At 43.6% G+C, this 71,208-nt stretch overlaps 4 protein-coding genes and 2 non-coding genes across 6 annotated transcripts; 1 reads left to right on the forward strand and 5 right to left on the reverse strand.

Annotated features, from left to right (window-relative positions):
• Positions 1 to 37,982: 37,982 nt before the first annotated feature.
• On the reverse strand, positions 37,983 to 38,202 carry LOC123406694. Its single transcript, XR_006612353.1, has one exon. It is a non-coding gene; the product is annotated as a small nucleolar RNA U3 (small nucleolar RNA).
• A 5,116-nt stretch (positions 38,203 to 43,318) lies between these two features.
• On the reverse strand, positions 43,319 to 43,538 carry LOC123406693. The gene has a single exon (XR_006612352.1). It is a non-coding gene; the product is annotated as a small nucleolar RNA U3 (small nucleolar RNA).
• Positions 43,539 to 46,139: 2,601 nt separating this feature from the next.
• On the reverse strand, positions 46,140 to 49,939 carry LOC123401186 (luminal-binding protein 3). Its single transcript, XM_045094917.1, has 8 exons — positions 49,776 to 49,939; positions 48,902 to 49,169; positions 48,595 to 48,809; positions 48,266 to 48,508; positions 47,433 to 47,912; positions 47,184 to 47,338; positions 47,002 to 47,084; positions 46,140 to 46,909 (listed from the first exon to the last, which is right to left on the reverse strand). The coding sequence occupies exons 1-8, from the start codon at positions 49,822 to 49,824 to the stop codon at positions 46,405 to 46,407; spliced, it is 1,998 nt and encodes a 665-aa protein (XP_044950852.1). The 5' UTR covers positions 49,825 to 49,939; the 3' UTR covers positions 46,140 to 46,404.
• An 11,524-nt stretch (positions 49,940 to 61,463) lies between these two features.
• Positions 61,464 to 62,230, forward strand: LOC123401191 (protein H2A.6-like). The gene is made up of 2 exons (XM_045094923.1): positions 61,464 to 61,655; positions 61,753 to 62,230. The coding sequence occupies exons 1-2, from the start codon at positions 61,479 to 61,481 to the stop codon at positions 62,020 to 62,022; spliced, it is 447 nt and encodes a 148-aa protein (XP_044950858.1). The 5' UTR covers positions 61,464 to 61,478; the 3' UTR covers positions 62,023 to 62,230.
• A 1,121-nt stretch (positions 62,231 to 63,351) lies between these two features.
• LOC123401189 (transcription factor IIIA-like) lies at positions 63,352 to 69,913 on the reverse strand. The gene is made up of 7 exons (XM_045094919.1): positions 69,825 to 69,913; positions 67,383 to 67,526; positions 66,724 to 66,864; positions 64,667 to 64,961; positions 64,292 to 64,527; positions 64,040 to 64,183; positions 63,352 to 63,909 (listed from the first exon to the last, which is right to left on the reverse strand). The coding sequence occupies exons 2-7, from the start codon at positions 67,524 to 67,526 to the stop codon at positions 63,718 to 63,720; spliced, it is 1,152 nt and encodes a 383-aa protein (XP_044950854.1). The 5' UTR covers positions 69,825 to 69,913; the 3' UTR covers positions 63,352 to 63,717.
• Positions 67,866 to 69,800, reverse strand: LOC123401188 (pentatricopeptide repeat-containing protein At2g22410, mitochondrial-like). The gene has a single exon (XM_045094918.1). The coding sequence runs from the start codon at positions 69,586 to 69,588 to the stop codon at positions 67,981 to 67,983; it is 1,608 nt and encodes a 535-aa protein (XP_044950853.1). The 5' UTR covers positions 69,589 to 69,800; the 3' UTR covers positions 67,866 to 67,980.
• Positions 69,914 to 71,208: the final 1,295 nt, after the last annotated feature.

The raw sequence follows: 71,208 nt of genomic DNA on the forward strand, positions 1-71,208 counted from the left end.
CTGACGAATGAATAATTTATGCAACCCGCCGTGACCAATGGTGTGCCGACTCATCCGGGCGTTGTACGCAGTGTTGTAAGTCGACGATCGTCATCGGTCGTTTACAGGTTCCCCGGAAGTTTTTGATGAAACGCTCTTTTAGCTCGGCCCAGGACTGGATGGAATTGGGAGGTAAGTTTTTCAACCAAGTGTGTGCCGACCCCTCGAGCATCATGGTGAAGTATCTGGCGCAAACCGCCTCATTTACGTCGAGCATGTCCATGGCAATCTCATAACCCTCGATCCATGATGTTGGTTCGAGATCTGGTGTATAATTAGGCACTTTCCTTGGTCCTTTAAAATCCTTGGGCATTCTTTCGTTCCGAAGGGCTAGGGACAAGCAAGGTACCCCAACTCGCCCTCCGCTCCCTACGAGGGGGGCCGGAGCGTCTTGAATGTTGGGGAGATCTCTGCCCGGCGGGTTCCGCTCGGGCGGGTTGTCCCGCGGGAAGTGTCGCGGGCCACTGTTTACGGCTGGCTGATCCTCCGGCCTACTCCTGGTATAGCTTGCCTGAGGGGTGGAGTGCAATCTCTCGAGGCTGTGTGAGAACTGGGCGTTTTGGACCACCGCTGTCTTCAACATCTCGATGGCATTCCTTGCTTCTATCTCAGCTGGGGTGTTGCCGTGAATCGGAAGAGACTCTAGGTGGCGAGTTGCAGCAAGCACATTATCCACCGGATTGGAGAAGTGGCCTTGAGGCGTCCGAAAACGAGGAATTTGGCCCTCGGTCGGATGATCCGGCGGGTTAGAGGGGCGGCCCTGTCCTCCCGTCGGGGCAGCTCCTATCCCGGGGGTTCGTGGAGTGTCGAACAGACGGGTTGGATTGAGGTCGTGAGGCAGGCGACCCTGGTGTCTTCTCTGATGGACGGCATCGGATGCGCGCTGCTGTCTTTCGAGTCGCCAATTGTCGGTGTTTAAACGCATCCTTTCGGCCGTAATTTGGGCTTGCCGAGTCTCGATTCTGGCGGACTCCACCTCAGCATCCCGGTGGGCCTTAGCCACCGCCTCTCTGAGCTTTGCTAACTCTGCGTTTATCTCCTCTTGGTTCTCCGGCGTGAGAAGAGTCGCCGTTAGTCTCGTGATCTCTGCTGCTAAATCAGCCAGGACTGCGGCTGGGCTTCTGGACGTCTCGCCAGTCCCAGCACCTCCAGTAGGGTTTTGTGTCGGTTGAGTCACTCCGGCCATGTAGATGGCGATCTGGCGGCGGGTTCAGTCAAGGACTTCCGGATCCATGGCCAGCGATAAGCCTCCGAGACCGTCCCCGTGGAGGGACCGGATGGAATCTGAGTCGCCCATGGATGATTCGTCGTCCAAGTTGATCGGGGTAATCTCCTGACTCGTCGGGTGCTCTGGCTCCTCCGATCCCTACGTGAACCCCACAAAGACCGGGCGAGTTAAGTTTCGTGTTATAACTCGGCGGACGTACCTGGCCGGCTCGACGATGTCGGTGGAGATGTCCGGCTCAGGGACGGGTGATCCGATCATGCCGATGAAAACGTTGATCCTGCCGAAGGGGACCCTGTAGCCAGATTCAATCGAATTCGCTTCAGGTCCCCATTGCTGGTTGTCGATGTAGATTATCCCGCGGCGGCTCTAAGACATGAGCGTTGTTGCGTAACTCCCAAACCCTGGTAGGGCTCCCTTCGAGAACTCAACTCCACCGTGTGTAGGCCCCACGGTGGGCGCCAACTATTGTGGTTTTGTCACGGCAGATGTCCTCGTGAAAGGACTTAGTACTGGAGCCATCGCACCTTGGTGGCGACTCAAAGGGGTTAAGCGGGAGAAACACGGCGATTTACCCAGGTTCGGCCCCTCGAGAGGACGTAATAGCCTACGTCCTGCTTTGTGTGTATTGATATGGATTCGATTACAAGGGAGGCGTAACTCGCCTAACCTAGCACTCGATGATTTCTAACCTGCCCTCTTCTCTTTAGGACTCGCCTTTATATATAGGTCGAGGCCTTAGGGTTTACAAGAGTCCCTTCCTTCCTACAACTCGTGACCATTGTGGTCTCTGAGTCGCCATCCTCCAAAGTCGGGAGATCCGCCAAGAGTCGTACTCGTCATATATCTTTGATTCGGCCCAAACAAAGCCCAACTCAATATTTTGGATGAATCGCTCACTGGATAACCCGGCCCGGTAGGGCGGGTCATCCATGAGTCACATCCCCAACAGGTAGGCTCTTCCAAAATAACCCACTGGCTCGATAGTTAAGTGGCGAGCGGTTTGGTGGAGCCTTTATGTTACATGTGGTGGGTGCCTTTGGTTGCCCGCCACAAGCGTAGATCGGCAAACGGCGTGAGAGACATCCAAATTGTCTTAAAAATTGCGGTGGGGGCACTCTTATTCGCTCGCCACAGCTATTCTTCCGCATCAATTTTTAGTTCCTCTTCCCGCGTGTTCACAGCTCACTCGGTCACTTTCTATCCAACCTCTCACTCGGTCAGTACCTCCCCCCGTCATTGTGCGCCTCGCCCGCCGCCACCACCATGTCTCTGACCCACATAGCCACTGGATCTGCACGCGGGCAACCACGCTGCCTCACGCCATCGTCGACCCCCTCCGCCGTTCCAAGTCCCCTCCGCCGCAGGTAGCCTTGGTCCTCTACCTCTCTTCTTCTTAGTTTCGATTTCTAGGGTTCATATGGTAGATAGTTTATAGGTAGGATGATAATGGCAGCAAAGGGTGGTCACTTTCTAGGGTTCATATGGTTAGATGGATGGATGGATGCATTTAGATGGATATTAGTACTTCATTGTGATAATATTGCTATGGGAAAAAAATTGCGGTAGCATAGGTCATTTTCTTAGTTCATTACTCAATATACGTAATGTTAAACGATGATGGTTCCGGATGTCTTTCAGTTCGTTGGGGCTACTTGTGTGACTTTCAGTGAGGGAGAAGACCGAATTCCGACTGTTGTCGTGGGGGTCTCTTATCCTTCGTTCCCATGTGCCAGACATTTTTGTAATGCACTTGGGAAGGAATGGATGAGCGACCATCACCGACAGTCGTATTAGTGTGAGGATGTCACTAGTGGAAAATGGGGCCTTTGGCCGGGACCCTTTAGTCCCGGTCTGCCTCTGGGCCGGGACTAAAGGCCCGGCCACATCACCCCAATTCTCAATGCCTCCCTCGAGGCTTTAGTCCCGGCCCGTAAGGAGCCTTTAGTCCCGGTTCGTGTCCCAAACCGGGACTAAAGGGCTACGCGGTGGGCAGCCCGCATGTGCACCACCTTTAGTCCCGGTTTGTGTCTCAAACCGGGACTAAAGTCCTCTGCCTATATATAGCACAACCCCCCTCTCCCCTCTTCCTTGCATTTTTCTTGGATGGAGGATTGTGGGTGTGTGCTAGCTCTCCACTTTTTTTTTATGCATTAGAGGTGTTTGTTGAAATGTGTGTTAGAGCGATGCCGCTTCAGTTCACCGAACACAACTATGATATGAGATGCCTAAGCCACGCTTAAACCTCTTCCTCTTTATTTCTACTTATTCTAAAAGGTTAGCAACTATATTTCCTCGTTTAGACCGTGCGGTACTAATTTCTAGGATCGTGATTGTATTTGATATACTGTCGTATAACGCAGATGAGCCATCCATGGATGTATGGTGATCGACGCACATCCACTTACAGAGAAGGCGTGCATTCTTTTCGAGATGCAGCCGATGCGAACAAGCATGGTGGTGGCTTTATGTTTTGTCCATGTGTTGAATGTCGGAATGAGAAGGATTACACTTCCTCAAGAGTCATTCAGAGCCACCTGCTTCGGTCCGGTTTTATGTCGGGCTATAATGTTTGGACCAAGCACGGAGAAAGAGGGGTTATGATGGAAGACGACGATGAAGAAGAAGAGAACGATGATGACAACTGCCGATCTATGTTCCCTGAGTATGCTGATACCGCAATGGAAGACAATGAAGAAGAAGATCAGGATGAAGAACGGGAACCAGATGAGCCCGCTGATGATCTTGGCCGGGTCATTTCTGATGCACGGCGAAGTTGCGACACAGAAAAGGAGAGGTTGCGGTTCGAGCAAATGTTACAGGACCACAACAAATTGTTGTACCCAACTTGTGAAGATGGCCAGAAGAAGCTGGGTAGCACACTGGAATTGCTGAAGTGGAAGGCAGAGACCGGTGTGACTGACTCTTCATTCAAAAAGTTGCTGGTACTGATGAAGAAGATGCTTCCAAGAAAGAACGAATTGCCCGCCAGCACGTACGAAGCAAAGAAGCTTGTCTGCCCTCTAGGATTAGACGTGCAGAAGATACATGCATGCCCTAATGACTGCATCCTCTACCGCGGTGAGAAGTACGAGAATATGGATAAATGCCCGGTACGCACTGCATTGCGGTATAAGATCAGAAAAGATGACCCTGGTGATATTGAGGGCGAGCCACCCAGGAAGAGGGTTCCTGCCAAGGTGATGTGGTATGCTCCTATAATACCACGGTTGAAACGTCTGTTCAGAAATAAAGATCATGCGAAGTTGTTGCGATGGCACATGGAAGATCGTATGAAAGACGATAAGTTGAGGCACACCGCTGATGGTCGGCAGTGGAGAAAAATCGAGAGAGAGAGTTCCCGAGATTTGCAGCTGACGCAAGGAACTTATGGTTAGGTCTGAGTACAGATGGCATGAATCCTTTTGGGGAGCAGAGTTGCAGTCACAACACCTGGCCCGTTACTCTATGTATCTACAACCTTCCTCCTTGGTTGTGCATGAAGCGGAAATTCATTATGATGTCAGTGCTTATCCAAGGTCCAAAGCAACCCGACAACGATATTGATGTGTACCTAAGGCCATTAGTTGATGAACTTTTACAGCTATGGGCCGAACCAGGTGTACGTGTGTGGGACGAGCACAAACAATAGGAATTTGACCTTCGAGCGTTGCTTTTCGTAACCATCAATGATTGGCCTGCTCTTAGTAACATTTCAGGACAGTCAAACAAGGGATACGATGCATGCACGCACTGTTTGGATCAGACAGAAAGTATATATCTAGACAAATGTAGGAAGAATGTGTACCCGTACAATCGTCGTTTTCTTCCGCCCAAGCATCCCTTAAAGAAAAAAGGTAAGCATTTCAATGGCAAGGCAGAACCCCGGGGGAAGCCTGTCATCCGTACTGGTGCTGAAGTATTTGAGATGGTCAAAGATTTAAAAGTAATCTTTGGAAAGGGTCCTGGCAGCCAACCTGTTCCTAACGGCCCTGATAAGCGCGTACCCATGTGGAAGAAGAAATCTATATTTTGGGAGCTACCCTACTGGGATGTCCATGAGGTCCGCTCGGCAATCGACGTGATGCACCTGACGAAGAATCTCTGCGTGAATATTCTAGGCTTCCTGGGCTTGTATGGGAAGTCAAAAGATACACCGGAAGCACGGGAGGACCAGGAACGTCAAAAAGGAAGAGATGCATGCATCCAGGGCAGTTTCAAGGGCGTGCCAGCTACGCTCTTACTAAGGAAGAGAAGGAAATCTTCTTTGAAGTCCTTTTTAGTATCAAATTCCCGACTGGCTTCTCGTCGAATATAAAGGGAATCGTAAATATGAAAGACAAAAAATTCCAAAACCTAAAATCTCATGACTGCCACGTGCTTATGACGCAATTGCTTCCGGTTGCATTGAGGGGAATTCTACCGGAAAATGTTCGCCTGGCAATTGTGAAGGTATGTCCATTCCTCAATGCAATTTCTCAGAAGGTAATCGATCGAGAAAGTCTATCAGGATTACAGATTGATGTGGTCCAATGTCTGGTTAGCTTTGAGTTGTTGTTCCCGCCATCCTTCTTCAATATAAGGACACACCTCCTAGTTCACCTAGTCGAAGAGATTAGAATTCTCGGTCCTGTGTTTCTACACAATATGTTCCCCTTCGAGAGGTTCATGGGAGTCTTAAAGAAATATGTTCGTAACCGTGCTAGGCCAGAAGGAAGCATCTCCAAGGGCTATGGAACAGAGGAGGTCATTGAGTTTTGTGTGGACTTTCTTCCTGACCTTAAGCCGATTGGTGTTCCTGAATCTCGGTATGAGGGTAGGCTGACAGAAAAAGGCACACTAGGAAGGAAAGCAAAAGTATGTATGGACGGGCATTCTTTCTCTCAAGCACACTACACAGTTCTACACAATTCCACCGTGGTGGCTCCGTATATCGTGAGACACAAGAATATTCTACGCTCCAAAAACCCGGGGAAGGCTGACTCTTGGATTAAAGGGGGACACGAGAAGACTTTTGGCAGTTGGTTGCAGACACATCGCATGAATGACGACACCGTTGGAGATCAGTTGTACTGTTTGGCCAGGCCACCATCTTCGACTATATGTACTTTCCAAGGGTATGAGATAAATGGGAATACATTTTACACGGTTGCCCAAGATAAAAAGAGCACCAACCAAAATAGTGGTGTCCGCTTTGATGCAACAGACGAGAATGGGCACTATTTGGAAACATATTACGGGTACATAGAGGAGATATGGGAACTTGACTATGGACCTACTTTTAAGATCCCTTTGTTTCGGTGCAAATGGGTGAAGCTGACAGGAGGCGGGGTAGTTGTAGACCAAAAGTACGACATGACAACAGTGGATCTCAACAATCTTGCGTACATGGACGAACCATTTGTCCTAGCCAATGATGTCGCTCAGGTTTTCTATGTGAAGGACATGTCTACAAAACGAGAAAAACAAATCAGCAAAAGAAGATATCGTTCGATGAGCCAAAACGCCACATAGTTCTTTCAGGGAAAAGAAACATCGTGGGAGTAGATGACAAGACAGACATGTCAGAAGATTATAATACGTTTCATGAAATTCCGCCCTTCAAAGTGAAAACTGACCCAAGCATCCTACTGAATGATGAAGATTCTCCATGGCTACGACCCAGAAGAAAACAGAAATAATAGATAGGAATATTGGTGCAATAATGTAATAATGTATTAAACCTTTTATGTAATGCATCTATGGAATGTACTAAATTTCAAACATTTTTCATTTTCATAGTTTTGTCAAATTCTCAAATACGCAAAAAGAATTTTAATAAACCTTTGTAAGAGATGAGTTCTCGTTCGAAACCCTAATACTTCGAGAGAAATTGTCCGTTTTGTACACGAAGTGCATCCAGTTTTTGTCGTAGCCCTCTCAACTTTTTAAAACATGCTATGTGGGTGAAATGATGATAGGATGCCAACTTTCAACATTTTCAGAGTTCATTTGTAGTGCTTTTCAATTTCAGGGTCAACTAGCTCAAAAAAAATAAGTAAATGCACGAAGAATACCAAATGAAGTCGGTGTTGGAAATATGCCCTAGAGGCAATAATAAATTAGTTATTATTATATTTTTTAGTTCATGATAATCGTTTATTATCCATGCTATAATTGTATTGATTGGAAACACAATACTTGTGGGGATACATAGACAAAACACTGTCCCTAGTAAGCCTCTAGTTGACTAGCTCGTTGATCAAAGATGGTTAAGGTTTCCTGGCCATAGGCAAGTGTTGTCACTTGATAACGGGATCACATCATTAGGAGAATCATGTGATGGACTAGACCCAAACTAATAGACGTAGCATGTTGATCGTGTCATTTTGTTGCTACTGTTTTCTGCGTGTCAAGTATTTATTCCTATGACCATGAGATCATATAACTCACTGACACCGGAGGAATGCTTTGTGTGTATCAAACGTCGCAACGTAACTGGGTGACTATAAAGATGCTCTACAGGTATCTCCGAAGGTGTTAGTTGAGTTAGTATGGATCAAGACTGGGATTTGTCACTCCGTGTGAACGGAGAGGTATCTCGGGGCCCACTCGGTAATACAACATCACACACAAGCCTTGCAAGCAATGTAACTTAGTGTAAGTTGCGGGATCTTGTATTACGGAACGAGTAAAGAGACTTGCCAGTAAACGAGATTGAAATAGGTATACGGATACTGACGATCGAATCTCGGGCAAGTAACATACCGAAGGACAAAGGGAATGACATACGGGATTATATGAATCCTTGGCACTGAGGTTCAAACGATAAGATCTTCGTAGAATATGTAGGATCCAATATGGGCATCCAGGTCCCGCTATTGGATATTGACCGAGGAGTCTCTCGGGTCATGTCTACATAGTTCTCGAACCCGCAGGGTCTGCACACTTAAGGTTCGACGTTGTTTTATGCGTATTTGAGTTATATGGTTGGTTACCGAATGTTGTTCGGAGTCCCGGATGAGATCACGGACATCACGAGGGTTTCCGGAATGGTCCGGAAACGAAGATTGATATATAGGATGACCTCATTTGGTTACCGGAAGGTTTTCGTGCATTACCGGAAAAGTTTCGGGCTCATCGGTAGTGTACCGGGAGTGCCGGGAGGGGTGCCGGGGACCATCGGGAGGGGTGTCACGCCCCAAGGGGTCTCATGGGCTATGGGAAGAGATAAACCAGCCCCTAGTGGGCTGGAATAAGTTCCCACTAAGGCCCATAAGGTTTGAGAAGGAAAAAACACAAGGTGGAAAGAGTTTCCAAGTGGGAAGGTGGAATCCTACTCCAAGTAGGATTGGAGTAGGACTCCTCCACCTCCAATTTCGGCCAAACCTTTAGGTTTTGAGGCTGCCTCCTCCCCTCCCTCCCACCTATATATACGGAGGTTTTAGGGCTGATTTGAGACGATTTTTCCACGGCAGCCCGACCACATACCTCCACGGTTTTTCCTCTAGATCGCGTTTCTGCAGAGCTCGGGCGGAGCCCTGCTGAGACAAGGTCATCACCAACCTCCGGAGCGCCGTCACGCTGCCGGAGAACTCTTCTACCTCTCCGTCTCTCTTGCTGGATCAAGAAGGCCGAGATCATCGTCGAGTTGTACATGTGCTGAACGCGGAGGTGCCGTTCGTTCGGTACTAGATCGTGGGACTGATCGCGGGATTGTTCGCGGGGCGGATCGAGGGACGTGAGGACGTTCCACTACATCAACCGCGTTCTCTAACGCTTCTGCTGTACGATCTACAAGGGTACGTAGATCACTCATCCCCTCTCGTAGATGGACATCACCATGATAGGTCTTCGTGCGCGTAGGAAAATTTTTGTTTCCCATGCGACGTTCCCCAACAGTGGCATCATGAGCTAGGTTCATGCGTAGATGTCTTCTCGAGTAGAGCACAAGAGTTTTTGTGGGCGGTGATGTGCGTTTTGCTGCCCTCCTTAGTCTTTTCTTGATTCCGCGGTATTGTTGGATTGAAGCGGCTTGGACCGACATTACGCGTACGCTTACGAGAGACTGGTTTCATCGTTACGAGTAACCCCCTTTGCTCAAAGATGACTGGCAAGTGACTGTTTCTCCAACTTTAGTTGAATCGGATTTGACCGAGGAGGTCCTTGGATGAGGTTAAATAGCAACTCATATATCTCCGTTGTGGTGTTTGCGTAAGTAAGATGCGATCCTACTAGATACCCTCGGTCACCACGTAAAACATGCAACAACAAAATTAGAGGACGTCTAACTTGTTTTTGCAGGGTATGATTGTGATGTGATATGGCCAACGATGTGATGTGATATATTGGATGTATGAGATGATCATGTTGTAATAGAAATATCGACTTGCACGTCGATGGTACGGCAACCGGCAGGAGCCATAGGGTTGTCTTTATACTAACGTTTGTGCTTGCAGATGCGTTTACTATTTTGCTAGGATGTAGCTTTAGTAGTAATAGCATAAGTAGCACGACAACCCCGATGGCAACACGTTGATGGATGATCATGGTGTGGCGCCGGTGACAAGAAGATCGTGCCGGTGCTTTGGTGATGGAGATCAAGAAGCACGTGATGATGGCCATATCATGTCACTTATGAATTGCATGTGATGTTAATCCTTTTATGCACCTTATTTTGCTTAGAACGACGGTAGCATTATGAGGTGATCTCTCACTAAAATTTCAAGACGAAGTTGTGTTCTCCCCGACTGTGCACCGTTGCGACAGTTCTTCGTTTCGAGACACCACGTGATGATCGGGTGTGATAGACTCAACGTTCACATACAACGGGTGCAAAACAGTTGCACACGCAGAACACTCGGGTTAAGCTTGACGAGCCTAGCATGTGCAGACATGGCCTCGGAACACATGAGACCGAAAGGTCGAGCATGAATCGTATAGTTGATATGATTAGCATAGGGATGCTTACCACTGAAACTATTCTCGACTCACGTGATGATCGGACTTGAGATAGTGGATTTGGATCATGTACCACTCAAATGACTAGAGAGATGTACTTTTTGAGTGGGAGTTCTTAAGTAATATGATTAATTGAACTAATTGTCATGAACATAGTCTAATGGTCTTTGCGAATTACGATGTAGCTTGCGCTATAGCTCTACTTTTTTTTATGTTCCTAGAGAAAATTTAGTTGAAAATTGATAGTAGCAAACTTTGCAGACTGAGTCTGTAAAACCGAGGATTGTCCTCGTTGCTGCGCAGAAGGCTTATGTCCTTAATGCACCACTCGGTGTGCTGCACCTCGAGCGTCGTCTGTGGATGCTGTGAACATCCGACATACACGTTTCTGATGACTACACGATAGTTCAGTGCAAAGTACTTAATGGCTTAGAAGCAAGGCACCGAAAACGTTTTAAACGTCACGGAACATAAGTGATGTTCTAAAGAGATGAAATTGTGATTTCATGCTTGTGCCCTTGTTAAGAGGTACGAGACCTCCAACAAAATTATTTGACCACAAAGTAAAGGAGAAAAGCTCAATCGTTGAGCGTGTGCTCAGATTGTCTGAGTACGACAATCACTTGAATCAAGTGGGAGCTAATCTTCCAGATGAGATAGTGATGGTTCTCCAAAAGTCACTGCCACCAAGCTTTGAGAGCTTCGTGATGAACTATAACATATCAAGGATAGATACAATGATCTTTGAGAGATTCGCGACGTTTGACACTGCGAAAGTAGAAATCAAGAAGGAGCATCAATAGTTGATGGTTTGAAAAACCACTAAGTTTCAAGAAAGGCGAGGGCTAGAAGGGATACTTCGTGAAACGGAAAAACAGTTGCTGCACTAATGAAGAGACCCAAGATTAAACCCAAACCCGAGACTAAGTGCTTCTGTAATAAGGGGAACAGTCACTGAGGGGGAGCAACTCTAGATACTTGGTAGATAAGAAGGCTGGCAAAAGTCGAGAGAAGTATATTTGATATACATAATGTTGATGTGTACTTTACTAGTACTCCTAGTAGCACGAGGGTATTGGATACTGGTTCGGTTGCTAAGTGATTAGTAACGCGAAATGAAAGCTACGGCATAAACGGAGACTAGCTAAAGGCGAGGTGACGATACGTGTTGGAAGTGTTTCCAAGGTTGATATGATCAAACGTCACACGCCCCCTTTACCATCGGGATTGGTGTTGAACCTAAATAATTGTTATTTGGTGCTTGCGTTAAGCATGAACATGATTGGATCGTGTTTATTGCAATACGATTATTCATTCAAAAGGAATAATGGTTACTCTATTTGCTTGAATAATCACCTTCAATGGTTTATTGAATCTCGATTGTAGTGTTACACATTGGTGCCAAAAGATACGAGTTAAATGATGATAGTACCACTTACTTGTGGCACTGCCGCTTGAGTCATGTTAGTATAAATTGCATGAAGAGGCTCCATGCTGATGGATCTTTACTCACCTGATTTCGAATCACTAGTGACATGCAAATCATACCACATGAGCAAGGCCTTGTTTTCATTGAGATGAAACAAGATAGTAACTTGTTGGAAGTGATACATTTTGATGTATGCAGTCCAGTGAGTGTTGAGGCACGTAGTGGATATCATTATGTTCTTACTTCACTGACGACTTGAGTAGATACAGGAGTATTTACTTAATGAATCACAAGTCTGAAATATTGAAAAGTTCAATTCTGTTTCAGAGTGAAGTTCGTCGTAACAAGAGGATGAACTGTCTACGATATGATCATAGAAATGAATATCTGAGTTACGAATTTTTGGTGCACAGTTAAGACAATGTGGAAATTGTTTCACAGTTCATGCCACCTGGAACATCATGGTGTGATGATGTGTCTGAACGTCATAGCCACGCACTATTTAGTATGGTGCATGCTGGGATGTCTCTTATCGAATTACCACTATCGTTTATGGGTTATGCATTAGAGACAACCACATTCACTTTAAATGGGGCACCGCGTATTCCCGTTGAGATGACACAGTATAGACTGAGGTTTAGAGAAATCTAAACTGTCGTTTCTTGAAAGTTTGGGGCTTCGAAACTTATGTGAAAAAGTTTCAGTCTGATAAGCTCGAACCCAAAGCGGATAAATGCATCTTCACAGGATATCCAAAACAGTTGGGTACATCTCCTATCTCAGATCCGAAAGCAAAGTGTTTGTTTCTAGAAACGGATCCTTTCTCGAGAAAAGGTTTCTCTCGAAAGAATTGAGTGGGAGGGTAGTAGAACTTGATGAGGTTATTGAACCATCACTTCAACCAGTGTGTAGCAGGGCGTAGGAAGTTGTTCCTATGGCGCCTACACCAATTGAAGTGGAAGCTGATGATGGTGATCATTAAGCTTCGAATCAAGTTACTACAAACCTCGTAGGTCGACAAGGTCGCGTACTGCTGCAGAGTAGTACGGTAACCCTGTCTTGGAGGTCATGTTGTTGAGCAACAGTGAACCTACGAGTTATGGAGAAAGCGATGGTGGGCCCAGATTCCGACAAATGGCTGGAAGCCATAAAATCCGAGAGAGGATCCATGTGTGAAAACAAAGTGTAGACTTTGGTAGAACTACTTGATGGTCATGGGACTATTGGGTAAAATGGATCTTTAAAAGAAGACAGACGATGATGGTGATAAGTCACTATTAAGAAAAGCTCGACTTGTCGCAAAGATGTTCTCGACAAGATCAAACAGTTGACTATGATGAGTCTTTCTCACTCGTAGCGATGCTAAAGGTCTGTTAGAATTATGTTAGTAGTTGCTGCATTATTTATGAAATATTGCACGTAGGATGTCAAAACATTGTTTCCTCGACGGTTTCCTTGAGCAAACATTGTATGTGATACAACCAGAAGGTTTTGTCGATCCTAAAGATACTAGCAAGTATGCAAGCTCCAGTGATCCTTCAATGGACTGGTGCAAGCATCTCGGAGTTGGAATAAGCACTTTGATGAGATGATCAAAGATTTTGGGTGTGTACAAGGTTTATGAGAAACTTGTATTTCCAAAGAAGTGAGTGGGAGCACTATAGAATTTCTGATAGGTATATGTGGTTGACATATTGTGGATCAGAAGTAATGTAGAATTTCTGTAAAGCATACAAGGTTGTTTGAAAGAAGTTTTCAAAGGAGTACCTGGATTATGCTACTTGAAGGTTGAGCATCAAAGATCTATGGAGATAGATCGAAAGCGCTTAATAGAAGTTTCAACAAGATGCATGCCTTGACAAGTTTTTGAAAGAGTTCAAAATAGACCAGCAAAGAAGGAGTTCTTGGTTGCGTTGTGAGGTGTGAATTTGAGTAAGACTCAAAACCCGACCACGGCAGAATAAAGAGAATAGACGATGGTCGTCTTCTATGCCTTAGCCGTAGAATCTAAAGTATGCCATGCTGTGTACCGCACCTGAAGTGTGCCTTGACTCAAAGTATGTTGAGAGGTACAGAGAGTGATCCATGATTGAATCACTAGCAGCGGTCGAAATTTATCCTTAGTAACTAATGGACTAAGGAATTTTTCTCGATTATGGAGGTGGTTAAAGAGTTTGTCGTAAAGGGTTACGTCAATGCAAGCTTTGACACTAATCCGGATAACTATGAGTAGTGAAACGGATTCGTATAGTAGAGTAGATATTTGGAGCTTTTCCGAATAGCACGTAGTAGCAGCATCTATAAGATGACATAAAGATTTGTAAAGAACGCACGAATCTGAAAGTTTCAGAACCGTTGACTAAAACCTCTCTCACGAGCAAGACGTGATCAGACCCCAGAACTATATGGGTGTTGGATTCGTTGGAATCACATGGTGATGTGAACTAGATTTTTGACTCTAGTGCAAGTGGGAGACTGTTGGAAATATGCCCTAGAGGCAATAATAAATTAGTTATTATTATATTTCTTAGTTCATGATAATCGTTTATTATCCATGCTATAATTGTATTGATTGGAAACACAATACTTGTGGGGATACATAGACAAAACACTGTCCCTAGTAAGCCTCTAGTTGACTAGCTCGTTGATCAAAGATGGTTAAGGTTTCCTGGCCATAGGCAAGTGTTGTCACTTGATAACGGGATCACATCATTAAGAGAATCATGTGATGGACTAGACCCAAACTAATAGACGTAGCATGTTGATCGTGTCATTTTGTTGCTACTGTTTTCTGCGTGTCAAGTATTTATTCCTATGACCATGAGATCATATAACTCACTGACACCGGAGGAATGCTTTGTGTGTATCAAACGTCGCAACGTAACTGGGTGACTATAAAGATGCTCTACAGGTATCTCCGAAGGTGTTAGTTGAGTTAGTATGGATCAAGACTGGGATTTGTCACTCCGTGTGAACGGAGAGGTATCTCGGGGCCCACTCGGTAATACAACATCACACACAAGCCTTGCAAGCAATGTAACTTAGTGTAAGTTGCGGGATCTTGTATTACGGAACGAGTAAAGAGACTTGCCAGTAAACGAGATTGAAATAGGTATACGGATACTGACGATCGAATCTCGGGCAAGTAACATACCGAAGGACAAAGGGAATGACATACGGGATTATATGAATCCTTGGCACTGAGGTTCAAACGATAAGATCTTCGTAGAATATGTAGGATCCAATATGGGCATCCAGGTCCCGCTATTGGATATTGACCGAGGAGTCTCTCGGGTCATGTCTACATAGTTCTCGAACCCGCAGGGTCTGCACACTTAAGGTTCGACGTTGTTTTATGCGTATTTGAGTTATATGGTTGGTTACCGAATGTTGTTCGGAGTCCCGGATGAGATCACGGACATCACGAGGGTTTCCGGAATGGTCCGGAAACGAAGATTGATATATAGGATGACCTCATTTGGTTACCGGAAGGTTTTCGTGCATTACCGGAAAAGTTTCGGGCTCATCGGTAGTGTACCGGGAGTGCCGGGAGGGGTGCCGGGGACCATCGGGAGGGGTGTCACGCCCCAAGGGGTCTCATGGGCTATGGGAAGAGATAAACCAGCCCCTAGTGGGCTGGAATAAGTTCCCACTAAGGCCCATAAGGTTTGAGAAGGAAAAAACACAAGGTGGAAAGAGTTTCCAAGTGGGAAGGTGGAATCCTACTCCAAGTAGGATTGGAGTAGGACTCCTCCACCTCCAATTTCGGCCAAACCTTTAGGTTTTGAGGCTGCCTCCTCCCCTCCCTCCCACCTATATATACGGAGGTTTTAGGGCTGATTTGAGACGATTTTTCCACGGCAGCCCGACCACATACCTCCACGGTTTTTCCTCTAGATCGCGTTTCTGCAGAGCTCGGGCGGAGCCCTGCTGAGACAAGGTCATCACCAACCTCCGGAGCGCCGTCACGCTGCCGGAGAACTCTTCTACCTCTCCGTCTCTCTTGCTGGATCAAGAAGGCCGAGATCATCGTCGAGTTGTACATGTGCTGAACGCGGAGGTGCCGTTCGTTCGGTACTAGATCGTGGGACTGATCGCGGGATTGTTCGCGGGGCGGATCGAGGGACGTGAGGACGTTCCACTACATCAACCGCGTTCTCTAACGCTTCTGCTGTACGATCTACAAGGGTACGTAGATCACTCATCCCCTCTCGTAGATGGACATCACCATGATAGGTCTTCGTGCGCGTAGGAAAATTTTTGTTTCCCATGCGACGTTCCCCAACAGTCGGAAATTGTTGAAATTTTGCGATGTGCCTTTGAATGGTGCATTTTGAACACACAAAAAGTATGGAGTTCAAATAAGTTCAAAAAAGGAAATCCCTTTGTAAGAGATGAGTTCTCGTTCGAAACCCTGATACTTCGAGAGAGATTGTCCGTTTTCTACACGAAGTGCATCCAGTTTTTGTCGTAGCCCTCTCAACTTTTTAACACATGCTATGTGGGTGAAATGATGATAGCATGCCAATTTTCAACATTTTCAGAGTTCATTTGTAGTGCTTTTCAATTTCAGGGTCAACTAGCTCAAAAAAATAAGTTAATAGTTTGGATAGTCAAAATAATTACTTTTGAAAATAGAAAATAGTTTTGCATTATTTATTCAATTTCAAACACTTTTCATTATCATAGTTTTGTCAAATTCTCAAATATGCAAAAAGAATTTTAATCAACATAGTTTTTAATTGAAAATAACAAAATAGTTAATAGTTTGGATAGTCAAAATAACTACTTTTGAAAATAGAAAATAGTTTTGAATTATTTATTCAATTTCAAACACTTTTCATTATCATAGTTTTTTCAAATTCTCAAATATGCAAAAAGAATTTTAATAAAACATAGTTTTCAATTGAAAATAGAAAAAAATTGAAACTATATGAGAATTTGTAAAGAAACTTAAACCTAAATTCAAATTTGCTCACTTTGAATTCAGGTTTAAGTTTCTCCACAATTTCAAATATAGTTTCAATTTTTTAAGTCAGTTTAGGCCCGTAAGCCTGCTTTAGAGAGGAGCTCGATGGAGTAGCTGCGACGGGGCTTATAAATAAGTGTTAGTCCCCCTCGCTAGGCGAGGTGGGACTAAACTTATCGTGCAGCCGAGGAGGGGCTTTAGTCCCGGGTGGAGCCACGCCCCGGGACTAAAGACCCCCTTAATTAGTCCCGGTTGGAGCTCCGCACCGGGACTAAAGGCCCCTGCTTCCCGCCTTCTGGTCTGCCGAAAAAGGGCCTTTAGTCCCGGTTCGTGGCTCCACCCGGGACTAAAGGGGGTCTTTAGTCCCGGATCGAGCCCCGAACCGGGACTAAAGATCCACCTATATAAGCGGGAGTTCGAAAATTTCCAACCCAAATCACATTTCCTTCTCTCCTTCTTCCTCGTTCTCCTGCCCGGCGCGGCACAACGACGAACTCGACGACACCGTCAGGCTGCCCGCCGTCCTGCTCGCCGCCGCCTGCCGTCCTCCTCGCCGCGCGCGCCCTCCTCCTCGCCGCGCGCCGTCGACACCTCCGGCCGGTAAGCCCCCCGCCCCCTCCTCCCCAACACTCGGCCAGTAGAAGAAAAGAAGAAAAAGGAGAAGAAAGGAAGAAAAAGGAGAAGAAAGGAAGAAAAAGGAGAAGAAAGGAAGAAAAAGGAGAAGAAGGGAAGAAAAATGAGAAGAAAAGAAGAAAAAGGAGAAGAAAATAAGAAAAAGGGAAGGAGAAGAAAAGAAGAAAAAGGACAAGAAAAGAAGAAAAAGGAGAAGAAAAGAAGAAAAAGGGAAGAAAGGAAGAAAGGAAGAAAAAGGGAAAAAAGAAGAAAACGATTTTTTTTGTCATTTAATTCCTATTGTTATTAGGTTTGTGCTAGATTATTAGGGTTAGTAATATTTAGAATTAGGAAAAAGGAAAATAAGAAGAGGAGGAGAAGAAAAGAAGAAAAAGGAGAATAAGAAGAGGAGGAGAGGAGAAGAAGAGGAGAAGTAGAAGAAGAGAAAAAATTAGAAGAGGAGGAGAGGAGAAGTAGAAGAAGAGAAGAGGAGAAGTAGTAGAAGAAGAGGAGAGCTAGAAGTAGAAGAAGTAGAAGAAGAGGAGAAATAGAAGAAGAGGAAATATTAGTTTAGGGTTACAAGAAGAAGAAATATATTTTTTGTCATTTAATTTTGCTATTGTATAGTGTATATGCTTAAGTGTTAATAGTGTTTCTTAGATTATTGCTTAATTTTTTGCTATTGTATATGTTTAAGTGTTAATAGTTTAATTTTGCTATTGTATATGATAGTATTCGAGGAGTATTAGTGATAATATTCGACGATGTACGGACAAAAGAGATGATGTATTTGCTTATAATTGAATGCATGCTAATTTGAATACTACTTTATTTTACGATTTGGTTTTGCTTATTGAATTCTCAAATTGGAAAAGTACTCCTACTTTGAATACTATGCAGAAATCTAGGAGTCTCGGGTGGAGCCACGACCCGGGACTAAAGTTGTTTTGGAACGGAGTTCCTGATAGAATAATTCTTTTTTGGTACGAAGGTTAAGAGAATTCGTTAGACATATTTTAGAGTTTAGGTTCTAGCCAAGACCCGGGACTAAAGGTCCTCCTATATAAAACGACACTTTGAAGTTTCCAACCCCTCTTATATAGTTTGTTAGTTTATTAGTTAATCAAATGTCCGTTTTTTGCAGAACTATGGATCCACATATCAGGAACCTCGAAGAGGAAGAACTTCTCGAAGATATAATCAAAGACGGCCCCGACGTTGAACCAGCTGAATCTCCGTCGTCATATCTAAACCCCTCCGGATATGGAATGGAGGTCGACTGACGCGAAGATGAAGCCGATGGGTCAGGAGATAGGTACAATGACGGAGAAGGTGATAGCTCCACTGATGGAGAAGCCGGTGGAGAAGCCGGTGAAAAAATAATAAAGTCCGGCGAGGTATACATATGAAGTTCGACAATCACTTGTAATATGTGAAAAATATTGGAGATAGCTCTATATTGTATACATATACATTCATTTGACGAATGTTTCTCCCTCTTAGGCCTCCACATCGAGCAAAGCTACGAAACGAGGCCCGACTAGAAAGTTGGATGCACGGACGCATTACACCTTTGAGGTGATATTGCCTACGGGCGAACCCAAGCTTCCTAAGAATGTTGCTGACACATTCAAGAAGCAATGCAGAGTTCTCGTTAGGGATCACGTCCCGATCAGCGTTCGGGAGTGGAACAAGCGCAAAGGGGCAGCCGATAGTGACTATGTCGCCGAAAGGTACAAAGATAATCTTTGGAATGATCTCATGTCACATTTCAACCTACCAGAATGTGAGAATGAAGACGCCGCAGACAAACTGAGGGCCAAAGTCAAGCAGTGGACTCTAAAGAAGATGGCCGAACTATTCCGTAGCTGGAAGAAGAAGCTATGGAAAAACTATCTGAAGACAAAGAAAGTGCCTCCGAGTCGTCGCAGGTCACCTACATCTCCATTACCTCCAAGCCCTCCACATGACGTCGGCCAGCACAACACGAGTCCATCTCGATCACCGCCGCCGGACTTGGGTTGTCCGTCTCCGCCGCCGCCCGCACAGGATACTAAGCGGAAGCGTGCCACCAAGAACGCTCCACCGACGATTTCTAAGCGACGGAGCCCCCCAAAGCGCAAATGGTCACCCCTCCCAAAGGTACCTCATGTTAATCTTCCTATCAGACCTTATGATCGTACCCCCGAGGAAAACGCCAGGATAGCAAAGGAACATCATGATGCGCAGATGAAAAAGAAGGAACCCGAGCCCCGCCCGGAATACACCGAGAAGCAAATAGCATTTGCAAAATACTTCACGACCCTTCCATCACAGTATGACTTACACCATAAGCCCGATGACTATACACGCACATTGCATAAGGAAGTGAAAAAGAGCAGATCACGTGCAAGTGCAAGTGGGAGAAAATCAAGTTCAACTACAAGCAAGAAAAAATCAGATGTTCCTCAGCTTGGACAACAGGCCAAACAGTCGATCCCACCCCTCAAGGTGTTAACCGAGAATGTTCCCCTCCGGTGCAGGGGCAAGATGTGACGGCCCGATGCCGATGTTCCAGAAGATTCCCCCTTCTTTCCATTTTCGTCGTGTGTCTATTTTTTTTCTTTTGTCGCATCATGCGCATCATCAGCATTGCATCGGCATCCCGTTGCCGCCCGTTTTCAAAACTTGCATCCCTTATTAGTTGCCGGTTCTCATCATTGTCCGTTCTGAGCCCGACCGCACTCGCACGCGCCCGCGGCACCGTCGAAACCCTGTTTTAAAAGTGAGCGTAAAATTTCTCTGATCGGGTTGAGATTTAACGTGCGGTCGTGAATAGTTATAGCTAGGCCGCCTGTCGAATTTCGTCGCGATCGGAGTCCGCCTGGTACCCGAACGGTCGACCGTAGCGGCACCGTATTCGGTCTACCGTCGGACGTGTGTCGGTGTTTTAAAATTCATGCCGCGCCGCCCATTCTCCCTCTCGTCTCCGGATATCTCCTCTACACGGCCGCGTACCCATACCCGCGTTCGGAATCGTCCGAATCCGACCGCACGGTTGGATCCGGAACGAAATTCTGGCTAACCTAGCCGTCTCATTTGTTATAAATAGGCCTCCCCACTAATTTAGACAACAAACCCTAGTTGCCTCGATTTCCGTGCCCCCAACCAGCCAGCCACCCACCTCCAGCCTCCTCTCTCCTCCCGAGGGCCCGCCCAGGCCCATCTGGAGCCCGCGAGGCCCATCTCTCATTTTGCTATGTTGCCCTTTTGATTAATTCGTAGGATTTATTCCGTGCGTCGTTTGACGGAGTTGTCAACTAGGGAGTTGATCTTGGATGTCTTGTTTAGCCCCTGGTATTTTTGGTTGCAATAGAAATGCATGTTTAGGTGTGTTTTGATTGCCCTCAAGTTGCTAGAAATAGTGCTGTTTTAGAGGAGCTGAAATATTTCTAAGTCTGGAATCTGTTATATTTTGTTGCTGTCTTGTCTTACTTGCATCTTGTGATCTGTAGCTCTTTTGAGATTGGTCCAATGGAGTTAGTTGTATCCCTTGTGTTTCTCTAGCATGTTGTGAAGTTTCATGTCATTTTGAGTCCTGTAGCTATAGGTTTTGCTGCTGTCAATATTGCTTCAGATCGAAAACTGCACTTGCAAGAGGTGTAATTTTCACCAAGTCTGAAATAGTGTGTGAGATGTCATTTTGTGTCTTCTTTTCCTAGTGCTCCTTGCTGCCATGCTAGTTGATGTTAGTTGTTCGTAGTAGTGCGTCTTGCCCTCTTCCGTGCCATGCCTTGCTTGAGTTTATCGGAGTTGTGTAGCCCGAAGTTGTGGGGCGTAGAACATGCTATGTGGCTGATTTTGGCAGCTTGTAGTGATTTCTGGTTCTGCTCGTAGTTGTTGATCCGTAGCTCCGATTTGATCGTGTCCTACATGAAACTTGCTTAGAATATGTGTAGTTTCATTTTCTCTTGCTGGTTGTTTGTTTTGAAGTGATCGTAGCCGCCGTTGCACACATATTGCATTCATGCCATCATATCTTGCGATGCTTGTAACTTTTGATCCGTAGCTCCGTTGGAGATGTTTTCTATGTGTAGATTGCTTGTCTTGACGCGTAGAATCACGTGAACCTATTTGTTTTGCTGTTTAATAACTAATTAAAGGTGTTAATTCAGATCTGGACGGAATTGTAAATTAATGTGTGAGGTCGTTTCGGAGGTGCTATATGTCATTTCCGACCTCACTTAAAATGCCTAGATAGGTAGTTTAATTTCCGCTTCACCTCTTGCATGTTTGACAACATTAATATTGCCGTGTAGATAACCGGGAGTGAACTAAATAATTAACGTGGAGTTTCGTCAATATGCAACTCGTGCATATTGAACTTCACTTAATGTGTAGGTGTGATTGTGTGATTTGTCATGCCGTGACTTGCATGTATTCAGTAGCTCATGCATCATATGTGTTGTGCATCATGTGGTGAATATCGTGTGTTGATGCTTGTTCCGGCTTTCCCCGTCTCGATAGAGTTCCGCAAGCGTGTCGGATGCGAGGACCCATTCGACTACATCGGTTCGACTGCTTCACGGAGTCATTCTTCTTCCAAGCGGGATCTCAGGCAAGATGATCATTTCCCCAGATACCATTACTATCATTGCCATGCTAGCTATTTCGATGCTATCGATTATGTCTCGTTGCCTACCACATGTTAATTATCAGCCTCTCAACAATGCCATGATTACCCTCAACCTGTTCAACCTAGCAAACCACTGATTGGCTATGTTACTGCTTGCTTAACCCTGTTGATAGCGTTTCTAGTTGCAGGTGCAGTTGCTTCCATGTGAAACATGGGTTCCTTGTTATATCACCATATTAAATGCTATTTATTTTAATGCACCTATATACTTGGTAAAAGGTGGAAGGCTCGGCCTTTCTAGCCTAGTGTTTTGTTCCACCTTTACCCCCTTTAGTTACCGGCTACCGGTGTTATGTTCCATAATTGAGCGCTCCTAACACGATCGGGGTTGTTATGGGGACCCCCTTGATAATTCGTTTTAGATTAAAGCTGGTCTGGCAAGGCCCAACTTTGGTACTACATTTGCCTAATAACCTAATAATAATGCATAGGGACCCGCCGGCACCCGCGGACTATTTTAATCAACCCCCGGGCCAGTGCTCCTCATGAGTGTTGGTCCAAAACAGAGCACTGTGCGGGGCCACCGCGAGGAAACTCGAGGTTTGGCACTTGTACGCGTCGCTTACCCGTCGTGTCCTCAGAACGAGGTACGCGACTCCTATCGGGATCGTCGACACGTCGGGCGGCCTTGCTGGATTAGTTTTACCTTTGACGAGATATCTTGTGCATCGGGATTCCGGTGATGCTTTGGGTAATCTCAGAGTTTAGGTTTTCCACTAGGGAATCCGACGAGATCGCGAGCTTCGAAATTGAGGATTTCTATGCGGCTTGTGGTAATTTGTGATGGACTAGTTGGAGCACCCTGCAGGGTTAAATCTTTCGGAAAGCCGTGCCCGCGGTTATGTGGCAACGTGGAAACTTTGTTTAACACAGGTTCTAGATAACTTGAAGTTAAATTAATTAAAATATGCCAACTGTGTGCATAACCGTGACTGTCTCTTTCGTGAGTTCTTTCTTCGATCGAGGACACGGTGGGGTTATGTCTGACGTAGGTAGGTGTTGAGGATCATTCATTTGATCATCTGTAGTTCACGTCTGCTATGCGTAGTTCTTCCCCCTCTTATTTCTGGTACTCGTAAGTTAGCCACCAAATATATGCTTAGCCGCTGCTGCAACCTCACCACTTAAGCATATCTCACCCATTAAGCTTTGTTAGTCTTGATACCTTCGGAAATGAGATTGCTGAGTCCCCTGTGGCTCACAGATTACTACAACACCAGTTGCAGGTACAGATAAAGGTTACTTGACGCGAGCGCATTGATTGTTCATTTGGAGTTGCTTCTTCTTCTTCTTCTTCATCGATCTAGGATGGGTTCCAGGCCGGCAGCCTGGGATAGCAAGGATGGACGTCGTTCTTCTTTTGTCGTTTGTTTTCGCCCGTAGTCGGACCCTGCTCTTACTCTTGATGATTATGTAATGTACTGAAGTGACTCTGATGTAGCTTGTGGCGAGTGTAAGCCAACTCTATATATATCTCTTCTTTTCAGTACATGTACTTGTAATGATATCCATTCTTGCGACACGATGAGATGCGCTTCTATCCCTAACGAGGCCTTCGTGCCAAATTAAGGATAGGGTCGCATCTTGAGCGTGACAAGTTGGTATCAGAGCAGTACCGACCTAGGAGCCCCCTTGATTGATCGAACTTGGCCGAGTCGAGTCTAGTGAAAAACTACTTTGAGTCTAGTTATATATCTGAGAGTAGGATTCTTTTTTCTCCTCTTCTATGCTCTGGTGAGGAATCTTGACGTAATAATTTACTCTACTCCTCTTCCCACTCAAAAAAAATTTAGGATCACGCGGATATTTTTGGAATCTATATGATGCCGATGTGACGGAGTTCTGTCTTGGTGCCTCCTGTCTGACTTGATTTTCTTCCAGGGAGTTGAGCTCCACGGGATTCTTGAGCACATCGTTATCATTCAGATTTCTTAGTATCTCAGAACGAAGGATGTTCGTAATTGCTTCAATACTAGTAGTGGCGAGATAACCCCGATGCCCCCAGTACTCGTGCAGATTGTTCGGGAGTACTGCCATACTTTGTATCGTTGTGATCACGTGGGTCTGTTGTAGATGAAGGTCCGAGATTCTGGTTGTGTGTTGAAGGATGTGATACAAGTGACGGGTTAGTATAGGAGTTGTGTGTTATTACTCCTTGTATCCGTGTACCAGATTGCATGACCAGATATTTCGGGAATTCATAGGTGGGAATTCAAGTAGTTGCTTATAGGACAATCTTCCAACAAATGCATGATGTTAGGTTGGGGTTCGACATCTAGTGGATTCATTTGTTCACGGTCGACTTACAGCGGTACACGTTGTGTCTTAAAGAGTCCTTGTAGCTTGCTACGACTCGGGGACGCTTCGTATGTCGGGTGCACTGCCTTGCACTTGATGGCTACTGTAAAATCGAGCCTGTGCGATCCTGTCCACGAAAATATCGGACGAAATCTTTCTCATGAGTTTGTTCTGGCTAATTGCAAGCCGCACCCTTTGTTTTGTTGTATATGGTAATTCAAGTTGCTTCGATGTCAAGTGGTGATTTCAGATCTCTCCGAAGAGGTGTTCTCATATTTTTATGTGAGAATGTAAATTCTTTTGTTCGTTCATTTGTCATGTCATTTCCTTTTTAACCGGAGTCATCGTATCAATTCCATTCAACCGGTGTGTTTCTATCCAAGTGGATTCAATCCTCTCCAATTTGTCAAGAGTATTCTTTTATTCCATCCGGAGTTCATCTCATCTGTCTCAAGTTGTCTTTGTTTTTCCCCACCCTCCCACCCTTTTTCTCAGTGATTCAATTTTCTTCCAAGAGTTTTCTTTCATGTGCTTCCATTATCTGTTCTTTTCTCTCTTACCCGGTGATTCATTGTGAATATTCTCAGGAGATTGTGTCATATTTGTTCATTCTTGTCTTCCTTACCGGTGAATTTAATTCAGCTATCCGTGTTCATCATATCCTTTTCATCCTTGTAATTCTTTCCAATATTGGAAATTCTTATGAGCCTATCTTGTTGCTAATTCCTCTCTCTTTCTATCCGGAATGTTAAGATATTTCAGAAGTTTTTGTTTCCAATCTTTTCAACTATTTCGAGGTGCTCAACCTCATCATGTTTTCGTTTCTACCGGTGCAATATCTCTCTTTCTAGCAATCTTTCAACGATGGTTTCTTTGAGTGGGCCCATAACCCACAGGTTCTTTCTCAGGATCTTTCCTGGCTCTTTAATCGTTTCCCAGAGTTCATTAATCTTTTCAACTATGACGTAAGTATGATTTCCATCAGTCATATTACTTCTTCAAGATCTATTTGAATTAATTCTCTTATTTGGCTCAACCTTGCATTCTTCTTTATTCCGGAGTGTCTCAGTAATTCTTGGTGCTGTTTCTCGTCATCATTCTCAGCTTGCAATTTCGAAGGGGTGTTTCTCTCAAATCTTGGTGCCATCATCTTAATTGTTCCAATCATGAGCAATCATTTCTTGCTATCCGGTGCATTACTGAGTTGTTTTTATTCTCGATCCTCTGAAGGCCATCATTTTGGAAGATTCTTCGTCCTCAGCTTTCAGCTTTCATCCTCAAATCTTCCTAATTGTTGCCTCTTCGTTCGTCTCTCGATTATCCGGTGCCTTGTTCAAGTTTTCTCCCAAGTGGCTTATGATCTCTTCATTCTCTTGTATCTCCATTAATTCGTGGTGTTCCCATGTAATTGCGAATTCTTACCGTTGCTTCCTTCAATTTTGCTTCAAGTGGTGTTTTTCCTCTCTGTCTCTCCAAGACTCATTTCTAGAAGAATAAGTCATATGCTAAATCCGTTGCTAGTCATCAATTAAACTTGATGAAGGATTAGCATAACATAATTCTTATTCTTGTTCTTCCTTCTTCAAATGATTTAAATTTTTCTTCCGGAGTGGCTCATGATACCAATTCTTTTCTCTAGCGCTTATCTTTCTTTTCCGGAGTTTCAAGTTCTTTTAAGTATCTCTTTGTGAGGCTTCTTCTAAGACCTGGCAAGGTCATAATATTATTATTTTCTACCTTGTTATCTTTGCATCATTCATTCGTACACGGAGGTCCATCATGGTGGTTCATCAAGGTTTCAATCCATTCTCAAGTGTTCTTCAAGATTCTTGTTGGAGAACCTCAAGTATCCTTTCTCTTGCATTTCTATGTGCAATTGTTCTTCCTTTATCCGTTGAGGTGGTATTATAGCATTCTTGTTAGTGTAGGAGCCTCGAAGAGATTTCCTTTCAAGAATGAGATAATTAAACCCAACAATTCTTTGATCATGAGATATTTCAAACTCATGATTTCTTCATTGAGTTATCTTGGTTTGGATTTCACCTAAAGCTTTTCCTATGGATTGTTGCTATCATGGTGCTTGTCATTAATCCAAGTTCTCAATGTATCCTCTTGGTGTAAGAATTATTCATATCTTGTTTCTCCCAATCTTTCCTTGTTTCTTTTAGTGGTTGGTTGTCACCTTATAAATGTGAGATGATTTCCTTAAGCCCACTACTATCTTGTTCTTTCGTTGTTGTTTTTCCAACAACCCCGTTCAATTCTTCTCGCAAGGGTGCTTGCCAAGTTCATTGGAGTTAGTAGTGTCATTCTTTCTTCATTATCTTCTTCCGTATGAGCTAGTTCATATTCTCTTCTTCCGGAGGCCTTGTGATGTTGCTCTTTTGGGTCTATCATGTTGTTCTATCAATATTATGGTGTTCCCTTGCTCTATTTAGTTGTTTGTTATGTATATTGTCTATTTCTTCTACCTTTTCGAATGTTTTGTCCCATTTTCCTACCGAAGTGCTGCCGAAATTTTCCGTGAATTCTTGCTTCTTTCTCATATCATTCCTCATCCCTTTTCTACCTTCAAGGATCATTGGTTTCACTCGTTTGTCAAGAAGCAACTAAGGTTTTACCTCTTGTTCTTTCTCATCCTCTCCCCCTTTCATTCTTGGATCTCGGGGCGAGATCCTCTTGTAGTGTAGGAGAGTTGTGACAGCCCGATGCCGACGTTCCAGAAGATTCCCCCTCCTTTCCGTTTTCGTCGTGTGTCTATTTTTTCTTTTGTCGCATCATCATCGCATCATGCGCATCATCAGCATTGCATCGGCATCCCGTTGCCGCCCGTTTTCGAAACTTGCATCCGTTATTAGTTGCCGGTTCTCGTCATTGTCCGTTCTGAGCCGACCGCACTCGCACGCGCCCGCGGCACTGTCGAAACCCTGTTTTAAAAGTGAGCGTAAAATTTCTCTGATCGGGTTGAGATTTGACGTGCGGTCGTAGATAGTTATAGCTAGGCCGCCTGTCGAATTTCGTCGCGATCGGAGTCCGCCTGGTACCCGAACGGTCGACCGTAGCGGCACCGTATTCGGTCTACCGTCGGACGTCTGTCGGTGTTTTAAAATTCGTGTCGCGCCGCCTATTCTCCCTCTCGTCTCCGGATATCTCCTCTACACGGCCGCGTACCCATACCCGCGTTCGGAATCGTCCGAGTCCGACCGCACGGTTGGATCCGGAACGAAATTCTGGCTAACCTAGCCATCTCATTTGTTATAAATAGGCCTCCCCACTAATTTAGACAACAAACCCTAGCTGCCTCGATTTCCGTGTCCCCCAACCAGCCACCCACCTCCAGCCTCCTCTCTCCTCCCGCGGGCCTGCCCAGGCCCATCTGGAGCCCGCCAGGCCCATCTGCGCGCCGCCGTCGTCCTGGCACGAGCCAACCTAATCTCCCTGCCCCGTCGCGCCGCCCTTGCTGCGTGAGCCGTGCCTCCAGCCGCCGCCTGCCCGTGGCCGCCCCAGCCGCCGCCAGAACCTCCGGCTACCTCCGGTCGCCGTCCTCCGACGCTGGCCCCAGCCTACCCCACCGCGTGGCTTGCTGCCTTTCCCCTACCAGCCTGCTCCCGCCTCCCCGCGCGTCCTTCGCCCGCGAGCTCGCCGCCGGCCGCCGAGTTCCCCGCCGCTCCCCGTCGGCCGGATCCGGACCAATCCGGTCCGGGAGAGCCCCTTCCCACCGGAGCCTCGCCCCGCCTCGCGTGCTGGCCGCCATGCGCTGCCGCCGGCGCTCGCTCGTCCCGCTGAGATCGAGCATGAGGCGAAGCAGCTCGCCAGGCTCGCATGGGCGAGCGTCCCCCCCCCCCCCCCGAGTCGGCCCACCACCGCCAGGCCGGCCTCCTCCCGCGCAGGCCCACCACCTCCTTCTCCGGGTTGGCCCAGACCGCCCTAGGCCGCGAGGTGAGACTTTATCCCCCGAGCCCGACGCATTTTAGCTATGTTGCGCCCTTTGCACTGCTGGAGATTCGGAACATTAATTGTTTTTCGCGTTCTGTTTTTAATCAGTTAACCGTGGATTTTCACAAAAATGCATATTTTTAGAACGCTCGTAGATTCTTAACCGTAAGTCGGATCGAGGCAAGTTGTATATGTATTTCGTGTAGTTTTACGCGTAGATTACATTTGTGCAACTTGCATATTTGTTTGACGCCGTTTAGCGTGTCGTATGCCTAGGTTTACGTGCTGTTTTAATAGGATACGTCCCGTATTTATTTTTCGCGCAAGTCCGGTTAGTTCGAATGTCGTAGAATAAATGCCCATGATTTAGGAACCTATTTTTCCATGTATTTTAGAGCGGTCACTCGTATTTTTGCGTGTAGGGTTTTGCCGCTAGATTATTTTCCGTGTCTAGGATTACTTTCCCGTATTTATGTGTGGCTTTATTTTGTGTTGCAACCCCACATATTTTATATGTTTCCGGGGTAGAAAAATCTCATGGATTTTTCTGTGCAATTAGTTTTAGCATTAGAGCAAGTTAGATTGCGCGATATTTTGCTATGTTGCCCTTTTGATTAATTCGTAGGATTTATTCCGTGCGTCGTTTGACGGAGTTGTCAACTAGGGAGTTGATCTTGGATGTCTTGTTTAGCCCCTGGTATTTTTGGTTGCAATAGAAATGCATGTTTAGGTGTGTTTTGATTGCCCTCAAGTTGCTAGAAATAGTGCTGTTTTAGAGGAGCTGAAATATTTCTAAGTCTGGAATCTGTTATATTTTGTTGCTGTCTTGTCTTGCTTGCATCTTGTGATCTGTAGCTCTTTTGAGATTGGTCCAATGGAGTTAGTTGTATCCCTTGTGTTTCTCTAGCATGTTGTGAAGTTTCATGTCATTTTGAGTCCTGTAGCTATAGGTTTTGCTGCTGTCAATATTGCTTCAGATCGAAAACTGCACTTGCAAGAGGTGTAATTTTCACCAAGTCTGAAATAGTGTGTGAGATGCCATTTTGTGTCTTCTTTTCCTAGTGCTCCTTGCTGCCATGCTAGTTGTTGTTAGTTGTTCGTAGTAGTGCGTCTTTCCCTCTTCCGTGCCATGCCTTGCTTGAGTTTATCGGAGTTGTGTAGCCCGAAGTTGTGGGGCGTAGAACATGCTATGTGGTTGATTTTAATAACTAATTAAAGGTGTTAATTCAGATCTGGACAGAATTATAAATTAACGTGTGAGGTCGTTTCGGAGGTGCTATATGTCATTTCCGACCTCACTTAAAATGCCTAGATAGGTAGTTTAATTTCCGCTTGACCTCTTGCATGTTTGACAACATTAATATTGCCGTGTAGATAACCGGGAGTGAACTAAATAATTAACGTGGAGTTTCGTCAATATGCAACTCGTGCATATTGAACTTCACTTAATGTGTAGGTGTGATTGTGTGATTTGTCATGCCGTGACTTGCATGTATTCAGTAGCTCATGCATCATATGTGTTGTGCATCGTGTGGTGAATATCGTGTGTTGATGCTTGTTCCGGCTTTCCCCGTCTCGATAGAGTTCCGCAAGCGTGTCGGATGTGAGGACCCGTTCGACTACATCGGTTCGACTGCTTCACGGAGTCATTCTTCTTCCAAGCGGGATCTCAGGCAAGATGATCATTTCCCCAGATACCATTACTATCATTGCCATGCTAGCTATTTCGATGCTATCGATTATGTCTCGTTGCCTACCACATGTTAATTATCAGCCTCTCAACAATGCCATGATTACCCTCAACCTGTTCAACCTAGCAAACCATTGATTGGCTATGTTACTGCTTGCTTAACCCTGTTGATAGCGTTGCTAGTTGCAGGTGCAGTTGCTTCCATGTGAAACATGGGTTCCTTGTTATATCACCATATTAAATGCTATTTATTTTAATGCACCTATATACTTGGTAAAAGGTGGAAGGCTCGGCCTTTCTAGCCTAGTGTTTTGTTCCACCTTTACCCCCTTTAGTTACCGGCTACCGGTGTTATGTTCCATAATTGAGCGCTCCTAACACGATCGGGGTTGTTATGGGGACCCCCTTGATAATTCGTTTTAGATTAAAGCTGGTCTGGCAAGGCCCAACTTTGGTACTACATTTGCCTAATAACCTAATAATAATGCATAGGGACCCGCCGGCACCCGCGGACTATTTTAATCAACCCCCGGGCCAGTGCTCCTCATGAGTGTTGGTCCAAAACAGAGCACTGTGCGGGGCCACCGCGAGGAAACTCGAGGTTTGGCACTTGTACGCGTCGCTTACCCGTCGTGTCCTCAGAACGAGGTACGCGACTCCTATCGGGATCGTCGACACGTCGGGCGGCCTTGCTGGATTAGTTTTACCTTTGACGAGATATCTTGTGCATCGGGATTCCGGTGATGCTTTGGGTAATCTCAGAGTTTAGGTTTTCCACTAGGGAATCCGACGAGATCGCGAGCTTCGAAATTGAGGATTTCTATGCGGCTTGTGGTAATTTGTGATGGACTAGTTGGAGCACCCTGCAGGGTTAAATCTTTCGGAAAGCCGTGCCCGCGGTTATGTGGCAACGTGGAAACTTTGTTTAACACAGGTTCTAGATAACTTGAAGTTAAATTAATTAAAATATGCCAACTGTGTGCATAACCGTGACTGTCTCTTTCGTGAGTTCTTTCTTCGATCGAGGACACGGTGGGGTTATGTCTGACGTAGGTAGGTGTTGAGGATCATTCATTTGATCATCTGTAGTTCACGTCTGCTATGCGTAGTTCTTCCCCCTCTTATTTCTGGTACTCGTAAGTTAGCCACCAAATATATGCTTAGCCGCTGCTGCAACCTCACCACTTAAGCATATCTCACCCATTAAGCTTTGTTAGTCTTGATACCTTCGGAAATGAGATTGCTGAGTCCCCTGTGGCTCACAGATTACTACAACACCAGTTGCAGGTACAGATAAAGGTTACTTGACGCGAGCGCATTGATTGTTCATTTGGAGTTGCTTCTTCTTCTTCTTCTTCATCGATCTAGGATGGGTTCCAGGCCGGCAGCCTGGGATAGCAAGGATGGACGTCGTTCTTCTTTTGTCGTTTGTTTTCGCCCGTAGTCGGACCCTGCTCTTACTCTTGATGATTATGTAATGTACTGAAGTGACTCTGATGTAGCTTGTGGCGAGTGTAAGCCAACTCTATATATATCTCTTCTTTTCAGTACATGTACTTGTAACGATATCCATTCTTGCGACACGACGAGATGCGCTTCTATCCCTAACGAGGCCTTCGTGCCAAATTGAGGATAGGGTTGCATCTTGGGCGTGACACAAGATTTGGAATTAGCAAAGAAGTGGGCGGCTGAATGGGGTGTCTCGGTTGAAGATGTTCTGGCTTCCCAAGACGACAGGTTACCCAAGGCTGTGGTAGCCCCTAAGCCACAATTTGTCATGGGAGAGCCTTTGGTCAGCAAAGATGATCTCCCAACAAATATGTGTTACTTGCATACATGGTACTTAAGTGAATCAAAGAATGGGAGAACGATGATCGTGGTGAGTGTCCCACGGGAGTACTACGGCCGCCCCGAAGAAATCCATATCGACTTTGATGAACTCTTCCAGATGTACAATGGCGACGCCCTCGACAAATCGCTTATGAGTTGCTATTGTTTGTAAGTTTTTCAATTCGTTGTCTGCATATAACTTGTTTAGTTATTTCAATTCATTGTCTATATATAACTTGTACTCTATTATGCAGTATGAAGATTCTGGATTGTAAAAGTAAGAACATCATAAATATTGGGTTTATTGACCCAGATAAAATACATATAGCGACGCTAACTGATAAACCCAAGGAGACGGAGGAAAACCTTCTAAGGTTTCTAACAGATCAAAATTTCTGTGATCACATACTGTTTCCATACAACTTCAGGTGAGGGTCTTTACTCTGTTGTGTCCATTCACTTATAAGTGTAATTGATAAGTTACTGACACACATATATATATATACATGTGCAGCTTCCATTGGATTCTGTTGGACATTCAAATTGATAAGGGAAGAGTTGATGCCTTCGACCCATTATCGAGACCCTTGGAACAGTTCCAAAGCCTGCAGGAAATGCTCCAAGGGTAATTTCAATCATTCTTGCGCTCTATCGGTCTTTTTCGATGATTTTATGATATATCAATTAATGAAAAACTTAGCAAATCATTATCCTTGCCGGGCAGGGTTTGGAAGCGGTTCAAGTGCGTGACTCCCGGTATCGAGCCTGAGAAGCTGACCTTTAGAGCGGCTCAGGTAAGTAGTAGTATGATATACTTCTATTTTAAATACATTTATGATGCTAGATTATTATTTTGATTATATATATTCTATTCTCGTAAAGTGCGACCAGCAGCCACGGGGAACGCATCTATGCGGATACTATGTTTGCGAGACCATTCGCGCGTTTACCTCTGAGCACAAGGATCACAGATTCGACGTAAGCAATGAACATTCACACCTCTATTTTTACCCGTCATTCTTTGTTATCATGATTGATATTCATATTCATCTCCTCTTCTTATATAGTACACGGCCATGAGGACGAAGGTCCTACCATAGCAACGCGCGATTGCTGTTGCAGAGGAGCTTGCGACCTTTCTGAGGACGGAAGCTATAGATGACAAAGGACGATTTAGTGTAGCTAGGGGCCATTACCGATGTTCATCCATGTAATCGAATAGACGGGCTCTAGTCCCGATAATTCAGATCTCCATATAATTGTATATATATGCTCGCTTGTAAGATAAGTTAATCTTATATATATATGCATAATTATTTCTATTTAAATTATATGAAAACTAATTCCCGAACACCAAACGAGACATCACGTTAATCTCACGAACACCTAAACCCTAAAACCCAAAAATAATTTCATTCAAAGAAAAACCCAAAAATAAACAAAATCTGAAACTCTTTAGTCCCGGTCCGTGTAACGAACCGGGACTAAAGGGCCTGCCCCTGAGGGCGCTACGAGGCGCCCACGTGGAGCACCTTTAGTCCCGGCTTGGAACAGGGCCGGGACTAAAGGTTAGGCCTTTAGTCCCGCCCCTTTAGTCCCGGCTGGTGAACCGGGACTAAAGCCCCTTACGGGCCGGGGCTAAAGGCCCCGTCCCCACTAGTGTGTGTCCACTGTATATATGGTCAAATACTAGTGAGGAAGAATGCAAACTGTTGTTGTGGGGGTCGTTCATCCTCCTTTTCCTCGTGATAGACCTATTGACGGAGCGGGAGGAGAAGGAGACAAGCAACCATCACCAATGGTCGTAATATCAATGTAAGGGAGTGTCCATAGTGTACCCCTCCCTCTCCCTCTCTCTCCCTCTCCCTCTCCCTCTCCCTCTCCCTCTCCCTCTCCCTCTCCCTCTCTCTCTCTCTCTCTCTCTCTCTCTCTCTCTCTCTCTCTCTCTCTCTCTCTCTCTCTCTCTCGCTCTCTCTCTCTCGCTCTTCATTAGCAAGTTCCCGTAAGCTTTCTCACAAGATCGGGATGAACTTGATGTAATATGGATCTATTTGTTAACACATGATGAATTGTCACTGTGATCAGATTGTTCACTCACATCAATTGAATCTTTTTGCGGTTTTATTTCTTGTATAATTAAATAGCTTTGCATGCTTTCCGGTCTATATGCCTTCTTTAACCAAGTTTGATGGGTTTTTCTTCCGAGGGAGTGGTGCTTTGTAGTGCGTTTAGTCTTGCGGTGATCTAACTCACTAACAAAAAGAGCCAAGACACATATTGTATTGTTATCACTAAGGATAAAACGATGTAATTTTTCATATTGACTGACTTCTTTTTGTCTGCATTATGACATCTTGCTTATTGTGATACTTTGATCCTTGCAAACTTAATACCTTGAGATGGATGTTGGATAACGGTTTTGGGGTGAATATTAGTAGTAGATGCAGTTGGATTAATGGTCTACTTATTACGGACCTAATGTCTATATGAGATTATAACATGAATGATCATAGTCATAAATATTGCAATCTTTTCAACTGCCCAACTAAAATTTGTTTACTACTTGTTGTTTTCGGGAGAGGGATGTCACTAGTGTACCTATGGTCCCGGGGTCTATTTCCCATTGCTTAATTCTTATAATTATCTAGTTTTCGCTTTTAATTTGTCGTTCCACTCTACCATTATCTATCTATATCACTTGTGTTTTACCTTATGACTAAGAAGACAAGGGGCTTGATAACCCTTTTGTCGTGTTGGGGACAAATTTTGTTTTTGTTTTGTGTGTAGGTATTTGTTGACCAGTGTAGCTTAGAAGATCCTAGTTCGATAAACACTGGTTCTTCATTAAGAAAAAACTTGCTGCTTTCTGCTTCACCCTTCATCTTTGGGAATCCCATCGACTCTTGTGGGAATAGCAAAGACTTCTCTGGTGCCGTTGTTGGGGAGTTTTCTACTACACAAAGAGTCGTGTTACTTGCTATTTATCTTGCTTAGTTACTCTTATTTGCTTGCATCTCCGCTTGCTAAAAAATCTGTAAAAACACCAAAATTACAAATAAAAAATGGTTACCTTGTGCCTTGCTATAATGGCTAGTTCTTCACTTGTTGTCTCCATACCTGAGCTTGAAGTACTCGATTTAAAAAAAAGCGATGGCCATAGTTTAAAAGATGCAGAATTTGTGATGCTCAAAATAGGTCAACTCGTAAGCAATCTACCACTATATCCTTTTGTATTCATGTCCTTTTCATGAACCATATATTGCACGTTTGATCTTCGTGTTTGAACAATTTAATTAAGTCTACTTTGAATTATCTACCGGATTTATTATGTTTGAATTCTTATCAACTATACGTGAGTTTGATCTGCCGTTGTTTCAATTATTATGATGATATTAAGATATATGCATGCGTCATTTCTCATTTGTAACTTTATTTAATGAAAAATAGGAAAATTAACAATTTAGTGAAAGAAGTTTACGGGATCTAACAAGTAGCTCTCAGAAAACTACCCCTTACATACAAACATCCCGTAAACCAGTTTATGAGGTTTTTCAAAGGAGTCTTTGGATGATGGATGGTAGGTATGGTTTCTTCCTTCGGGGTTAGTCGTGGTGGGGTCTCAGATCTGGAGTTCGATGGCTTGTCAAGGGTGTTGCCTCGGTCTGTTCGTTCAACAACACTGGATTCATCTTTGGTAAGCCACCTTGGAGATCCGCAAAGCTGCATATCAACAATGGAACCGCATTGAGCTCGGATGAAAAGATGATCCGTTATTTTTTTTCTTTGATGACTGCTATGATGGTGCCGGATTAAGGTGGTGAATGTTGGTGTCAAATTCAGCGATGTTCTGTCATCTTTTAAGTTTTACCATGTCGGCCTTTTCATGACTTTTAGTTTCATTTTTATGTTATAAATAAGACACGTATCACCATGAAAAAAAGGAACCGTTGGAGTTGCTCTAACGTACGTGCTCCGATATTAGCTGCTAGAAATCAAAATCAGTAGCAAAGCTCGTTCAAGTCTCTTCCAGGCCGAATTAGAATGGGAAACGATCGACCATCCAATCAAAGTGCATTTGTGCGTCCGGAGAGAAAGACCAACACGGAATCGGTTTTGGGTTGGACTCCTGCATGAATATGAGCAATCTCTGGCATTCGAGAGTCCGAGAGTAGTTGCATAAACCTCATACAAAAAGATTCTCTGAACTTTCAGCCAATAAATAGGAGAAGTAGCCATGGGCAGTGCCAAGAGGCTTTCCCAACTAGCAAAGAAGTGGCAGACTATGGCGGCCATGGGGAGGAAGAGGCTTGCCCGACTAGCAAAGAAGTGGTAGACTTTGATGCTTTTGGGAATTTCGTATGTGGACTATATGATTGTATGTGCATCTTGTTGAAAATTATGTTATATATATTGTTATGTTGTCTTTCTTTAAATTACAAACGAAATGCTGCCAAAGAAACACATCTCTTGTTTATTTGTTTTTCCCTGTGAAAGAGAAGAAACTCAACTAATCGGAAAATCGATGTAAATATGCCCGTAGTTCGTGATCGTAGCCAAAGTGATGAACATTGGAGCGAGTGTTAGTTATTCACTAAACCAAACAACCATGTATCTTGCATGTGCGCATGAGGACCGACTTCCTCCTCCTAAGAGCATGCATCTCCAAACAGCAGCCCTAAAATAGGGCACCAAATATTGAAACATTTTTGCAACTACAAACGTCAATTCAAACATACAAACATGCAAAGCTTAAACATACGAACATCCAAACATTCAAACTAAACTACTATAAACATCGTCTCACTCATTGTTGGAACCGAGTAAATGTCGGAACCCTCACTCTCATGCGCAAATTGTCACAATCAATGTCGGAACCCTCGTTGTCGGACGCAACGTTGATCACGGAAGGCCCTACCTCATCGTCATTCTTGCGTTTCTGGAGCTCCTGGTCCCTCTTGCAGCACCACTCTGCCTCATACTCGACATACTCTGGGTACTCCCTCGCAAGCCTTGACATCCTCTCCTCATTATTCGCCCGGATGTTGACCTTCTCATCGAAAACAATACGGGTCTCAACACAATCGTCATTGGGACCTTGGATCCGACCCATTTTGCATCAAACAGAGTCGCGACGCAGAGGGCGAGCATGACTCGAGGCAATGGTCGTAGCAAAAAACGCATATTCGTGAGTCTCGGTAACCCCATGAAAAATGGATTAACAAATCAACAAGGCAGTAGTAGAAAAAATCAAAACGGTTGTAGCGAAAATGATACAATGATTCCAGGAAAAAATGACATGGAAGCAAAAAATTGTTTAGTTCCAGCCAAAATGGAAGATAGATGTAGCCAAAAAATACACTGGTTCCAGCAGGGAAACAATGCATGGTAGCAAGGGATGTCATGGAGATGGATGTAGCACAAATCCACAAAACACCGGTAGTACCAAAAACAAAAAACGGTTGTAGCAAAATGATGGTTGTAGCAATCTAGCTAGTCACCACACCAGCAACATAGTCAGGGGCAACATTGTTGGCGCCGCCTCCTCGCAACGCCGCTTCTTCTTCTACCTCTCGGTTGCCTCGCACAACTCTCTCAGCTCAAGGATTCTCTCAACAACACTTACACAATGGAAGAACTCACACACACACACATGTACCAAGGAAGAACACAAAGGCTTTGCCAAGAGGCTCTGTTCCTTGGCTATCATAATGGCTACATTTTTTTCTTGTGCCTATCATAATGGCTACATTTTTTTCTTGTGCCCTCACGGCCTCTTCATTCATTTACTCAACTTAAATAGCCACCATGCACAGCTAGTCCAGTAACTAACTAATGCATGAGCTAACTCTACAGCCATTTCGCCCGGCCACTAACCAACCCCACGACTTGGCCAGTCTTGCATGCACTAACTAACAGTAAACATTTTGCATATGCACACACGTGAACACGTCTCTACCAGCTGCAACTTCTATTATAAGACCCAACTCCAAAATAAAGCATGATTTAATCAACTACTTTATGCATTAATCACAAAATTTGTTTCAACAAACATCGGCCCAAACGGTGAGAGGCACACACGCCTTCAGACCGAACTGCGCAAGCAAATGTGCAGCAGTATTACTACAGAGTAACCACATCATCACTGCTGGAGCATATGGCTTACCAGGACATGAGTAACCACATCTTCGAAGGATTACTACAGCCCAGCCTTGATGAACGCTACTAAATTTAAGAACAACTGAATCTATTCTTACAGCTGCATTGGGTACTTAAACGTCAACTGAATCTATTTTAAATAGCCAAAAGGAGCTGAAAAGCAAACTTAAAAAAGTGTTATGGAGTCTGTCAGACAACCTCTAGGCCACCCTGCACACACTAGAGTAGGCAGGAACGATCCTCTACAGCCGTCGGATAACACCCATCAGGTGAATCCTGGCAGTTAATCACGCTCTAGTCTAGAGGTCAGAATGCATCAACCAGACTGAAGTGCTTGCCTCCTTATTGGTAAAGGATGCAGCGGTACGAGCCTATAGAACAGATCCTGTTCAAGTAAGGTCGTGCCACAAACAGCCGCGTTTAGCCTTATAAACTGGTTTAGCGTCACCTAAACTAGCGAGGTGGGACTAATTGCAGCGGCATGCAGCAGCGCTTCCTCGGTCTGTTTTTGGAAGGAGGATGAGGAAAGCCCAGTAGCGCAGCAGAAGAAAAGTAGCGCACCCCATCTGAAAAATATTTGTCTCTCGCGTGCTTTCCTTGGGTTCTCATTTCCTTTTTGTTGCAATCAACTGTCGAAGTTATCTCAGAAATGCGGAATGGCCTTGAGCAATGCCAAAAGTTAGCTAAATTAGAGTAGACTCTTTTTGTTACTGCCTACTTTGGTTGAATTAATTATTACACCTTTTTTGAATTAGACCCTTCATGGAAGATAGTTAATTGGACTCTTTTTGTTCAATTAGTAAACCTTTGTTGACTCGGCTCTGGTGTCCAAAAGTACTCCAGTGAGAAAACTACTTGCTGCAACTTCCAACCCGAAGCTTATGCTATTTTCAATCCAATTGTGGATATTATGCCTGCTATACTTCTATTTAATTATTTTCTATTATCCTTTGTTTGGCAAAATCCAACTCCTACCCCCACATTTTCAATTTTTGAATATGAAATACTTCAACTGATTTTTAGTCCTTTTGGAGCAAACAAAAAATAAACACAAATAGTTTCCATATTTGTGAGCAAATTTTGAATTCTGAATAACGTATTAAAAGCAGACGTTTTTTATAAAATGCCAAATATTTCCTTACAAACATGCACATTTTTGTATTTGTGAATAAAAACTAAAACATAAGTTTTTTTCAAACTGAACATTTTATAAAATACATACATATTTTTCCAAATTCTCAAACATTTCATAAATACAAAAAAAATCGAACAAAGTTTGTAATTCTCAAACAATTTTTTCAAATGTAAGTGAACTTGAAAAGGGAAAAGGGAAATAAACAAAAAAGGAAACCGAAAAGACAAGAAATGAAAAGAAAGAAACAGAAAAAAGAGGAAAACAAAAATAATAAAGAGGCGACACATGAATAAAGAAGAGGAAGAAACAGAACCGGAGCGTCTATAGGGTTTTCCTAGAATGTTCGCCGGGAGCGTCTATATGACACTCTTTGCTTCAAAGAGGAGTCGCTTCGCACAAAGCATCCCACTGGCGGGCCCAGAGCGTCTCAGTGGCAGGCCAGGTGAGCTCATTTCTTCGCTCCAATTTCTTTTTTGGTTGTTCGATTTATTCTGAGAAATACAGCTACAAGACACGAACAGAAAAACAAAATAGGAATAAAAGCAAGTTCTTGGCGTTGTTTCATTGATACGAGAAACACACAATTACCAAGCAGCTAGCTTGGTAAGCTACCAACAAAACCTTGCAATCAATCAAAAAAGAAACACACAATTAGTTCTTTCAATTCACAAAATTTTCAACGCCGTCAAAATTGTTCGTCAATTGAAAAGTTTTTCTTTAAATTGCAAAAAAGTTCTCAGATTCAAAAATGTTCATCATATTCCGAGAAAGTTCTTGAATTGAGAAAATGTGGCATTAACAAAAACGTAATGGCAATGAACAGTTTTGAAAAAATGTACTGTATTTTTGTCTGAAAAATGAGAACATTCTTGTAAGACGAGTTTACAAAAAACAAGAAAAAATTCGAAAAAATCGAACATATTCTAACACAATGAATTTTACGAAACAAGAAACATTTTCCGAAATTCCTAAACATTTTTTTGAAAGAAGAACATTTTTCTGAAAGTCTGAACATATTTTTAAAGTGAAAACATATTTTGAAAATCTTGTACGTTTCTGAAACATGAACATTTTATGAATGACATTCTAACCAGAATTTGAAAACGAGAACAGTTTTTTTAATTCCTGAATAATTTTTCAAAACATGAACATAACAAAAATGAAAAACAAGTACATTTTTTTAAAGACGAGCATTTTTTGAAATTGTGAACAACAATTGTAAACAGGAACATTTTTTCAAATTCCTGAAAGATATTTTGAAACATGAACATTTTTTGAAATTCTAAACAAACTTTAAAAATAAGAAGAGTTTTTAAATTCCTGAACATTTCTCAAATTGGATGCAATTTTTGAAAACAGGAACATGTTATAAAATTCCGAATAAATATATAAAGTTTTCAAAGAAAAGAAACATGGAAAATAAAAAACCAAAGAGCAAAGAAAAGGAAAAAATAGAAAAATGAAAAAGAAAAGAAACAAAAAGTAGAAAAATCCGAAATAGAAAAACCGTTTTAGTAACCTCCTAGAAGGTTCCCAAAACCAGAAAAAAAAACGGCGAGGAACCACCAAGAAGATTCTCAAAACCGGAATTGGCCGAAACGTTTGAACGGACCGGCCCATCCGAATGCTAGTCGATCTGCCTGTTGCCCGACTACTTGCCGGAGTGACAAAATAGAAATTTCCATGTTCACCATCCCAAAATCTACTCTTTTTTCTCTAGGGTATTTCTCAACTGAACTGGGGAGCTATGATGGGCCAATCGGGAGCTTCAGGTGCTATCTTTCTTCTCTTTCTCTTTTTCTCTAGGTTACTTCTCAAATCTCAACTGTTTCTAAAAAAAAACGTTTATTTCTCAACTTCCTTTTCTACTCCCTCCGTACCTAAGTCCTTTTAGAAATTTCACTAGACAACTACTCCCTCCGTTCCTAAATATAAGTCTTTTAAGATATTTTATTAAAAGTCTACATACGAAGCAAAATGAATGAATTTACACTCTAAATTATATCTATACACATTCGTATGTAGTCTACTAGTGGAATCTCTAGAAAAACTTATATTTAGGAACGGAGGGAGTACATACCAAGCAAAATGAGTGAATGTACACTCTAAATTGTGTCTATATACATCCGTATGTAGGGCTTAAGTGAAACCTTTAAAAAAACTTATATTTAAAAACGGAGGAAGTATTTTTCTACTGGGTTTTTTAGGTTTTCATAGGGCATTCTTTCATCCGCTTTTTTCCCTTTTTTACTTATGTCTTATTTACTTAACTTATTTTTTATTTGTGAACATCTTTAAATTCGTGGTAATTCTTTGAAAAATAGTAAACATTTTTTTATAAATCATATACATTTTTATAAATCATAATAAAAGTTTAAACCCCTAAAAGCTTTTTTAACAAAAAAATATTTTTTAATCGTTCAAAAAAAGTGATCTCTTTTTTTAGTGAAGAGAGATGCTAGTTTTATCTAGCTAGAAAGGAACATCAATGAATTTCTACTTCACCATGCGAAGCCTCCCTAAAGAAAACCTGAAATGAATTATCATGCCGCTGCACACCAAATCCGGATCTTTTTGGGCTATGAATATATGATATTTTCAAAACGGACTCCTTCTAGCCCGGCCTCTATTGGACATTTCCAAAGGGCACCCTCTTTCCAAGTCTTGGTCTTGGTTTCTGCAATGGCCGATCTCAGTGATGGGATTCGGCGGCAGCTATTTAGGCTAAATGTCTTGATGTTGCAAATTTAATTCGGAAGGTCAAGTTCAAGCATTGTAATAGAAGAGTTGATGTAGTGGCTAATGAGCTAGCAAAGTTTAGTTTTTTTTAATAAGATTTCTAGTTATGGGCGCGATGATCCTCCAAACTTCCTACTTGAGCAATCTCAACTGATGTAATTATTATTTCAATTTCAATAAACCTAGTCATGATGGTCTTCTGTAAAAAAAAAGTCTTGATCATCGTTTTTTTACCTTCATTCAAGCGATTGGAGTGAAATGAGAGATGTTGTGGAGCGGTGGTCGGCCCTTGCGCTTCAAGGTAGACCTCACAAGAAAGCCATTTACTTCTTAATCATGCTTATCTCTTGGGAGGTTTAAAACGAGCGCAACGCTAGGTGTTCAACAATCGGTCTATGGGGGCGGCCAGGAGAGTTGTCTTTTTATTTTCATCGCGGCCTTGTTGTTGTTCCCTATGTTCGTGACACTCTCTCTTAATTAATAGATTTAGGCTCTTGCAAGAAAAAGGATTGAGGCAAAAAAAATCATCCACTATCTAAAAGAAAAGAAACGGTTTGCTCTTCAAGAAATGGCATTGCATTTATTTTTTCAAGATAAGAGCAATACATATTAAAATAGGCCAACATTTGTCATGCATTCGTTCTTCTCTCATTATATGGATGAAACCCCTGCTTCAAACTGATGTAATATAATTGGTTAGAACTTATGGCCAATGCATGGATAACTTTCCTTGGATCTATGCATTTAATTGTTTGGTGCATCTACGCGGCTTGTTTTCAGTTTTTGTAGAAAAAATTTCTAGGTAGAGTATACGATGACATGATATATGCTCAATGAAAGTGTTGAAGTAGGTATGTATGCTTCTGGTACAGATGCATGGAACTGTTGAAAGAAAAGCTGAACTCAGTCTTCCACAACCAAAGAAAATCTTGTTCTGAATTGCACTGCCAGGTCAACAAGTGTTTTCCTTACTGAGCATACTTGCAGTAGGCAAACCACCTACTGTTCCTGCCAGGTCAACAATTTTTTATCTGGCTACTGCTAATTGAGAGACAGACTGAAGAAAAAGCGGCATGGTGCAAAGGAAGGAATTCAGTTTTCTTAAAAGGAATAAGACCCATTCCACTCAGGCTTGGCTCCTAGCAATCTCGCTGGTCACCAGACAAGCAACACAGTCAGGGGCAACATCTGCCCAAAAGGTGAGAGGCACAGAAGCCTTGAGATCGAACTGCGCAAGCAAATGTGCAGCGGTATTACAGTTTCTACTGCACAAAACGAAGTCCGAGACATCAAAGGACAGTTGAAGCAAATGATTACTTCTGTTTCAGTTGTCAATTTGCAAAATCCTCCAACTTATGCGCTCTCTCTCCATTAATCCTGGAGTTGATTTTTTCTGATGATATGGCCATTAATCCTGGACTTGATTTTTTTGATAACATTTTAAACTCTTAAGCAATCAAGCAAGCAATAATATTCTTTTTACGAACATCATCACTGCTGGAGCATCTGGGTTACGAGGACATGAGCAACCATATCCCCAAAGGATTACTACAGCACAGCCTTGACAGATGGCTGAAAGTTCGCTAATTCAGATGGTTAAATTCATAGATTTCACCCTAAACTTGAAGCAAAAAAAGTGTTGTTGGGTCTGTCAGACAACCTCTAGGCCACCCTGCACACACAAGTATGGGCAGGAACGATCCTCTACAGCCATCGGATAAGACCCATCAGGTGAATCCTGGCAGTTAATCACGCTCTGGCCTAGAGGTTAGAATGCATCAACCAGACTGAAGTGCTTGCCTCCTTATTGGTAAAGGATGCAGCGGTACGAGCCTATAGAACAGATCCTGTTCAAGTAAGGTCGTGCTGAGTTGAACGGCGGATTGCCTTATAAACTGGTTTAGCGTCGCCTAAACTAGCGAGGTGGGACTAATTGCACGGACATGCAGCAGCGCTGCGCTTCCTCGGTCTGCTTTTGGAAGGAGGATGAGGAAGAAGAAAAGTAGCGCATCCCATCTGAAAAATATACTCATTTTGTTACTGCCTACTTGCCTTGAATTAATTATGGTTGTTACTACAAATCAATCGACTTATCTTTGACAAGGATCAGTCGCCTAACAAGCCGTCCGAATCACATCGTTAGGATTGATTAGAGTCGTTTGATTCCTCCTTCAATCATCGCTTCCATCTTCCCCAACTTTTCTAACTGAACCCATGTGAGATCCGTGGACAACATACAGCCCTTGCAGTTCTAGCGCCCGCGAGCAACACCATGGATGCTGCATTGAAGCACCATCGATGTCACATTGAAGCTTCATCGAGTGTCGTGTACTCCATGGAGTATACTGCGTTGAAGTTTCGCCGCAGGCGAGCAACACCATGGATGTTGCGTTGAAGCATTGTTGATGCTGCGTTGAAGATTCCTCGTCGGCGGACAGCACCATGGATGCTGTGTTGAAGCTTCATCGTCGGCGAGCAGCACCGTAGACATTGCGTTGAAGCTTCATCACCTACGGGCGGTCCCATGGATGTTGTGTTGAAGCTTCGTCGTCGGCGAGCAGCACCATGAATGTTGTTTTGAAGTTTTCGCCGCGGCGACATCCTTGGGTCACAACACGACGCGGTTGCATTGCAGCTCCGCCGTCGTGGCACCGGAGACGGCGTCCTCAGTGCAACACGGCGGCGTCTCGTCTAACTCCGGCTAGATGCCTCACCGCAGCTCCGGGCGGCAGCACTCGGTGCCGGTGCTTCGCCGCATCATCGACAGTCACAGGTTGAAGCTCCGTCGCAACCCAGGCAGCAGTGGGTGGGATCCTGTTGGAAGCTCGTCCCCATGGCTGGTCATGCATCAAGAAAGGGGAGAAAGAATAATAGAACACGAATGTGTCGCCGGAGAAGAAGATAAGGCTGGGAGGACGTGGGCGGTCCCCCACAATGACACGCGTCGAGTGGAGGAGGTTTACAAAGGAAAATATCAGCCGGTTTAAATAAACGTTTTCCATTAATTATTACACCTTTGTTGAATTAGACCCTTCATGGACTCCCTTCGTTCCTAAATATAAGTCTTTTTAAAAAAATTACTAATGGATTACGTATATATGTATGTAGACATACTTTAAAATATAGATGGGAAAATCTAACTAGAAACGCCGCACAGCGAATTTTTCATGCGGCAGGTGCAATGCATGGACACTCTGTCTCGCATGTATTATACTTCTGCATGTGTCGCTATCGTGCTACAGTATTTTTGCTAATTATTATAGAAGTCATGCAATCACATGCGATCAGTGTGCTAGAGTGCTTAAATTGTTTGGACATGCAGCCACAAACCTTCTTTCTTTACCAGGCATGCATGTAATAATGTCAGCTAGATTTCCTTCAATGTTTGAAATTTAAAAAGTCTTATCTCTAAAATGGTTAATTTGGTCAAGGATCTGTTTTCATAGTTGTCTTTGTCGCGATGAGATTTTCGAAACTAGATCTCATATTGACATGTTTTGACAACTTTTTTTCATCCATATTTACCACATTGTTTCACTTACTTGTCATATTTGTAAACACTTACTTGCATGATAAAATATAACTATTGCACTTACTTATCATATTTGTAAAACTTACTTGTTTGATAAAATATAACAAAATTACCATGTTTTACAATTGCATGTAAAGAATGACAACTTAAGATAATAAATCTGACAACTGTAAAACATGGCATTTTAGTTATATTTTATCAAGCAACTTAGTGTATACAAATATGACAAGTAAGTGTAACAATGTGGTAAATATGGATGAAAAAAAAAAAGTCGTCAAAACATGTCAATATGGGATCTAGTTTCGAAGATCTCATCGCGACAAAGACAATTGTGAAAACAGATTATCGATCAAATTAATTGTTTTAGAGATAAAACTTTTTCAATTTCTAACGTTAAAGAAAATCTTGATGACGTCATTGCATGCATGCTGATAAAGAAAAGGAGATTTACGTCTTCATGTCCAAGCTATTTAAAGTAATGTTTAGCTGGCCGCCCCATCGGAAGACCAAGATGGAGCGCCGCTGTGTAGTGGAGTCCAATATAGATTCATTTATTTTGCTTCGTATATAGACCAATAGTGAAATCTTTTAAAAAACTTATATTTAAAAAGAAAGGGAATAGTTAATTGGACTCGTCCTTTAAAAGACTTATATTTAGAAACGGAGCTAGTAGTTAATTGGACTCTTCTTGTTCAAGTACCTTTGCTGACTCGGCTCGGATGTTCAAAAGTACTCCGGTGCAATTCATTCCAATCGTGGATATTATGCCAGTCTGGGATGATTGCCCCTATTTATTTTTTCTATTAGCCTTTTTGTTAACCACCATTATGAAAGCCAACAACCAAAAACTTTCACAATGAGAAAAGATAAATTCAGCTGGGCTTCATTTCTCAAAGTACGACGACCAAAAAAAAAGGAACAAACACAGGAGGTATAGATAAAACTGCATCATCTTTTCTTCACATAAATTCCGATGCGAATCCATCCGGCTATATAATAACAAAACGAAAAAACATCAGAAGGAAGTAGAAGCAAAGAGTTCTCTACAACTCGGACAACAGACTAAGAACAGTAGTCTCAAGTATCTGCGAATAAACCCGACCACCCCAAACCCCAAAGTAAGCAGCAGTAGCAATTATCCATGTCTCCCCTCCCCTACTAACCCGTTACAAAAATTGGCTCCCCCTTCCAAAGCAAATCTACAGCTCGTCATGGTCCTCGTCGTCGACGCCGCCGTCGGCGCCCTCGCCTCCAGGCGCGCCGCCGGACCTCTGGTACACGGCCGACACGATGGGGTTGCACACGGCCTCCACCTCCTTGAGCTTCTCCTCGTAGTCCTCCTTCTCGGCCGTCTGGTTCTCGTCCAGCCACTCGAGCGCCTCCTTCAGGGCCTCCTCCACCTTCTCCTTCTCCTCGCTCTCCAGCTTGTCCGCAAGCTTGTCCTTGTCGCCCACCGTGTTCTTCATGTTGTACACGTACGTCTCCAGCTGGTTCCGGGCGTCGATGCGCTCCTTCACCTTCTTGTCCTCCTCGGCAAACTCCTCCGCCTCCTTGACCATCCGGTCGATCTCCTCCTGGCTCAGGCGCCCCTTCTCGTTCGTGATGGTGATCTTCTCAGACTTGCCCGTGCCCTTGTCCTCCGCCTTCACGTTCAGGATACCGTTGGCGTCAACCTCGAAGGTCACCTCAATCTGTGGAGTGCCCCTGAAAGGAGAGTTCCAGACAAATACACACATTCAGTCAACCTTGCACAGGATGTTATATTCACATGATCTTTGAATTTGATAGGTACAAACCTTGGAGCTGCGGGAATGCCAGAAAGGTCAAACTTGCCGAGAAGACGGCAGTCCTTGGTCATGCTACGCTCACCCTCAAAGACCTGAACACAGCAGCAGATGTATGTAAGAGTCAAGCTCCAGCAAGCTGACACTGGGAAGTTTCAGAGAGGGAAGCAGATCACGCATTCATTGTTTGTTACCTGGATGGAGACGGTGGTCTGCTGGTCCTGGTAGGTGGTGAAAACCTGCGACTTCTTGGTGGGGATGACAGTGTTCCTGGGGATCAGCTTGGTCATGACTCCTCCAACAGTCTCGATACCGAGGGTGAGGGGCGCCACATCAAGGAGAAGGATATCTGCATCAAGAACAGATCACAGTAGTTTAAGTAGGATGTTTCACACCAGCAGCAGGAAAGGAGAAGAGGGTAGTAGTAAGAAGATGTATCATACCTTTGGTCTCGTCACCGCCCTCACCGCTCAAGATGCTTCCCTGCACTGCAGCTCCGAAGGCAACAGCCTCATCAGGGTTCACACCCTTGTTCGGCTCCTTGCCGTCGAAGTAGTCCCTGAGGAGCTGCTGGACCTTGGGAATCCTGGTGCTTCCACCAACAAGAACAATCTCATGGATCTGGGTCTTCTCGAGGCCAGCGTCATCCATGGCCTTCTTCACCGGTCCCATGGTCTTGCGGAAAAGATCGTTGTTCAGCTCCTCGAACCTCGCACGGGTCAGTGGCTCCGAGAAATCAGTCCCGTCAAAGAGGGACTCGATCTCAACGCGGACCTGGTGCTGGTTGCTGAGGGCTCTCTTGGCACGCTCAGCTTCCCTCCTCAGCTTTCCAAGAGCACGGTTGTCCTTGCTGATGTCCTTGCCGTGCTTCTTCTTGATCAACTTGATGAAGTAATCCATGATTCTGTGGTCAAAGTCCTCACCTGGAGAGAAGAAAATACAGCTGAGTTATATATGGGCTAATAAAATGCACAACACACAGCCAATGAGATGACAAATTAATGATGATCACGTCATTCAAGCTCCTTTGTCAAGTAGTACATAGTCAACTGACAGATTACTCAACAGTGTTGTGTGACCAATGAATATCAATTGCAAGATGTGTCATCAACATTATTTGTTTTATCTTGACATCTTTCAGGAACGATCATGTCTTTATTAAATGACTACATAGCAGGTGACAGTAGCCTAACCAGCAGCATGCAGCATTCAGTCAATCCCTAATGGCAATGTAACAAAAGGAATAGCAGCAAATGACAAAGAAAAGTTGTCATACCTCCAAGATGGGTGTCACCGTTGGTGGCCAACACCTCAAAGACACCATTGTCAATGGTCAAGATACTGACATCAAAAGTACCACCACCAAGGTCAAACACCAGGATGTTCTTCTCACCACCCCTCTTGTCCAAACCGTAGGCAATAGCAGCAGCAGTGGGCTCATTGATGATCCTAGCCACATTGAGGCCAGCAATCACACCAGCATCCTTGGTCGCCTGCCTCTGCGCGTCATTGAAGTACGCTGAAAACAGGAACAAATAGAAGTGAGCAATGACAATCCATAGAATCAACAGTTCAAGTCAGCAACAGAATGACACCATTACTAACCAGGAACAGTGACGACGGCGTCATTGATCTTCTTGCCAAGGTATGCCTCAGCAGTCTCCTTCATCTTTCCAAGAATCATAGCACTGACCTCCTCAGGGCTGAAGACCTTGGTCTCCCCATCCTTGATCTTGACCTGAATGTAAGGCTTGCCCTCCTTGTTGACAATCTTGTAGGGGACAAGTCTCATGTCCCTCTGCACCTCCTTGTCCTCAAACCTGGAAGGAAGAGAAATGCCGACGGTCAGGCACCACACATCAACACTAGCACACAAAGATGGCAGAGCAGAAGAAGAGGAAAGCGGCATTACTTTCTTCCAATGAGACGCTTGACGTCAAAAACGGTCCTCTCGGGGTTGACCGCCGCCTGGTTCTTGGCAGCCTCACCGATGAGCCTCTCCCCATCGGTGAACCCAACCCATGAGGGCGTGATACGGTTACCCTGGTCATTGGCGATAATCTCGACATGACCGTTCTTGTACACACCGACACATGAGTAGGTGGTACCGAGATCGATACCGATCACGGTACCGAGCTTCTTGGCCTCCTCCTTCGCGGCACAAAGTGCAAACAGCGAACCTGCACACACACACACACAGCAGCAGGTAAGCAGCATGCTCGATTATATAACCCAGTCTGAACGGCATTAGCACACAGACCGCACAGAATCCAAAGATATCACACTAGCTCAGCTGGTTTCAGTGAGATTCAATTCGGCGAAAGTTTTTTTTTCTAAGGCGCTACATTTAGTGTCACTACTACAGCAGTCTAGTAGTACTATAATGATATCATCAAGCAGAAGCAGAATCGCGAGCCTGTAGCAGCATGCTACTAAGGGCAGATCGCGGCACTAATCAATGTAACAGAGCAATTGAACAATTCAAATCCGCGGGGGGGTGCAGCGGTAACACTAAGCGCTCCATTGGACGAGCAAACTAAGGCACGGATCATAGGGGCCCTAGAGCAGGCATCGAAATCTAGATCACCCGGACAACGGCCCGCAAGCAACGATCCCAGTGGAGCGGCCCGAGGTTTTCTATCTAAATCAACAGCTCGATCCGTCGGCCCGGCAGCGGCGGGATCATCCATCACCCCCGGCCGCCGCGGATCGAGCTCACCCCACAGATCTGGCGAAACAAAAGAGAGCAACAGCGTGAGGAGATCGGGATCGGGATCACAACAGACCTGCGAGCAGGACGCCGAGCAGCAGCGCGGAGCCGCGGGCCCGATCCATCGCCACGACGCCGATCCCTCTCCTCTCCTCGCCTCGTCTGGAGCTTCTTCTTCCTCCTCTCCGGCGGCTTCGCCTCTGTCGATCTCGTCTGCGGGAAGTGGGGTTGAGATTTAAGGAGGCAGCGGCGTGTGTGTGAGATTTATATACGACGGGGGGGACGGAGGCGGCCAGAGCCAGATCGGTCGATCCCCCGTCGCGCTGGCCGGGGCGTCACGAGCAGGAGCTGGACGAATCGGGGGAGGCCGCGTGGCGGCCAGGGCCAATCGGGGCGGGCTCTGTGCTGGGGCCGCCCCGGCCGTCCGTTCCGCCCATCCGACGGCCCCCACGCGCTCCCGCGACGCGGAGCGCCACGATTGGCCTGCGCCGCGTGGACGGAACGGATGGATGGTTCGCGTTCCGTCTGGCGTGTGGGCCCGGGAGGGGTTTCTCAGGCAATCGACTTGTCTGTCTCTGGTGTTTTCCGGAAGCGTCGTAGTAGTCCAGGTTTGGAATTGATGCGTTGGGGGGTTTGGAGTTTGGACATGAGGTTTTACCAATTTGAGCCGTGGCGAATTGGATTATTTTTTTTTGAACTGAAGTTATTTAAGGGAGGACACTGATGCTGCGCGGAGATCGCGCGAACGGGCTTGTCGCGACGCGTGGCTCGAGCGCGGGAGGACAAGGGGCTCGTCGGGCCCGCTAGACGTCTTCGCCGAAAGGTGGGGTCGGTGGCGCATTTGTCGTCACGTCAAGAGGTTAGCGTGCGTTGAACAAAAAGATGTTCGTTTTACATCACGTCGAAGGGATATGGAGCGACGTGGATAGAAACTGTAACGTATCTATTAATGGACCGCATTTTTAAGATGTGCAAGGTGAATAATGTGGTTGTCAAGCACGCCAAGAGCCAAGAAGCTAGTGAGCGTTAACTTTCTCGAAATTAAGAAAGGACAACGATACAGAGCAACGATCGCGTGAATGGGCGTGTCGCGGCATCTAGCTCGAGCACGAGAGAACAAGGGGCTCGTTGGACCACTCGACAGTTTCGTCGCACAGGGTCAGCGATGTCGTCATCGTCACGCCAAGAAGTTAGGAAGCGAGAACCTACTCAAATTAAAAATTATCCACTTTACGTCACGTCAGAGGAGTACGGTGACACGTGAACAGAGGCTATAACGGATCCATTAAAGGGCCACATTTCCAAGATGTAGAAGATCAATAGTGTAGTTATGATCACTCAAGAACCAAGAAGCTAACGAGCGTTAACTATCTCCAATAAAAAAGTATTCACCTTGGTTACGTGAACAAAAACTATGATGGATCCATTAGTGGACCACATTTCCAAGTTTTAAGGTGCCAAAAGGTCATTTTGTGAGTCAACTACGGATGAAAATGGAGTGGAAATTTCCCTTTTTCGAAAAGAAAATGGGAATGAAGAGAAAATATAAAAATGAAAATGAAAATTTACACAACGAAAGTGGGAATGGAAGATTTTGTACAAAAATGAAAAGAAAAATGGATCGGTGTTTTCCCGTGGAACACACATGGAAACTGAACTTTTTGTTTCCATGAACATGGAATTTCTGTTTTTACTTTAGGCATATGGTTCCTTTGTAGCCCAACCATGAAACAACACACAATGACACAAATAAGTAGAATGATCATTTGAGGCCCAACTTCTACTACCATACATGTACTCAACTTGATCCTATACGCAATTGTCCAGTACTAGTACAATACTCCCTCCGTTTCTAAATATAAGATGTATTATTATCATTTGTAAGTCAAGCTTCTCTAACTTTGACCAAGCTTATAGAGAAAAATATCAATGCATAGAATACCAAATCATTGTCACTAGATTCAGTATGCAATATATTTTTATATTTGACATATTTTGTAGTGTAGATCTTTATATATATTGCTATAAAGTTGGTCAAACATAGACAACGTTTGACTTCTTAAAAAATTAATACACCTTACATTTAGGAACGGAGGGATTACTATGCCAAGTTGTTAAAATAAACATATTATTTTGTAGCCATGTTAACAATTCATTAAGTTTGTTTGTTTTTTGTGTTTATTTCTCGGTTTTTATGTTTCGGTCAATGCCCACTTATGTTTATGTCTGCTCTATAGTTGATCCATGTCTGTTCCTAGTAGTATCTGTTTACGTATTCATTTCTGAGTTTTTTGTATTTGTTTCCTCTTATGTAAAAAAATGAAAACAAATGTGGTAGCACTCAGTTCCGTGAGTTTCCGCTACATTTTCATCCCTAGAGTCAACCTCTCTTTCTATATCCCTTATTTTGGCGGTTTTTGCCAAAAAATAACTAAGTCCAGCGACCCCTCATCCACGTTTCCAATGTGGTGTTGTCACCAATCTTGATATTCTATATCCCTTATTTCTACGAACTATAACGTATCTATTAATGGGCCGCATTATTAAGATACGCAAGGTGAATGATGTCGTTGTCAAACACGCCAAGAGCCAAGAAGTTAGCGAGCGTTAACTTTCTCAAAATTAAGAAAGGGCATCGATACATAGCAACGATGGCGTGAATGGACCTGCCGCGACACCCAGCTCGAACGCGAGGAAACAAGGGGCTCGTTGGACGCACTCGACAGTTTCGCCGCACAGGGTCAGCGGTGTCGTTATCCTCACGCCAAGAAGTTAGGAAGCGATAACCTACTTAAATTAAAAATTATCCACTTTACGTCACGTCACAGGACTATGGTGACACGTGAAACAGAGACTATATATAACGGACCCATTAAAGGGCCACATTTCCAAGATGTGCAAGATCAATAGTGTAGTTATGGTCACCCAAGAGCAAAGAAGCTAGCGAGCGTTAACTATCTCCAATTAAAAAGTATCCACCTTTGTTATGTGAACAAAAACTAAAATGGATCCATTAGTGGACCACATTTCCAAGTTTTAGGGTGCCAAAAGGCCATTTTGTGAGTCAAGTAGGGATGAAAATGGAGTGGGAATTTCCCTTTTTCGGAAGGAAAATGGAAATGGAGAGAAAATATAAAAAAGAAAATTAAAATTTACAAAATGAAAGTGGAAATGGAATATTTTGTACGAAAATGGAAAAAAAATGATCGGTGTTTTCCCGTGGAACACACATGGAAACTGAACATTTTGTTCCCATGAACATGGAATTTCTGTTTTTACTTTAGGCATCTGGTTCCTTTATAGCCCAACCATGAAACAACACACAATGACACAATAAGTAGAATGATCATTTGAGGCCCAACTTCTACCACCATACATGTACTCAACTTGATCCTATACGTAATTGTCCAGTACTAGTACAATACTCCCTCCGTTCCTAAATATAAGGTATTTTTTTTTAAAGTCAAGCTTCTCTAACTTTGACCAAGCTTATAGAGAAAAATATCAATGCATAGAATACCAAATCATTGTCACTAGATTCAGTATGCAATATATTTTTATATTTGACATATTTTGTATTATAGATCTTTATATATACTGCTATAAAGTTGGTCAAACATAGACAACGTTTGATTTCTTAAAAAACTAATACACCTTACATTTAGGAACGGAGGAATTACTATGCTAAGTTGCTAAAATAAACATATTATTTTGTAGCCACCACGGAGAAAACAAGCTAGTGCCTAGTGCGAGTTGCTGTTTTTTCCTTCTCAGAAAATTCATATCGGATGAGGTCCAATTGCCACGGAACTTTACGGTGATTTTTTGGACCATAAGAAAACTTGGGAACCAAGATTGAGCAGCAGACGAGGCCCAAGGTCCCGCTAGACACCAGGGCATGCTAGAGGCCCCTGGCATTGCCTGGTGTCAAGTGGGTCCATCAGGCACCTCCTACACTGCCTTTGAGCTCTATAAATACCCCAATATTCAAAAAGCTCTAGAGGAGTCGACGAAAAATCGTTTCAGCCATCGCAAGTTCCACAGCCACGAAATCCAATCAAGAGCCCGTTCCAGAGAGGAACACAATCGCAGAGGGGTTCACCATCCGCATTGGTGCTCCTCCGATGATGCATGAGTAGTTCATATCAGACCTACGGATCCATAGGCAGTAGCTAGATGGCTTTCTCTCTTGTTTTGTTTCTCAATACAATGGTCTCCTAGAGATCCATATGATGTGACTTTTTTTTGGTGTGTTTGTTGGGATCCGATGAATTGTGAGTTTACGATCGGATCTATGAAAACATATTCATGCTTGATTATTATAGCCTCGTATTTCTTCTCTAATATTTGGTTTTTGTGCGGCCAACTTGATCTTTTATCTTGTAATGGGAAGAGGTGCTTTGTGATGGGTTCGATCTTGCGGTGCTCGATCTCAGTGACAGAAAGAGACATGACACGCATGTATCGTTGCTATCAAGGATAAAACGACGGGGTCTATTCCTACATGAATACATCTTTTCTATATCATGTCATCGTTCTTAAGGCATTACTGCATTTCTCCATAAACTCAATACACTAGGTGCATGCTGGATAGCGGTCGATGTGTGGAGTAATAGAAGTAGATGTAGGCAGAAGTCGATCTACTTGTCTTGGACGTGATGTCTATATACATGATTATTGTCTTGAACATGGTCATAATTATGCGAAAGCTATGTCCAAGAATTCTTTAATTGTGTTGGAACTTTGACTTGTGATAATACTCCTATGTTTAAAAGAACCAAAACTTATGCGGAAGCTATATCAGCACTAGTTCTGAAACTTGAGAATAGATTTACCTTACTTTGCAAAGATTGTTTTATGAACTACCTATTATAAAGGATCCTAAAGCTAAGAAGATGGCCACCCTTGTTCTTATGGAGAATTTGATCATATAGTACAGGAAGCTTGGAAAATCTTTGATTTTTATGGTATGAACCGTGGAAAGTCGATAGTAAATGAGATTCTATATAATAGTGTGATTTGAGACATTTGCTCGGTGATAATCAAATTTTTTATGATAATCTTAAAAAGGAAATTCCTTTTTTAGATATGAGCCAACAAGTTTTCAACAATGTTAATCAATAATATTCTTGGATTGTCGACGGTAATCAAAGGGAATATTGATAATTCTAAAAAAATTATGGATAATGTGTTTCAAGTTATTTTTGAGAAATCTCCTGATAAAAATGCATCTATGGAAACTAAAGATGATACTACGTGAATCTATGGTATATGTCTAGCTAGGGGCGTAAAACGATAGCGTTTGTTGGGAGGCAACCCAATGAATAAAATTTATTTTTCACTTTTTCTTTCTGTTCTTGAGTGCTAGCACAATTATGCTATTGTTGGAATTGTGTTTTTTGTGCTTTATTTATTGTTTGTGCCAAGTAAAGCCTTTGGGATCATGTGGGGTGTTAGTTGCTTTAATCTTGTTGAAAACAGAAACTTTTGTGTCCAGTAAAAAAATATCCTAAAAATCACAGAAAGGTCAAAAGTATCTGGATTTCACACAAGATTGGTATACAAATTCCCTACATTGTCCTAATTTTTCCGAATTTTTTGAGTTACAAAAGTATGAGTAAAATTCAAATCTTTACAAACTATTATTTTTTAACAGATTTTGTTCTCTTTGCGTTATGTGCTTGTTTTGATGATTCTATGGTTCATATCGGCGGGTATAAGCCATGGTAAAGTTAGAATACAATAGATATAATGCAAAAATAAAATTGGAATAGGTTTTCAGCAGTACCTATAGTAAAGTTTGGTTTTCTTATACTAACGGATCTCACGAAAATTTTATTGAGTTTTGCGTGATTGAAGTTTCCAAGTTTTGAGTGAGATCGCGATGGATGAAGGAACAAGGAGTGATAAAAGCCTAAGCTTGGGGATGCCCCATGGCACCCCAAGGCAATATCTATGGAGTACCAAGCAACTAAGCTTGGGGGCATCCCATCTTTCTTCTAAAAACCATTGGTAATCTTACTTGGAGCTATATTTTTATTCGTCACATATCATGAGTTTAGCTTGAAGCGTCTTGTATCATTTGTGTCTTTGCTTTCTTTGTTGGTTAGTTTGTCATAATAAACCTTGTTGGACACACTCATTTGAGAGAGCTAAATTATGCTATGATTTGTTAGAATCGCTCTATATGCTCCACTTAAATTTTTTGAGCCATGGAATTGCTCGAGTGCTTCACTTATATTTTTTGAGCATGGTGGTGCTGTTATTTTGAACAACTTTGCTCTCATGCTTCACTTAGATTATTTCGGGAGTTGCTGAATTTTTGAAGAAATCATGTCTTGCTTCACTTATATAATCTTGAGAGTTTAAAATTTTAAAGAAACTTGTGCTCTTGTTCTTCACTTATATTTGTTTGAGAGCTTGTTATCTGCAATGGCAATTTGCTTTAAATGAAAATTAGTTCCAAAGTGATGAATATCCAGGAAAGATACAATAAAAACTTTCATGAAGATCATTGATATTAAACTTGCTTCTTTGCTATAGTTTTGCGATATGAAGATAGTAATATGTGAGTTATATTGATGAGCAATTATGTTCTAGTAAGAATATTGGTGTTAAAATTTGTGGTTCCCTATGCATGAAGTCAATAATTATGCTATGAAATTACATCCTACTTGTGTTGCATTATTCGTTGTTAGTTATGTTTAATTTTCACTTATGATGACTTTTGCTCCTTGATTGGGCGCTTCTCAAACTTTTTGCTAGCCTTCACTCATACTAAGCGGGAATACTGCTTGTGCATCCAAATCCTAAACCCAAAGTTGTGGCAAATGAGTCCACCACACCTACCTATATGCGGTATTTCAACGCTTTTCCGAGTAAATTTGCAAGTGCCAACTCTAATATTCAAAATAAATTTCTGTTTTGTGTGCCCGTACCACTCATGAAGCAGCGAGGGGTGGTCGGTATCTTCCATGTTAAATAGGTTATTCTCAAGACGAGTGTTTGTTCACTTGTCATTTCATGAGAGTATGGTGGTAATAGGGATGCTCAGTCCCAAAATGCAAAATATATATTTTTTTGTTGTCAAATAATAAATTCCTTGAAAAACGTTGGTATGGACGGTACCCGTGGATACGGTTAGCCGTGAAATGTGAAAGAAAGGAATAAAAATTATTTTCAGTTTAGGAACCGCCTATAATTTGTTTAGCATGGAAGATATTGGAAACTCTTAGTCATTCTTGTTGACAGGAAAAGCATGCCACCCTATTTTTTTCTCTAAGTTTTTCACTTTGAGCTCTTGCACCTCTACAAATCCATGCTTCCCTATACGAAGGGCCTATCTATTTATTTTATGCAAAAAAAAATTGAATTTCAGTCTCCATTTTCTCTTATAAAGCACCAACTAAGGAACACCATTATCATACTTGAGCATTGGATGTAGTTTATATTTGAGTGCGTTCCATGAATGGATCAATGATAGAGCATGATGGGTTAGGAATAACGTTCTTTAGCGTTGATATTTTAAAAGACTTGGTTACTTGTTGATATGCTTGAGTATTGAAATTTTCATGACAAACTACACATTATTGCTTTGCATCATCTATAAGTCCATATGTTCATGCTAAAAGAAAAAGAATATGATGAACATCACCCTTTAAACTTGGAGGGAAACCAACGCATCGGCGAGGAGGAACATCCACCCACATATCAAATTATCAAAGTAGCGAATGCGAATCAACTCAACATGATGAACCTGACTAGACAGAAAATCCCATGTGTCCTCAAGAGCGCTTGCTTAATATAACAATACTTTCAGGCATGTCCTTTGCTACAAAAAGGATCGGGCTACCTTGTTGCACCTTTAGTACTATTGTTACTTGTCACTTGTTACGAATTATCTTGCTACAAAACTATCTATCAATGTTATTTACATCACTTGCAGAGAATTCCTTGCTGAAAATTGCTTGTCATTTCCTTCTGCTCCTTGTTGGGCTCGACACTCTTAATTATCGAAAGGACTACGATTGATTTCCTATACGTGTGTGTCATCCAATAGGAATGTGTACGTGCATACTCCCTCTTAATAGTGCGAATTTCCTACGACCAAAAGAAAAAATAGCGTAGGAAATCTCTTCTTCGATCTTTTTCGTCTCGAGGGTTGCCCAGCCGTCTTGTGCCACATAAGGTATACCTATGTAGCCTGGGCACACGATTAGTCCACAAATTGCATCGTCATCAACACCAAAACACTTGGGGCAGGAAATGCCCTATCAGCTAGGCACCGATTTAATATGTTAGTCTATGAAACCAATATAAAATTGCATATAAATCATACAAGAATAATAATATAATAGCATGAAACAATCAAAATTTTAGATACGTTGAAGACAAATCAATCACTTATTAGGGTGGTCATCTTGGAAAATTGTAACCACAAATGGATGAGGCTAGTTAGCGCTTCCTTTGCAAAGTGCCCCATTGGACATAAATTGATTCTGGATGATTTTGATAGAATGGATTTCTTGCATGAGCTTAATTCTTGTTGCTGGAAATGATTTATGCATGTGGATTGAAGGTACTTGCTTCACAAAGTTGGATCCTTGACATAATATTGGATAATTGATTCAGGGAGATTGGCTTGAGTAATTGAGTTAGTTTTTGGTTTGCATGGGTGATCTATCCATGTGGATCACCTTGCAAAATTTCTGCTCAAAAGGATCAATGTTCATGCATTTCCTTTGCAAGGGTCGAGGCTAGACAAAATTTGCAAATGGATGCTATGCTCAAACTTTGAACTATGGAACTTTATGTTTGGGCATATTTGGGTATATATGAGTCATAGAATTTGTAGACATATTTTGAATTTTTTTAAAGCAACCCAAATAGTTCCTCCTTTAGAAAGCGACCAAATTGGGATATTTGCTTTAACAAGGAAAATGCAATTTACGATATTTACTTTTGGCCAATATTTTTGTGAGAGCTCAATATGGCCACAATGATCATCTCCACAAGTTTTCATGAACTTGAGAGACGTATATATGTTCATTTGGATGTAATTCCTTCAGATGTAAGGAGAAATAATTGATTTAAAATGGAAAATATTGCATATGACTCGACACTAATTTTACATATTAAGGGTTTAAAGACGTAGGAGGGTCACACGAAAATCAAAGAAAATTGGGTTTCCTTTGTAAGTGCATGAATTAGGGTTTCCTCTCCGATAATTCAAAAAGTATGGTTTTGGTGGCAGAACTCCGAGAGTTATGAAAGGTTGGCTAGAATGGCTTAAGCAGAAACTATGGGTTAAAAAAAACATTACCATAACCATATTAGTATACACAAGAGCGAGAAAAAAATCCAATAACACTGAAAGAAAAAGACTAGAGTTTAATCTCGCAAAGGAAAACTCCAGAAGCAAAAAATGAGGGCGTTACAGTTTTATATCAGTCACTTTTCATCAAGACCATTATATATTATATCTTCTTCCTCCCTTTCTTCCTCGCGCCCACCCCAACCGCCGATCCCCATCACCCGCGGCCGATGGGTGCTATGATGCACCGCTTTGCCGCGCCCCCTCCACGAAACTCCCCCTACCGTCGTATAAACCCCGAAGAAACCCCGCACTTGCGGTGAAGTTTCTTCCTCGCCTCCACCTGGGTCGCCGTCCCCGGCTCCGACGCCGACGCTCTTCACGCCGTCCCCACCTTCGGCCTTGTGAACATAAAAGAATTGACCGACGCGGGAAAAATTCCAGGCACCTGAGACTTATAGCAAAACCATATAGCTTCGTTTGCCTTCTTAAATACTACTAGCAAACATGCCCGTGCGTTGCAACGGAAAAAAATATCACCCCTTATACATATTGGACGATGTTTATAAATCCTTTGACAACAAACAACATGATAAATAGTGTTACATAAAAATGTAATGGCTGCATGATTTTTTAGTGTACTCAATGTGTTTTTAAAAATCTTTATGGGCACTATCTAAGTAAATACGAAGGTCAACATTAATTCACTTGTTTAAATAAACCCCGTATCAACAGTTTAATATACATCATCGTATATTGATTGGTTATTGTCGGAAATTGCGTTTGGTGGCCGAGCTCCATGGAGGCCTTTAAATTTGAAATTCAAATTTCACGAAAATTCATATTTTTTACATTTCAAAAAATTCTGAAAAAAATACAGGGATAAGTGAAGGCGTAACACACATGTGTGTAAATTTTCAGAAAAAACACATTGAAATGAGGGGTGTGCAAAAAAGACAAATCTGAGGCTTTTTTACACATGACACTATTCATCGTTTCAGGCCATGAATTTGTCCTTTTTGCACACATATACATAACATCCTTCTTTACGTCCATATTTTTTCCATATTTTTTTAAAACAGAGAAGTTTTAATTTTGAATTATTCAAAAAATTCGGCCTCCATGAAGGCCGAGCTCCAAACGTCCGCACTCGGTTATTGTGCACAATGAAAAATAGGATGACTATGTACATATTGTAACCTTTAGCATAAGGTAACTAGTAGGAATCAACATCCGTTACAGTGTCAACTCTATCTTCTGTGAGAGCATTAAACTGTTATATGTACTCAAGTTAAATGGGACAAGAAACATGCATTTCTAGAATAACCAATATAAATAAGGTATTAATTAATATTGCACAATAAACTGTATTGTAGAAAGTAACATGCAAAATAATAGCATATTTGAAATCTTCACTGTTTTCTGAGCGATTTTAATATATAAAATGTCGGATTTGGAGTTGGGATTTAAAAGATATGAATGTTTTAAAAGCATCCGAATTTACACAAAAAAATGAAGCGCAATAGGAAAAACAGGGCAGTGCAAAAGAGGCGATACTTTATATATACCAAATTAAACGAACCGTTTTTTGTTATTTTTTTTCTTAAAAAGGGAGTGCGGGTTGAAAAAAACAGAGAGAAAAAAAGATGTTTTCCCGCGCCTCCTCGATTCAAATTTCGTTCCCCGCACGCAGAAACGGAGAGAAGGCACCAAAAACGACGCGTCAAGCCGCCAAGCTAGTTAGGAAAGCCTCTGCGCTTTGATTGGTCCACTGGGCGCTCCCCGCGCCCGATATAAAACCCGCGAGGCCCTCGCCCCCGTCGCAACCCACCAAACTCACCGGACGCCGCTCTTAGGCGTCAACCACCTCCATCGTCTACCACGTGTCCACCCTTTCTTTCTTAAAAACACATTTATCTTATCCAGGAACAGGGTCACGTCACGCACGGACATCGATTATGAAAATGATATAAATTTCTGCAACAAGATCTTAGTTGCAGAATAATTCTGCAGCAAGACCTTTGTTGCAAAATGTTTTTGTAAATTTTCTGACATCGGTGAAGTTTTTGTAACAAGTCTTTTGTTACAGAAATTTCTTTGACAAGATTGTTGTTGCAAGAAAAAAAATGTAGCAAGACCTTTGTTGCAATAAAAAAATCTGCAACTTAATCTATGTCGTAAAAAATTCTGTAACATGATCCGTGTTTCCGCAACACAACTTATGTTACAGTAATACATGATGACGCTCGACCATTCGATTTGTGAGATCCAACGACTTAGGAGACGACGGATCTTTTCAAAGAATTCGCCGGCTGACGCGTAGCAGCTCCCATTATATTATAGTTATAATTATATAATTGTTTTAGTGAGGTATGGCCCATTTTACGGTTTCGCACCGGGCCTTGAATTTCGTCGGCCCGGCCCTGCTCACCGCACCCCCGATCCACCGCCCCCCAAGCGAGCGAGATGGCCGGGAGGAAGGGCGGCGAGAGGAAGAAGGCGGTGACCCGGTCCGCGAAGGCCGGGCTCCAGTTCCCCGTCGGCCGCATCGGGCGGTTCCTCAAGAAGGGCCGCTACGCGCAGCGCGTCGGCTCCGGCGCCCCCGTCTACCTCGCCGCCGTCCTCGAGTACCTCGCCGCCGAGGTAACCGCCGTCGTCGACCGTCTGCCCTGCTCTGTCCTTCTCGCGCCGGGCGGACAGGTTACTTGCTGATCTCGTTCTTGGGTTGCCGAATGCGCAGGTGCTGGAGCTGGCCGGCAACGCGGCCAAGGACAACAAGAAGAGCCGCGTCGTGCAGCGCCACCTGCTGCTGGCCGTCCGCAACGACCAGGAGCTCGGCAGGCTGCTGGCCGGCGTCACCATCGCGCACGGCGGCGTGGTCCCCAACATCAACCCCGTGCTGCTCCCCAACAAGTCCGCCGCCGAGAAGGAGGCCGCCAAGTCGCCCAAGAAGAAGGCCGCCGCCGCCGCCAAGTCCCCCAGGAAGAAGGCCGCCGCCACCAAGGAGTAGCCGCACCCACCACCATGGTGTTGCCTAGTTCCATGTCTGTTGGCTAGATGGATCTTGTATGTAGCGCCCTTTCATGTTGGGACTCGATGAGCAAGGCCGGCATTGTTGTCTGTGATTTACCATGTGGGAATGGCTAAAGATCCAATCATGTCGATGTTAGTTCTCCTCTGAATCTATGGCTGAAATCAATCTTCTGGATCTTTGTCGACTGTCTTTGCCTCGGAAACATTTGTTGTGGATCTGAAAATTGGCCCGTGTGTTCTTAACATCTTGGGAAACGCTTTTGGACGGTGCGCCGGCCGAACGCGACCGCGCGGGCGTTCGCTGACTTGGCATGCAACTTTTTTCGTCTAAAATTATTGCAATCGGCGTCATATTTGCTGCAAGCGTTTTGTTTTGCTACATATGTCCGCTAAAAAAGTTGCATCCACGGTTGGTTGCAATTTCAGTTCGTTGGATTTTCGTTACAATCGCTGTTTTTTACTTTTGCTACAACCGTGTTAATTTTTGATACAACCGGCTTCATTTTTTGCTGCAACCGTTCACTAAAAAAGTTGCATCCACGTCACGTAAATATTTGCTACAACCGGCGTTTGATTTTTGCTACCACGCACCATCAGCTTCGTTTTTTTGCTACGATCACGTAGATATATTTTTTGCTATAAATTTTTTCTTTTTTTTGCAACCGTTGAAAAAATTGCTGCATCGCGCCGAAATTTGCTGCATCGGAAGAGAAAATGTTACATGGAAGATCCAACGGTGCGGACGACACGGGGTTGGTGGATCCTGCGGCACGTGCCACAACATCTTTGCCTACTGAAGCACGGTGCTCAACTTCAGCCGGCCACACGATTGTTGCGGATCTCAGCTTGCCCAAATGTCAACAGGAAACTGGATGAATCAACAGTAACATTCCATCTTTTTCAGTTCTTGTTATACTTCTCGCCATATTAGCAACAATCACCAGGAAACTGGATGAATCAACAGTAACATTCCATCCTATACATTCTGAAAGATGGAAACGGCGTGGGCACCAAATTAAAGTAATAATCAAAATACTTAAAACTCAAAATACTTAAACTCTTGCCACGGGGAGCAGGGACGGAAATGTTTCAGTGAATTTCATGTGCTGTTGCATCGCACTGACTGATGTTTCAGTGAATTTCATGTGCACATTTGACCCTGGGAGACATGATCGTCTGGGGTGAAGGAGATCAGCACAGCACGTTGGCAGGAACCTCTTCAATCCACAAGTTGGGAATTCAGATGCATAATTTATCAAACATTACAGACACGCAAAGCAAAAGATTGATGGACATTTCACAGCAATAAACAGACAAATTCCTCGAGCTTTATTTAGTTTTCTTGGTTAAAACGTGCACACAAACAGCAAATTCGACAACAACTTCATTCCGGCCGCAACGCCAAGCAACCATCCAAAACACAACACAGATTTATGATGGCTATTACAACGACTCAAATGCTCAGTTACTATCCCCAAAGCAGTTACTACCATATAACGACTGATTCACTTACTAGTACCATATATACTTGCTAAATCAGAACTCTGCATACGTACACACAAACGTCGATTTCCACACAACCACAACTGACTTGAGCAGCAAAACCGTAGAGACCTATCTATACATTTGACAACCTCCAAAACGTACTGCAACAACATACTAGGAGAGACGCCTACTCGGCGTGGTTCGAATCATCCCCGCCAGAGAGCAACCAGCGCATGTACCCCGCCCCGTCGTCCAGGGAGGAGGCCTCGCTGGGGATGGTCACCCGCTTGCGAGTCAGCGTCTCGACCGTCACGGCCGCCCTCTTCCGCCCGCCTCTTGGGCGCGAGCGCAGCTGCTCGTCCATCTCCTCATAGTCGCCCTGTGCCAAGTTAGGGTGTCATTCACTTGATTTGGGCAGCAAGAGGATTTGTAGATCATACGTGCAACTTTAGGCGCCGGCCAAAAGACATGGAATTTGTCGATCATAATGATCAGCTAGCAAGACTCACCTCTACGTATACATGCCAACTGGACTTCTCATGATTGTCCCTGACATGCTTGTAGTGGAATGTCTTGCCACACCCCACGACTCGACACTCGAAAGGTCTGACTTGGTCATGGCACGCCTTCATATGCTTGTTTAGATTTGATTTCTGCAATACAAAGGCACAGGTAAGTTCAGATGAAAATATGTCTAGATAAACCACACTTGAAAAAAAGAGAGATGAGTAAGGTATCAGAAAGTATATCTATTGTCTTACATTGGAGAAGGTGCATTCACAGCCATCAAAAGTGCATTTCAACCTTTCAGTAGAGTGGACTTCAGCATGAGCTCTTAGATGCCTTTTAATGTTCTTCTTCAGGTGTTTCTCCCCACAAATATCACACTGAGTATATAGATGGCAAGACTGGTTATGAGCCTTCAGGCACCCAGCATTTGAGAACGTCTTCAAGCAGCCAGGCTCACAGCAGACTACTTCCACATAGTCCAATTTGGCTGCCAGAGAAAAGCAAAACATGCATAAGATCAAGACTCCCGTAAGCAAGCTATGAATAACAAGGAATGAAGTTACAGTAAAAAATAATAAAGAACACGCTTCAGTACACAATGTGATTTAACAAGCAGGAGGTCATACCATGCATTTCCTCGTGTTTCTTCAGCTGTGAAGGATACTTGAAAGCCTTTTTACAGCCCTCCTCCTGGCAAATAACCTGCTGGTTGCTTTTAGCGTCATCCATTTTGCATTCATGTTCATCCTCATGCATTTCCTTAACATGTCTTTGAATATTCGCCTTTATGCTGAACCTCTTGCCACAACCTTCTAGAGGGCATGTAAACAACTTCCCCTCATGCGTAAGCATATGCCGGTTCAAGTGATCTTTTCTTATATAGCTGAAGGGGCAGTCTTCAAGTGGGCAGGCGAAGGATCTCTGCAGGCAAACAAAAAAATTGAGTCCAAACTGAAACCGTTGCAGTACTGGTTACTGGATTGGTAAATACTGCACTTCACCCAACAGAGAAACAGAGATGCAAATCTTCCCTATCTCAAAGACTTAAACCCATATGTCATCCAAATAATGAGGGGGCAACATATTCTGAAAACTGAACCCAAATTTATGCTCAAAATTAAATTTCAAGATAAAACATAGGAACCAAAACAGAGCAACAAAGCCTACAGATTATCGTTTCAATCAAACATTCACACACAGAAAATACCTAAATAATAAACTGACCCAAATTCGGCACTTTATTCTTTTAGTTACATACGAGTATTGTCATCATAGCGAGCAGAGAACCAATGAAGAATGGTGCTAGCTTTCTGAGACGACATCTCTATATTGGATTCTCTCACCTCTTCGTAATGCTCCCATAAGGAAGCCCACTAAGAGATAACAGGATAAAATAAGGGTATAGCCACCCTTATATCACCAAAGGATCCAAAAACACCTAATGCTTATTTGCTGGGTCAAGATTATAAGTATTGTCACCATAGCGAGCTGAGAACCAATGAAGAATGGTGCTAGCTTTCTGAGACGACATTTTGATATCGGATCCTCTCACTCTTCGCAAAGCTCCCATACGGAAACCCACTTAGAGATAGCAGGATAAAACAAAGGTATAGCCACCCTCATCTCCAAAGAATCCAAAACACACCTAACAGTTATTTTTTGAGTCAAGATATGAGTATTGTCACCATAGCGAGCTGAGAACCCATGAAGAATGGTCCTAGCTTTCTGAGACGACAATTTTGATATCGGATCCTCTCACTCTTTGAGGAGTTCCGTAAGGAAACCCCCTAAGAGAAAGCAGGATAAAATAAGGGCATTGCCACCCTAATCTCCAAAGGATCCACAGCACATAGAATTTTAACTATGTTGAGTACAGATTATGATGAATAAGTATCCACACCATAGCGAGCTAAAGAACCTAATGAATAAGGCCCAAGCTTTCTGAGATGGCATCTTGATTTTGGATCCTATCTTTGCTCCAACTAAGGACCGCAAAACATGAAGCCCAAAGAAGTAACAGAGAAAGAGGACAGTAGAAAGACAGGAGATAGATTGCATCCCATATTCCCTGAAGGATCCATTTTAGAACTTTGTAGCATCACAACATACAATAGACAGCATCATGCTAACCATAAAGTAGTTCTATATGCTTTCATGCCCTATGGAACTGCAGACTAGCCATGAAACTCAAACATATTGCATGCAACTCAAATAGATGGAAAACAATTCAGCAAGCATGTGCAAAGCTTGAACAAGAAAACAAGACAACAAATGTAACTTTGCTGGAAACAAAGAGGCGCAACATATTATGCAGATTATCAGAGTCATATAATGGTTAAAACAGTACTAAACAATTATTAAACAAGGACAAACCTCTTCAATAAGCGTGAAGGAGGCAATCTTGTTGGAGCTTCACAGGAGGTCATCCCAACCTGTTACTAGTCCAACCAAGATTAAAATGTGCCTCCATGCATTTTGGAGTTCTGTAATGGGATCCAATGCTTCACGCTGTTAAGTACCTATTATCTAAACCCTGCAAAACAGTTGTGTTTAGCGAATTGTATACAACAGAACAATTTGTTTCCTGGATGGATCCAGAGACACAGAAAATACAGGGAAACTGTGCTGTGTTATTATCTTATCCAGTGGTCTCAAATTCTATTCATTCATGAAAAATACGAACCTCTTTGGAATGACTTTGCATATGCTGCTTCAGATGAGCTGGTTTCTGGAAACAAGCTCCGCACTCATCACATTTGTGTTCAACCTCAGGAACAACCTTTTCACCGTCTGAGTTGTAGATTTCTGATGCGTCCAACTCATCCTATAGATAAATAGGGGAGATAAAGGATGAACAATAAGGACATTTTTTTCAACAGTGAAAAGTATGAGAAAGCAGAGGGAAAGTAAAGTCATTCGAAAAACAAATAGCACCTAATAAAAAATGCACAAGCATAATTGTGAAAGGAGTGGATTTAATTGATGCAACAACATAAAGTAACATTATCTATGATATACAGACCAGACAAAACCACTAGATTTGACTTCCTATTTGAAGTGTTATACTACTACGTATGCAAGACAGCAGATCAGTGATTGTGGCTCAGTGGTTGTAATGTTGCAGTAAGGGTATTTATGGTCTAACGTTATGACAGCACCTAAGATTTCGTCGCCTGGTCTGCGTGAAGTTATTTACAACACAAAATGAAAACTTGATCAACCAAAAAGGACAGAAATCAGAAAAGGTACATCAACTAAACCAAAAATGGGTGCACACTGCCTTTAAGCACGAAGAAGACATAATCTTAACCATGTGCCAAAAATATCTGTAAAATAGTGTACCTTGTGCTGAGCAACCATGTGAGCTCGAATGAGATACATCTTGGACCTAACAACAGTGCAAAATTCACACTTGTAGCGTCTAATATCTTTGCTATGTGTCTCTTCAGACCTTTCATCTCCGTTGATCCCATCTCCAGAAGACATCTAACAGTGGGTGAAAGAGAAAGTTAGACAATTTCATTTATTACAAAGTAACAAGAAACTTGATTAAACATTCATAGGTACCTAATACAAACAGAACAAAACAAGATAGCTGAAAATGATTGCAAGCATGTACATAACTAAACTATCTCTGTACTCTTCTTTTATGAAGATATCAACAACCAATGGAAATATCTCACATGCTTTTAAAGTGGACAACTTAACATGAATGTTAATGACTCCACGGCATGCGAAACCCCATCAACAGAAACTATGGTGCATTGCCTTCACGTTGTAAGCATAATACAGAAAAAAGAGCATCCATAATTACAAGACAACGCATAACAATATATGAACAGTGCATTAATCAAGTATTTGGCTACAAAATCCAATGGTCTGGGACAACACAAGACTATCTCAGGAACTCAGAGAATCTAGAAATGCTCAGTATACATATTTAGAATAAGGGTTCCACATCCACATAGATTAATGAGTTTTCTTCCAGTGGGGATGATCTAAGATCCATCTTTAACTGCCTATCGATTCCTTCCAAGGCCTCATAAATTTCCCTTCGAGCATCATGTGCCTTGTCCTGTACCAAGAACTCATGGACACCACCATCGACTTCAATCCAACTACACCCTGGTTTTTTGAATATCTTCCTTGTCAACATTTGTTTTCTTATATCCAGAGCTTCTTTCCACCTATCTGATGAGGCATATATGTTCCAAAGAAGCACATAAACCCCATCATCCCCTGGTTCTCTCTTTATAATCTCCTGGCCAGCAATCTCAGCCAATCTATCATTGCCATGAACAAGGCATGCACTAAGAAGTGACCTCCATATAACAGTATCAGGTTCCACATCCATATCATATATCAGGGCTTCTGCTTCCTCTAATAGCCCACCCCGCCCTAACAGATCAACAATGCATCCATAGTGCTCAAGCTGTGGTTTAATGTTGTAGATCCTGCACATTTTATCAAATAACTCTCTCCCTTGCCGTATTAACCCCGCATGGCTGCAGGCTGACAAAACTGACACAAAGGTCACACTATTTGGAACAATCCCTGACCTTAGCATGTCCTCAAAGAGCTCAAGGGCTCTGCTACCATCACCCTGGACAGTGAAGCTCGAGATGATGGTTGTCCATGTGAATGCATCCTTCAAGGGTACTTCTTCAAACACGGCAAATGCCATCTCTATGCTTCCACTCTTTGCATACATGTCCATGAGAGCATTGCTGACAATCACATTTGCCCTGATATTGAATTTACTTCCATACCCATGAATGACGCGCCCAAGGTCAAGAGAACCAATGTCAGCACAAGCAGACAGCACGCCTACAATTGTGACATGAGTAGGACGGTGACCCTCCAGCACCATCCTACCAAAAAGCTCCAGAGCCCGGATGGGCTGCTTGGCCTGAACATGGCCGGTCACCAACGCTGTCCAGGAAACCGCACTCTTCATCGGCATCCGGTCAAAGAAGGACAAGGCCGCATCCACACCGACACACTTCATATACCCATGCAGCATGCTGCCCCAGGTAACCTCGTCTTTCACCGCCATCTCGTCAAACACCCCTAGCGCGCCCTCGAGCCTCCCGCACCGGCAATACATATCAACCAGAGCATTGCCGACGACCAGCTCCGAGCCCAACCCGCAACGGATAATCAGGCCGTGGACCCCCAAACCAGCGCGCAGGTCCCCAGCCCCGCCGGACGCCGAGAGGGCGCCGACGACAGCAAAGCCATCGGGGCGGTGGTGAGCGGAGGCGACGGCGCGGGAGAAGGCGGCCATGGCCTCGTGGTGCTGGCTCAGCTGGAGGTGGAGCGACATGAGGCTGGTGAAGGAGACGAGGTCGGGGGAGGGGATCTGGCCGAACAGGCGGAAAGCCTCGGCGGGGCGCCCGAAGTCGGCGTATCGCCGGAAGAGCTTGCAGGATACGGACTGGTTATCACATGGGTGGAGGCCGTGGGTGACGGCCCGAGCGTGGATTCTCTCCAGCTCTCGCAGGGATCTGCAGCGGGCGAGCAGGTGGTGGCAGAGGCTCCTGTTCATCCAGCCGGAGCCGCCTGGAATCAGAGCCCGGCGTTACTGGGAAAGCTAGCAGGCGAAGCGGGCCGCTCTACCCTACCGGCGGTCATCGGCAGCGGCGAGAAGCCGCGGAAGCTCGTCACGGATCGAAATGCGACGGTGTAGCTCGCGCTCTGGACGCTTTCAGGTCGTGCGATGAAATGCGACTGGGTCGCGGGGGAAGGGGGGAGGTTCGCTGGAGGGCGGGGGCGGATGCTCACCGTGGGCTCGGAGGCGGGGGGGTGCAGCACGCGGCCGTCGGATGACGGTGGGTCGTCGGCAGTGGCGGCGGCGGGGGCGGAGGGAGGGAGGGAGGCTGATACGCAGGGTGGCTGGTGCCTCTTTAAAACCCTAGCGCGCCGGCGCCTTCCTGGGCCTGGCGGGCTTGGGGGCGGATGGGCCGGCGTCTGGAAACAGCAGCTCCCACGCGGGAAGCTGCAGGCATATTCCGGTGGATCTCTCATGTTGGGATCTTCCAAACATGTTCCACGATAATAGGTTTTGCCAATTTCTTTTGGAAAAACAGAAAAAACAAAGCGGAAGAACTTTCTTGTTATTATTATTTCCTTTTTGAGAAGCGCGACTGTTGTGATTATTGCGGGAAAATAGTTGTTCCTCCGCGAGAAGCAAATCTATGTTTTTTTGTGAATGCGCGTATTTTTCTCTTTCCAAACGCAGCTTGCAAAAGTACATGTCAAAATAAATGTATGCCCTCACGAGAAGCAACTCATTACCCCCCCCCCCCCCTGAAAAGCATGATGGAATACAATTTGTGCCTATAGGAGAAGCAAATATTTGCATCTCGTGGAAGCACACATTTTTCTTCCTTCTACGAGTGGAAGCAAAATTTGTGCCTCCAAGAAAAACACATAGCAAATATGTGCTTCTCGGAGAAGCACATTTTTCCATGCAAAGAAAAGTAAGTGGTTTTTTTCTCTCCAAAACATAGGAAAAATTAGACAATAACCAAAATACCAAAAAAGACATTACAACCCGAAAACGCATACAGAAAAAAAAATGAAAACCAAAGGGAGTGTCCAACACGAGACATGTGATGACGGCTAGACGCATAGTTTGGCGTGCTCTGAGGGCACCAAAGGTCCCCGCAAGGGTAACCCTCAGTTAGTTGCTCTTTCGTTTTTCTCAAAAAAATAAGTCATTGTTGTATGGCTTATAAAACCATATCCCCCGCCTCGTTTTCCAGTTAATTACTATTAAAGGAGGATATGTCGTCGTTGTGATGGTTCAACCTACCGATCCCCCGCCTCGTTTGATCGCCCGCATCACTCCTTCCATCTCACGCGAGAAAAGCAGCGAGAAAAAAGGAAACATGAACAACCACGACCGGATCCTTGAAAAAAAAACCATGACCCCACGATCCAATCTCCCCCGAGTCCCCGACCCCCTCGTTCTCGTTCCTGTCTCTCACCCCACGACCCCTCCTCTTTCACTTCATCTCACGAGCGGCCTCCCTCACTTCATCTCACGAATTGTTTTAGTTTGAATTATGATGCTACTGTACTATATATCATTCATTCATATTTAAACTTCCTGAGATTGCATACACTAACTGTACATACATTGTGTTAATTAATGAGCGACACC

This window comes from Hordeum vulgare, chromosome 6H, assembly GCF_904849725.1.
Source record: "Hordeum vulgare subsp. vulgare chromosome 6H, MorexV3_pseudomolecules_assembly, whole genome shotgun sequence".
Taxonomy (NCBI): domain Eukaryota; kingdom Viridiplantae; phylum Streptophyta; class Magnoliopsida; order Poales; family Poaceae; genus Hordeum; species Hordeum vulgare.

Excerpts from the sequence above, each read along its gene's own strand:
- LOC123401189 (XM_045094919.1), bottom strand. The coding sequence starts at position 67,526 with ATGTCTTCTGGAGATGGGATCAACGGAGATGAAAGGTCTGAAGAGACA. Across the intron at positions 64,962-66,723 it reads TGCAAAGTCATTCCAAAGAG|AGATCCTTCGCCTGCCCACT; the intron begins GTTCGTATTTTT and ends GTTTGCCTGCAG. Across the intron at positions 64,528-64,666 it reads GAAACACGAGGAAATGCATG|CCAAATTGGACTATGTGGAA; the intron begins GTATGACCTCCT and ends TTTCTCTGGCAG.
- LOC123401188 (XM_045094918.1), bottom strand. The coding sequence starts at position 69,588 with ATGAACAGGAGCCTCTGCCACCACCTGCTCGCCCGCTGCAGATCCCTG.
- LOC123401186 (XM_045094917.1), bottom strand. The coding sequence starts at position 49,824 with ATGGATCGGGCCCGCGGCTCCGCGCTGCTGCTCGGCGTCCTGCTCGCA. Across the intron at positions 49,170-49,775 it reads GCTCGGCGTCCTGCTCGCAG|GTTCGCTGTTTGCACTTTGT; the intron begins GTCTGTTGTGAT and ends GTGTGTGTGCAG. Across the intron at positions 47,913-48,265 it reads CGGTGACACCCATCTTGGAG|GTGAGGACTTTGACCACAGA; the intron begins GTATGACAACTT and ends TCTTCTCTCCAG.
- LOC123401191 (XM_045094923.1), top strand. The coding sequence starts at position 61,479 with ATGGCCGGGAGGAAGGGCGGCGAGAGGAAGAAGGCGGTGACCCGGTCC. Across the intron at positions 61,656-61,752 it reads TCGAGTACCTCGCCGCCGAG|GTGCTGGAGCTGGCCGGCAA; the intron begins GTAACCGCCGTC and ends CCGAATGCGCAG.